Genomic DNA, 70,967 nt, shown 5'->3' with positions numbered 1-70,967 from the left:
TGCACGTGTGTGTGTGGAGGTTTAAGTGCAGCAACTGGAGTGAGACTGTGGGTCACAGTGGCAAATAGAGAGAGCAGTGCGTGCATATTGTGTGTGAGTGTGTATGTCAGTGTGTGGTCACCAGCGAGGATCAAGCCCGACTAGCCAGTAAGTAGGGTGGAGGCTTGGGAGCTAGTTATCAAAGCAGCCATAAACCTGGCCCGCTTACTGGAGAGATCAGAGAGGCTGAGAGCTGGTTACCGGGAGGACAAGTGGGTCCCATGGTCATGTGGCTGGCCTGTGTGTGTGCGTGTGTGTAAATGTGTACGTGGTTGTGTGTTGGGAATATGTGCTCAGCCTCGCTACGGGCTGGACCTGGGAACATTGAGCTGCAGCAGCTCTGCCAGGCTAATGGATTTGGCAACCCCTAACAAAAAGTATACATATAGGGGTTCAAAGTCAGTAAAACAAAGCTGAATAATATTTCCTGTTGATATATTGTTCTGAATCTTCATTTTTCCCTATTATATGCTTCATCATATGCTTCACATTTTTCATTTGCTGCAGTTATTGCAATATTTATAAAGTCAGATTTTTGCAAGCAAGTTTTAAGAATTCATAAAATTAGTTTGAGACCCTCAAATACATGTCCTTTCATTACTCCCACTGTTTTTTTCCCTAAAATGTGTTTGCACATTAAATAAAACATTAAGGCACCTTTTCTAACTAACGGATACTGAGGTCTTCTAGTTCAAATTGGTGTGAAAGCCTGTTTTTTGGCCTGCTTTTTTCATGCATTTCATAGCATTTTCATAGCTTTATCTCTCATTGCCCTTTTGTTGCCAATGTCTGTGTCATTGTTTTCCTAATTAGTCTTCTTCCACTTTTTATTTCGTGTCTGCTCCTCTTTTCTCATGTTTAATGAAGCAGGAATCTAGCAATACATTTACTAGAGTCAAATTTTTGCACCCTCAAGAGTGGGGTGAATTCAAGGCAAAGCTATTCCGAGCGGTTCTCATTTCAATAATCAATTACTTTCATAGGGAGAGAAAGAAAGTGCCAGTGATTTAGTTATCTGGCTCCCAAGCTGCAAGATATGAGTAAAACCTTGAATTTTCTTACCTTTACTTGGACCTTTCTTGTCGTTGTTACTCGGTTTATTATTGCAGGCTGGTTCAAATTAGCAAGACACCATTCGTGTTTGGGGAGTGATCCAGCTCTGGAAATAATGGCTATGGTTCCCTGCAACGTTTCTCTGACGTTGCAAATGAAAACAGGTGAAAGTCTGTCTCTGGGTATCATGTTTAAATTCTCCATTGCACAGCTCTCCTCCCTTTCCATCAGCACTGACATTTCAATCTTGAATCAGTTCTCCTTTTCCTTTCTGGTCCTTTTAATCATTTCAACAAGTAAGAAGCAGAGGGAAAAGAGAAGGGACTGGAATCAAGTTTCCATATAAATTTAGCTCAGTGGAATGGGCAAGGAAATAGCAAAGGAGTTGCGAATTAACTCAGTTAATAACCAAATATCTCCTGCCTACATGCGACAATGTGGTTACTAGGATCTTTATCATTTTGGAACTTGTGCTGTTACGCCTGTTTTTCAAGTAAAATGTTATAAGCAGCACTCTTCCAGACATCCACAGAACAGCACTTTTTTAAAGAAAATTTGTACAGATATGTAGTAAGATCAAAAGATGGATTGGATCAGCAAAAATTCAGTTTCGATGCTTTTAAAAGTAAAGCCTACTTTAACTTCCATCCTTCTGGCTGATCTGGAGACCAAGGCAGATTCAGTGGCAAAAAATGTTTCAGTACTATCTTCTGTCCAAACTGAAGTATGATTTCAGATCACATGTCTATACTTACACTATATGACTTTTTGCTGCCTAAGGACAAAAAACTGGCTCCCACGTTTCTTATATAATGCTCAGTTAATTGCAACCACAGTATAATATTTTGTAAATTGGAGGTAGACCAATTAGAAGGTACATGGAAGGTACATGCATTTTATTCCTATTTTTGCTTTTTCCCCTCAGGAAATGAAAACAATTTGTGGAGAAGGAAGAGATTTTCATTGCTGTTACACATTCTTGAGCTGCGATTTTCAGTCCTCACTGTCTTCAGTGATAAACAACAAATACAGCGAGCATGACGAAGAAGTGATATTGGTAAAAAAAAGAGCATAACAGTTGAAAGCAGAGAGTATCAGCGGAAGTTAGCCATGTCTGTGTTAATGCCATACCTGTGCAGCCTTAAATTCTCCTGCGTCCTTGAAAGAAGAGGATCTTCTTCCCTATAGACTTCACATGCTGCCTGCTACAGAAAAGACCTGAACATGTGTGTGTGTGTGCTTCAAATGGAAAGAAAATGTACTTTGGGTCTTTTCTTTTTGTCCTCAGACTTGATTACTGGAAGAGGTATTGTGAGGATTTCGGAAAGATGTATGTCATTTCTCAGTACAGTATCCTATACACAGAGTAAAAGAATAGATAAAAAGGGCAATTGAGATATTTGTCTTATTTGTGAAGTCTGACCTGAGACATCTTGAACCACAAATAAACTGAATTTGTCTGTAAAAAGGAATGTTAATAATACACTAGCTGTTTTAATATCAGGATATGTATTCTCAATAGCAGCAGTGTACACTATTGTTCTAAGAAAACAAATGATGGATGATAATGTCCAAGAGATCTCAGTAGACTAACTTGAGTTTTACCAGTGTGCATGAGTTTAGACTTGGATGCCATACTTTAAGTAGCAGATTTTTTTTTTTAGAAAATAGTCTTTTTGTTAACGGACTCATAACAATGCTTTAGTAGAAGCATAAAAAAAGTTACATTACCATGAACTGAGAATATTGATACAGCATTGCAAATAGACCAGGTATTATTCAGTTTCTTTTCTTTATACATGTACATTTTAAAGTCAGCTCAGCTGTCTGTACCATATTTATGAGGATGATATTTTGACTCCATTGAAGTCTGTGACAACTCCCCTTGATTAGAGTGGTACTTTGATGATTTCATTTTCATGTACGCATTGAATGAAATACAGTAGTCATTGATTTATTTGCCTGTTTAGCATTTTTATTTTGGTTTGTGTAGAGGAAAGAAATTCTTACCAGTTAATGATATGACAATAAAAACTAAATAATAAAAAGAATAAAGTGATGAGTGATAAACTTAACACATGGAAAGGTCAAAAAAACTGTTTTGATGGTGTGAACATATCTGCAATATGGCAAATGAGGAAAATTTGTCAAAGTGTGTATGAGGGCCACGAGCATGAAAACTGCATAAATGAATGCTCTATCAATTGCACATCCTGACTAAAGACTTTGAGTGGCAAAGCTCCTTAGATATTGCAATCATCATAAGTAATAGTCTGCACCACAGTACCTCAAAGGTCCTCACAAAAAACATCACAGGCATGCACTGTCCTGTTTCAAGAAAATGTCAAAATGCTGAGAATTTAGCAGCTTCTGGGGCTTTTCATAGCCAGCTGGGTAACTCCTACCTAGAATGTAAAATCTCCCTACACCCTTGTAAAATTCTCTTCCCCAGAGCCTCCTCCTTTTCCAGGCAAGGGAAAGTACTTCACTTTTTTGTTCTCTCAGCTAAATTCTGCCCCCTGAGTGTCAGTATTTGTCCCCTCATAACTTAATGAAATGGCTGAAGCATTAAGCTACCTAGGTATGAGAAAGAAGAAACGCCAATAAAAATAGAAAGGTAGCCCACAGAAGAGTCTGTGGTCATATATAAAAGCTTGCATTATGGCAGAAGAGACTGCTTGACTACCTTGTCCAAAGAAAGGACATGTGGTCACAGGCCCTTGACCACAAGGATCTTGATGACAAATCAGTTATCTCATGTAGCCTCTCAGCAGCAAAAAAAGAGTAAATAAAAAGGCCCAGAGGTTCTCTGTTTTTCCCATCCTGTTAATGGTGAGCACGTTGAAGTGGAAGGAGAACTTGCTTAGCATATTCTTGAGAACATATGGAAGTGAAGCAAGCTCTCTTTCAATGGGACTATGTACACTGTAGGTGGATTTATCTGATCAAATGCAGAGATCTACACTGTAGATGTCTCCTGCCAAGTTCATCACACTAAATTTCTTTTGTAGTCAATGAGAGAAATGAGAATTCCCAGGATGTGGCTCATCCCAAAGTAGACATATATGTTTAGTCAGACAAACAGTTTCCAAATACCTATCCCTCAATTGATTGGAAAGGGAATCTGAAGGGTGACTAATTAGTCACAGACTAGTTAGAAATCAGTATTTACCTAATATCTTAACTTTGTCTTAAGTTAGGTAAGTTGAATTCCACTCTGCATTTCTTTTCTAGTAGGAGCAGGACACCAAAAAATTTTCCTATATATTCCCCAGGAATGGTGTTGCCTTTCACCTGGCTGTATGCTGGGGCTCAGGGAAGAGGTACTGAGTTTCAGAAAATCCCTCTATTAATCTGCCTTTTGGAGAGTCCCTGCATCCTCCTCTTCATTTTGCATTGTTTATCCCCTGTAGTAATCCCAGGCTTCACTATTTGAACTTGGTGACCACAATAAAAAAAAAATCTTATTTTGATTGTCCTTTCCAAAGCTCAAGTCCAAAGGGCGTACTTTATTTTTCTGTTAATTTAATTTCCCTGATATCCAGTAATGCCATAAATGCTTGAATATTTAAAATATTTGAGGACATTTTTTATATTCTCAGTGCAGAAGAGATAAAACATTAAAATGGCAAAATTAGCTTGTAGGATAAGATATTTGCATTATTTGAAAACAAAAAGCTGGGCTTCTGGAAACCTGTTCGATAAGATTCAAACCTTCTTCAAAGATTCAAACTTTGAAGTTTGAACTTCAAACTGGAACAGGAAAATGAGACATGGGGAAGTGGCCTAAGATACAGTGACATATGTTTTGAAGCTTGTGGTCCCATCCTTGTTCCAAGTGCCAGAGGGCACAGCTTCCTGGACATATGGGATTACAGAGAGTTGAGGTCCAAGATACTAGAAATTTTCAGAGAAAAACAGGTTATCTGTTCTACCCCTCTCTTCTACAATAGTGCAACTTTTTCTACATCAGTCCTATGAGGGGTTTGTCTAACCTGTCCTTAAGACATTTTTTCAGCTGATCTATTCCAGGGCTTTCTTGTTATGCCATGGCAGATTGTTCTTCATGTCTGTTCTGAGTCTTTCAAACTTAAATTTAAGCTTATCCATCAGAGCCTCTTACACACCTGAAGGTTTCTATTGTGTCTACCCACTGCCACAGAACTGCAAGTTTTCTCTTGATGACAAGAAACCTGTGTCTTGGAGGCTTTTTTCATAGATAATATTTCAAGATAATTGACCATTCTTAGTGTCCTCTCTCAAAATGTCTTTGGAAATGCTGTGCCAAAACTGGATGATTTTGGTACTAAGCCCTCTTCGGCTTGTGAACAACTGGAATGCTCAGTCTCTTTTTCGCAGACTTGCTATACATATAGCTATTTTCCATTCCATTTTGCATAACTATTTTGTCTGGATAAAAATAAGGTCTTCCACTTCCCTTTTTTCCTGCTCCTCCAGTTTGTCAAGATAATGTGGAATGCTACTTCTGTCCTCGAGTGTACCTGAACACAGTCAAGCTTTGGGTCAATGTTAACTATTCAATCATACAGCTGAGCCATGGATGATGGCACTCTAAGTGCTAGAGAGTCTGGTTGGTAAATAAATTTGACTTCTGAGGTCAAATGCTAGGACTATTGTGCATTTTGCAGTGTTTTCAATCCTTCTTTCTTGACAACTGCCATTGCATAACAACTATACATTGTCAAGCCAAAGGACAACTGAACCTTACGTACTGCTTTTTCTCCCTCTGCTCAGCTGTTTTTCCCTATCTGTGATGAGTCTGGTGTTCAGGTGGCACCTACCTCCCTAGATTAAAGCATCTCTTCTCTGTCTGTGGAGCTGGGAACTTCCACAAGTGAAAGACAGTTTTAATAAGCTGCTGGGTCTTCAGGCGGAGCCTGCCTCTAGGGAGACTGGCTTTGCCGGGTGCTTTCAAATAGTTTTCAGTGCAAACAAACTTCTGTTAGGAGATCCTATTAGAGAAATTTAAGTTAGAAAGAACTCACTCTAAACTCCGTGAAATTTCAGTCTTGTAAATGATAACTCATCCAACTCCTTCACAATTTACATCAGTCCTTGCTTTCATGTTTTTACCAGAGCTATAAGAGTTCAGAACAGCCTTTCCTGGTTGGAATAGTATGTAGGAGTTAAGCTTTCAACATACAAAATTTTACAATGGGCTTTGATAATTTTTTATGGTACAACTTTCCAATTGCAGGGAACTAGATTGACAGTCCTTTTCAGTCCTGTATTCCTTATCTTGTAGGTAACCCTTTTATAGCACAGACAATTGGAGCTGAACATGCAGAGTCCAGGATTCTGCTCAGACACATTGTCCATGATTTTCAGCAATATTATCTACATCTTTAGCTAAACAAAATGAGGCATAACAATTTCAGAATAACAGCATGTTTAGTAAGATGAGAGCACCTTCGCCTTTCCCAGCACCCAGTACAAACATTTGAATATTATTTTGTAACATCTTAGATTCCAGGTCATGTTTGGAGATTAAAAAATGGAGATTGGAACCGAGGAAATTATTAACTTCATTTACCACATTTGTTTGCTGATGCGTAACTCCAGTGGGAATCAATAAAACTTTATGCAGTCACACACACGGCTTCCAGCCCCAGCCGGCTGGGCCAACATGGGGATTAGCAAAGCTGGCTTTGTCTTGCATTTCTATGCTCCCGTAAGATTTCTTTGCCTTACATTTGAATTAGTAAAGTTGAAGCGAAATGTTTTCAAAATGAAGTTTGTGAAGTCAGGTTGTGATTTTCAGATTTGCTGACCCACTGCCACAGTCACTGCAAGAACATCAGACCCATGGTAGCTGAGGATTACAAGGACCTTTATTAAGGTGTCCAACTATTGTCTGAAAATGGTGATATGTATATTTAAAGCACAAGCATTAGTAACTTTGTTCCACATTGAAGACCTGTATCATATCAACAGAATCTGTAGCTCTCATCTTGTCTTTGAGAAATATCTTTTGTAGGAGCTGGCACAGGCATGAAAATGAGTACCACGCTCCTAACAAGCTGCTGCAAGATTCTGTATGATTTAGGGATGGACTTAAGATACAGAAATCAAGTACCACACTTGAGTGGTACTTGAGTATCAGTCTTGAGAAATTAAGCTGCAATCAAGCTGGTGTGAAAATGGCTGGCTGGGACAGTGCTAGAGAAACTGCTATATTTGGATACCCTGTTATCCAGGGTCACTTCCCTGGTTATCCCTTTATAATTACTTTTGGGGAAAGGATACAGTCTAGACAAGGATGTCTTTTTGATGTTCTTAGAATTAGATGTTCTTAGACTTTTAGAAGTCTAAAAAAAAGCCCTATTTCATTTCAGCTAAAACGTCTATTAAACTCCATTGAAATGTGTATCTGGTCCTGTATCTGCTTATTGCCTCTGTTACTATGAAACATTTCAAAATTTAGCACTCCTAATTTTAATCCTCCTTTTCTGAAATCCAAACGTTTAAAAAGTAGGATAAGCAAAGGCACAGAACATTCACTTTTTTTTATGACTACATGTTGATGAGGCTTTCTTATTGCATACAAAAATAGGAGCAAAATAGGCTTTTAGCAGATTAAAATATAATTTTCAGTTGCCTAGATGTTGCAGAATATGTTTTTCAAGAAAATATAGGTGGATTTACAAAATGCTAAGCAATATAGTAAACTTTTAAAATTATTTATGTTGCTTTTTAGCTTATCTGTAAAAGCTTTGGGCATTTGGGGTAAACATCCCAGTGAACACAGTACACAATCAGCTTTCATGTAACATCAAAAGCGTTAATGTGTTTTCATTTAGACATTAGATAAGCCTATTTTTACTGTAGCTGCATTTTTAAGATACAGCAACAAGCACGTCAATACAGTTTGTACAATTATGAGTAATTCAGAAATACCATATGACAAATATATAGAAAAATTATAAAATACGACAGGAATGTGCTGTGTCTACATTGGGTTATTAAGAAAGAGTTATTTTATCTGATCATCCTTATTACTTACAGGTAATGAGGTATTGTGGCTCTTAAATATTTGGGATTAAGCTAAATTCATTTCTAAGAAAAGTGTCTGCAAAGCAAATAGATCAGTTTATTTTTATGGATGTCCTGATCAATTTTCCTGTGCTGTTCCTGGGCTTATAATAGAATGGGCTTCAAACCACGATGATGCATATTGCTTATGTTTTAAAATCAGTTTTTAAATTTTTATTTTGAAGTCCTTGTCAGACAGTTTAAGTCACATTTTCCTTTTCTTGCTGCTGCTTAGGGATTCAGTTAAGTCTCACTCCCACTTGATTATGCATCCCACCCAAATTCTCTTCTGTTCAGCTTGAACCACATTTCTTTATGAGCAAAAATGAATGAGTAGCTGAACTGGAACCATTTTGAAGAACACAAGGAATTTGAAATTAGAGATGGAGAGAGTCACAGATGGCTCACAGATTCATTGCTTTATAATTCTGTAGGGGGGTGTTAGAGAAGTGAAGTATTCTGTCTCACTGTCTATGTACTCCCGAGGTCCTCCTTGCTATCACATTTGATTAATTCATAACTTTGCATATATTTATCCTCATGACTCCTCTGTGAACAAGGCATTTACAAGAAAAGGAGCTAACATGCAAGGAAACTACAAGTGAGATCTAAAATGGAATAGTGCGAAGTCTCAGTCCATTGATTGGAAAATCCCTCTGCCATGCACTAAGCTAATACTTGTCTTCAGAAGCAATACTCTGTACTGCTGAAGGCTCTGTCTTTGCCCTGCCTTCTCCTGTGTTCCTCACTACCTATTTCAGCAACACTACCCTGTACCACCCCCAGGAGAATGAGTTTTATTCAGTTTGCCACCATTAATACAAATGAAAGAAAAAACATTTTAACACAAATGATACATGGGAAGCTGGAGATAAAGTCACACGCTGTCAGAAACTGTAGCAGGAGAACAGCTTGAACGAAATGGCCTATTGCTCTTCATATGCTGTCCCCTCTCAGTTTCAACAGGGCCCTCCTGTTGAAAACAGGACACCTTTACTGAGTTTCCTTGTATAAGTACTCTGTTAATACCTCTAATTTTCTTTTATTGATGGTAATGGAATAACATACACATTTGTGTAGGACTGAGATTTGAAATTTGCTAAATATGTTACAACAAGTGCAGAACGTCAGTTAGGTAAGACGTCTGTAAAGTGATATTGATTCATCAGCAGTGCATTTTGTTTCAGTTTATCTTCTAGAGTGCAAGAAAAGAAAGGGGGAGGATTACAGAGGAATGAAAGACATAACTCAGAAGGGGGTGCTATGCCAGAAGTGGGCGGGTAGCACACTCCACACACCAAAGTTTGGTCTTCTCATATTTGTCTAAATATTATGAATGATTCTTTCTGAACTATCCATTAATAGTGTGCTTTAAAGCAATTCTATACCGTAGATTATCAAAGACAGTTACTTATTGCTGAGGTTAATTTATAATTAATAGTTTTCTCCACATATCTCTCACTCTGACTTTTATCTCTTACCACAAAAATAAGCAAGACAGATATGCTTTTAAGACTCTGTGTAATTTTTCCCATTTTTATTAAAATGGTATCATATGCTTCCAGTTTTTGTGGTCCTTGTTGAAGCAAAACACTCACTTGGAAAAAATAACACTCACTTGGAAAAAAATAGCACACAGAAAATTTCATCCTTAACTTAAATGGGGCCAGGATTTTGTTGTTTAGGTAAGAGGTAGTATGTGAAAAATGAAACTGAAATAGTATCGTTATACTGATGAGCCTTTTCACTGCTAATATGTTGTTGTTACTATATGAGAAACATGCAAGAAGGTCTATCTGCTCTTCAGGTAGATTCACAAAAGTATGACATTCATGTTACCGGAAACCCTCTGTTGTTTAGTCAGTTGTTTCGTCAGTGTCCTCTCTCTGTACCTTCCAAAGAAAATGTCACAGTTCTTTATGTGAACCTTGTAGGTTAGAAACAATAGAGATTACAATAAAAGTCAAATAGATCAGCTGCATGAAAATATAGACGAGTACTGTTGCCCTTTGAGATTGTTGAATTTCCTGTAAACTGTGGACATGAGGCTGGTGGTTCTTCGGTGCATTCCAGGGGCAATAGAGAGACTTTTTATGACAGCTTATCTTATGGAAAAATATTCAGGCAGAGACATCAGATCCACAAGAGAAGTATCCGTTTTCTTGGCTTTCAGGTTGAATGGACTGTGCCACAAACATTTGGAAAAAATAAAAAATCCACTTCTGTAATGGTATTTTTCTTTCTATTACAGCTTTAAACCTGAAATTTTTGCTCATGTGGGGTTTGAAGAAAACTACTGCAGGAATCATGATGGGAATGAAAATAGACCATGGTGTTTCACAACTGATCCTGCTACCAGATTAGATTACTGTGGCATCCCAGAGGGTAAAGGCCAGAGTGTGTAGGTTTCTTCCTTCCATTCTCCCCACTATGTTCTCTACCATGATTTTTATTTTCTTTTGTAAGATATATTTAAGTATGAGAGAACATTCAGATTCTTCTATGTTTGTTTTATTTTGAATCAGGGATTTGCTTTACATGTGAATTTAGAGCATTTTTATTGATAAGGCTGAATTTGTTCATAAGGACTTGTGGCATAACGCAGCCAGTAAAATGTTGTAGTTTGATAAAGTCCAGTTACTGTGCAAAGAATAATGGACTTTAGTTTGGCTTCTACTTAGGATAGGGTTCTTTTACTTCTCTGTACCCTGCACTGCTTCTCCTCGTACCTTATTCTTTTTCCTGCTCTTTCCAACTTTGCTCTTCCAGCTGACTTTTCACATTTTTCTTTCCAGTACGGCTGCTCATTCACCTACCAATGCTACACTCTTGAGCCTGGTGGAATGGGATCATGTTCAGCTTGGTCATGTTTCTGCCTGATTGCTGTTAAAAGGAAGTGCAGAACACATTTCAGAAGTCTTACTATGTTTGAAAATGTATTATCAAGGTAAAATCCTCCCTGCAAAAGTCAGAGTATGTCTCCCCATAACTGGTCCAGTGCAAAAGCCACCTGAGACTGGTCAGCATTTTGAATATGAGCCAGTCTTAGTGGACTAGTCAGCTGCCAGTATACATACCTTACAGTAGGCATATTTTACTGCAAGCATAAAGAAGGCAACTTGAAGTATGAAAAACTAATCATATAACGGCCAGCAAAAGAACATTTATTACAGGATTTGTTGATCACTTCCAAAACAGTAGTTTGTTGAAATAATGTGTCTCTAGAGTGAATGAACAGCAACACGGGATGATGTTTTATCTGTGATGATGACACTTCAGTAAATAAAACTAATATTAAACAGGTCAGGAAAACACTTTATACCTTCATAAAACAGCTGGTCTCAGATTTCCAGAATGCTGTTATTTTCACTCTATATTTCTATTAGGAAATAGGAGTTAAATAGGAGTTTAGATATAAATTATTGTAGGAACCCAGTCGGTAAGAAGAGGCCCTGGTGCTATGCCACTATCAACACGACGTGATGGTGGTATTATGGCATTCCTCAGTGTCCAAAGCCAGCACCAAAAACCCCTGGGAAGATGGGGCAGGGGGATACAGCCATGCTGCAAAAGCACAAAATACAATGGAAGGTGGTCATTTGTATTGTAAAAATCTCTACTAAAACGCTGCACGGTGCCATTGATTTTTTATTGATCTTGTGTGCGTCCTGCAAAGCTTTCGCAGTCATGGGTAGAAAGTAGTGCCTTTTGATCACAGGGGAACGGACACTGAAGGCTTTAAGTCTGCTGATTGACAAATTAGAGAGTTCTAGTTTTCCTTTTCTATGTAAGTAAATACAAGAACATATCAGAAATTAACACAACTAAAGATATATGGTAAGAATCAAAATACTGGGCACCACATCTCTTATTGCATGTATTGGCACAGTGGGGAGAAAGTGAAAATGAGGGTGAAAGAAAAAAATAAATAAAAGGATAAGAATCAATTTTTTAAAATCCTGAACATTAATCTCTTAAATCTAACTCATGAAAAATTACATTTGAATCAATTTTAGAGCTGTATGTGAAGGTTTTGCTTCTCTAATACAAACACAGCGTGCAGAAGTGAAATTGAAATGCAAGTGCTCCTACCAAGTGCCATCTGTTGCATGAAGTCATTCCAGACACCCTTACAAATGCCTTCTGGTCTTTATTCTCAATCATTCCTGTGACTGCTTACTAGTCTGTCTGATTTTTCTAACTCACTTTTATCTATTTCCTGAAGGTTGTGGGGTTTTTTTATTTTTTAAATTTAAACACATAAATGAAATTAAGGGACTGATTTTTGCTGTTCATTACAGATGCTGATATGTCAACACACTTCAAGTCCAGAGGAGTGCGATCGAGAGAGAGATACCACGGAACAGTTTCTTTTACTGTCATGGGAAAGAAATGCCAAGCCTGGAGCTTGGTGACGCCACATCGTCACAACAGAACAGCAAGGGATTTCCCAAATGTGTATGTTTGGTTTGTATTTTTTGTGTTATGTTAGCCAGTTGTTCTTGCTGTCCACACAGTTGCCTTACAGTACTAAAAAGTAAAAGGGAATATGCTTGATAAAAAAATCATGTGTCCAAACATTAAAAATGACCCTTTAATAATTTTTTCACAAAACTAAATATAAATGAAGAGGGTCCCTTTAAATTGCCGTTAAAAAATTTAAGAGTTGTCATTACTCTTCAAGAACATATTGAAGAACAGCCATTCAGACATATGGCAAAATAGCTGTCTGCTTTCCAAAAGTGTCTCTTTATAAATATTTGAGAGAGCTGCAATAGCTTTTAAAGTGCATTAGAGAGTAATAGATGGAAGAATTGAAGAGCTTGACATTTATCAGTGGCCTGGACTGTGTTTTATATGGCAAAACAATCACAATGGTTAGCAAGCCTACTCTTAGTAGGCTCTTAGTAGGCTCTTTACTCTTAGTAAACTGGAATGGAAACAATAAAAATAATATAATTAATTTAACTGACTCCTGTCCTTTTCAGCTTTCTCATCTGTCATTTTTCCCCAAATCCTTCCAGTGTATTGTTACTTCTTCCCACATAAATCTCTGTTCAAACCTGCCAACAGCTCATCTCTTATTTTCTGTTCCGTCCCAAATCACAATTTTCTGATCAACAATTTTTTTGTGTGTGTGAAAGGTTTCCGTTTGTGAAACTGTTGGAGATTTTGTGCTTCTGATTCAAGACAGAGAAATTAATTGAACTCTTTAAAATTCTTGGGGAGAGGAAGACCGTTCCCCTCACTGTCCCATTCAGCCTTCACTGTACAAACACTTATGTGAGGAAATGCTCACTGAATTCAGTAGAACCATTGCTAGATAGGAATCCCTACTCAAATTCACATGCATATGCGTTCATGGGTCCTTGAACCTAAAAATTATAAGGGACTCATCTGTTGTTTTCTCAATTTCTGACAACGAAAAAAAATCTTTTTAATTTTATGTGAGCTCCTACTTATTAAAGATATGGTTCAGTTCGAATGTGAACTAAAACAAATTGGATGTTTTCTGCAGTTGCATATATGTTCTAACAAATGTCAGCAAAGAGGAATACTACGACCTTGGGCATCACTCAGCGAGTCAGAACATTTGTACATCCTGCAGTTAAGACTCTACAAACATTGTTAGGTTTTATTAAGAATGAAATGGATAGTTACACTGCTTGCTGGGAAAGTCCCTAGACTCTGTCAGCCCCCAGACTGTGTCTTGGCATTGTGTGAGACCATGCTAGCCAGCATGGGCCAGAGCCATGCCAGGGAATGTGCTAAGAATTAAACAGCTTGCACCGTCACGGGATAGTGTGCAAGCCCAAGCTCTGGCCATGTTTAGTTTCCTAGCATAGACATAGTCTTTGTCCCCTCTTCAACAGACAAAGGACATCTTGATACTGAAATCATTACCAGACAGACTGAAAGGACTAGGATTACTGCAAGAACATTCCAGCATTGGGATGAGTGGAGGACAAGGAAAAGACTATATGTATTTATCCAGGGAGTTAGTAGTACATCCAGCTCTGAGCATAGACATAGATCACCCTCTGAGATGGGTTGTAGATGTAGTTGCTGAGGTGAAGACAGTCTTTTGTGTGTAATTCTGAGTCAGCAAGAGAAAGTATGATCCTGGCACCATGGCAGGTCGCACTGAAGACCTGGAAAGAGTAGCAGATGATCTAGGATTGGGGAGTGCGCCAGGGCAAGGGAGATGTCACAAGGCACAACCACAGCTTAATAAAATGGAAGCAAATTCAGAGACAAACAGAAACCCTTGCCCTTCCTCAAGTTCACAGGAACAAAACTCTTAATGAAGGGGAAGGGCAAGAGAAAGGTAAAATTCTCTGAAAAAGGACAATACGGCTAACAAAACATTCCCTTTGAATACTGCAATAGAAAAAAGTTCTCAAACTTAGTCTTTGTTATGCATATGTATTTATGTGCATAATTATTTATGATTGTCCACCTGGACAATACATTGCACTACTGAAAAGTAGAGGGAACATAGACTGTGCTATGGTCATTGTTGCCCTTTGGAGGATGCATCCCCCTGCCTATCAAACACACTCATCACCAGCACTTGTCTCAGACTCTGAAGGAACTTGTAGAAAGTGGATTTGACTGTAATGTGGGTAGATGATGAGATAGGAAATGCACTAAAAATAATTTAGGAAAGATCTAGGTCCAAATTCTAGCTAATATAGTGAACTAGGACTAAATTCAAAGTTTCATACACGTTCCTAACCTAATACTACCTTCCTACTATAAACAGCCGGTACGCTTCCCTCACAATGAACTCCTCTGTCCTTCAACTCTGTAGTAGGAAGTTCTTCATCCTAACCCACTGACTGTGCTTATCTTTCTCTATCCTTATTGCAAGCCTGTCAAAAGTACATTGCTCTTAGAAGTTTATTTTTCTAGTTCTTTGGTCCTGTCAATATATTCACTGGTTTCCTGTATTATTGTTTATGACTGTATCTCAAGTTTCTGCTTGATGCTCTAAGCAAATCAAAATTCTCTGTTAGTCTTTGTAGTTCAGTTCTTAGATTATTACTCATGTGATACATGCTCTATCCTCCATCTAAAGTGTAAGAGCTTAAAGGTACACACCGTGCCTTGTCCTTCCTTTTCTAGCGCTCAAAGTGCAGGACTGCACACCACGTTATGCCATTCTTTTTTTTTCTGTTAACCGATCAGGAAGACAGGCTGCAGAAAAGGACCAACCCATTACAGCTCTTGAGTCCTAAATGATGTAAAAGATCTGTCCAAAAACTAATTAGCCATTGCTAATTAAAAATAACCCCATAGACATGATGAGGACTCAGGAGCCGGCATCCGTTTTGCCCCACCAGTGATCCTGGGCAGACTGCTTAGATGCATAGACGTCCAGCGCCAAGAGGTGCTTGTTGTGCATGTGGGTGTAGGAGTGTGAGCCAGTAAAGGTTATGAAAGAATGAGTTTGAATGGGTATAATCAACCCCTTTAGACATTTTCTAAAAGAAATCACCTCCTTCTTCCATGAGTTGTGTTACATTGATCTCCTTCAGTGCAGGTTACAATGCAGTGCAACAATAGCTGCAGATAAGCTCGTGTCAGCACCTGAGCTGCTGCTGCTGCAGGGGACTCTCTAACTCCTGTCAAGCACCGCACTAGTGCTGCTACACCACCTCAGGAGAGGAGCCTGTATCTTCTTTGCGTTCTGGTAACCATGAAATATAATACATTAACATACTACCTCAGACAAGTTGAGGAGAGTCTGTGCCAGGTGCTGTTAAGGCTAATTACTTTAGCTGCTATATCTCGTTGATGTGGCTGCCCTGCTTTTGACTCCAGAGCAGAGTTCAAAACTCTCTCGGGTGAATCACATACCTGGCAGAGTGGGTAGAGGAAGGACAGGGAGGATTGTAAATGAAGAAAAGCAGTCTGACTCATTACATGCCGTTTGCAGAAATAATCCCTCACATTGTTCTGTAAAAATATGAAATAAAAATATGAAAAGTAATGAAATGAAATGAATTGAAGAATGAAATGATATGAAATAAAAGGCCAGTTTTAGCTCCTGGCTGCCTCTAGAGCTTTTACGCCTTTCTAGCATACAGATTTACAATATTTGTGTAATAGATAGGGAGAAGACTTCCCTAGGCAAAGTTCAGGTTATGCTATTTATTTGCTCTTGTACAGTTCTGGTGATATATTCACTCCACTTTTGTGCCTCCTTTTTGCACATTACTGATTACTGATATACTGTCACTAGCATATTTACATTCTTTCTTCTTCAGGGAGACGGTGGAAGACCTTTAGTTTGTCTTGTCCAAGACAGTTTTGTCCAACATGCACTCACCTCTTGGGGTCTTGGTTGTGCCCTGCCTAAGAAACTTTCTGTCTTTGTCAGAGTTTCTAGTTACACTTCTTGGATTAAGAACGCGATGGGAGCCAACTATCCTGGGAATGGACTGCCCTCTCCTGGAAAGCAGTATGCATATTCAAAATATGAGATTCCAAGTGCTACATTAAAATTATATTAAATTTTAAGAGTAAAAAATAAAATATAAATTACTGTAAACTAACACGCTGATAAGTAGCCAAACTGATGACTTGTTGCCCTCTTTCAGTTTGCTCTGTATTTCAGTGCATTCTACAATAAAAACAGATGAAGCACCCATTCAAAACATCCCATTCTCCACATAGCTGAATCTCACACCTATTTCTAGCTCTCATAGAGTTTGTGTTGTTCTAGGTCTTTCGTGCTTTCAACATTTTCACTGACCTCCTGCATTACTAATGGCTATACTTCCAGTTTTCTCTCAGGGCCTCCCACAGGTCATGAAGACATCATCCTCCTGAAGATGCTATGCAGGCAGAAGAAAAGAGTCAGCAAAGAACCCTTCTGTTTTAGAGGTTTCTCATACTTGACAATTGGCATTAGGCAGGATTTTCGCAGGGTCTGGTTTGGTGGAAATGGAAGAGACTTTTTCTTCGGTTTTGTGTATGGCAAATTCAGAACGGTTACTGAATCTCAGCACTGGAGTACACATGGTGCAGTAGCATGTCAAACAGCCAGCTCAGAAACTTCTCCATTGGACAGGTTGATACAAGTCTTCAGAGCTCTTCAGCACTGTTGTTGACAACCGATTACAGTGCAAAGTAAAAATGACATCAGATCCTTACTACCCACCTTGTCTCAGTGTGTAAACATCAGGGGTAAGATTTAACTGCCCAGAAATAGGTGGCTAGGGTCATTTAGAAATCTTCAGGTTCTTAAGACATGTGGATGAGGCTGGCAGAAATGTTACAGGACATGAAGGAGATCCAGTCCTTTCTGAAGTGGCAGCTGTAGTCCTCAGAGGATTCCCTAGGGAGTCTAAAATGGTATTAGATGCTTTGCTTAAACAAGTCCCAGCCTCGCTGTAATTCTTCTGCCCTATTTGGAAAGAATTTATATCACAGTGAGGGTAATGAAGGTTTTTCCCATTAGCTATTAAGATACATAAATACGTTTTACTGCTCTGTGATAATTTAAGATATGCAACAGAGGAAAAGAAAACAAAGAAGCTGTAATGCATTTGAGTCTTTGCCATGCCTCATAATACTAAACTAAAGAACCATAAGATCTCAGTATAGCTATTTTAATGTTTCGTTTTGCACTGGCACATTCAGTCTTCAGTAGCCCATTCCATCATGGTCGCCCCTGCATACAAACAATACCATTTCTCCCAGAATGTGTCATAAATGGCATTGCTTTCTGACAATATAATGAAGTGCCGTCTTTAAGAAAAAGACTGACAAGCTGTCTAGAATTGTCAATATACCCAAAAAATCATCTGCATTCATAGCCCCAGGAATAATTTTCACCCTGTGTTTAAATAACAAGCACCCTGGACTAGATTCAAATATCAATTGCACAAGACTTTCATCATCTTGCTCTTCTCCTTGGAGAGCAGAGAATAGATAGAAATCATTTTTAAGGACTTCAGACTGTTTGAGCTGTCAATTTTGCTGCCTGTGGTTTGGTCACATTAATTTACTTCTTTTAAAAATGCATGCTTTATTAATTTCCCTGCAGAGTCAACACAGATATCAAAGGCCAGCCTGACTCTTATTTTTCCTCTTCAGCATCTGTTTTGTAAATTCCAGTGACAAAATCTTTATTGCTTACAATGACATGTATGGCAGGAAGAGCACTGTTTCATCCCAGTCCTAAAGCTAGTTTGGCTGTATAATATTACCAGTTAAAATGTTGCTGTCTTTTATCCCATGTGCTCACTTGCTACTTTTGCTGGTTCAGTAGAGCTGAGAAAGCTTTTGAACAATACCCCAGTTATTTCCCACATTGAATATTCTGTACAGATGAAAAAGAGCAATTGAATAGTTATTCCCTAAAAATATGTGTAGAAGTTATTAGATTTATTATAATAAATGCACACTTCTACACTAGAAAGAGAAAAATGGCATAGGACAGGTATTAATATCAAGTAAGTTTTCTAACAAAATAAAACCTTAACAACTGTTACCATGCCCATTACCTTGGCAAGAGCTAAGCAGATTATATGTATCAGAGAGAACATTACTGCAACAGTTCATTTTCTAACTGAACAACCAAACTTGCAGTTTTTATCGTTAAAGTATCCACTTTATACGTATATTTATATGCAATATGCATTAGTAGATATACCCAGTAGAGTCTGGTTATCTTATTTGATTGGATAATACTGTACTTTCATAACTCATATTATCAGAAGAGTAACAGTAGTCCAACATGAATTTTGCAACTGTCTTGACTTCATTGTCTCAGAAAGACACAAGCCTAAAACATCTCCATCATCAAGATCATCAAGACTTACAAAGCTTTCAACCCAATGCATTAAGACATTACAAAATTAATTGTCCATATCACTCCCCTAAAAATATCACCTCTCTTTCATCTTAATCACTGTGCACTTACTGTCTATCATTTCACTTAATAATCTTATATGTATGTAATAGAAACTGATAATACTTTTAACTAGGTCTTTCAAAAACCTGATTTGTTTCTATGTTGTTTCTATCTGCTGTTTTTGCTGGAAGACTTACTCTAAATAACGAAGACTAGCAGTGTGTAGATATTGTTCCTTTTTTCTTCTCGTATGAAAATCCTATAAAATGGAGAGAGGGGGGGAAAGAGAGCGAGAGAGAGGGACAAAAAACCCAACTCAAACAAAAATTACTTTGAAAACCAGAAGAATTTGACAAAGGATGATTTATTTACCCAGGCAGTTTTTAGCATCAGTTTACACAATTCAGTAGAGAACTAGACTGATTTAAGATTACTAATCTGATTTGGTTCTATGTGAATTTTTTAATTCTATTTTGGCTTTAGGGACAGTACACTGTATTATAAAAGCCTACATATTTCTCTGTTATATACTGGTTTAGAAGGCATAGGCTGCATAACTCTCTAGTTTTTTATCTTCTGTAGGAGGCAGAAATATTTGACATGTCAGGTGTTATATTAAGGATTTTATACCTGCCTCATAACCCCTTTCTCCATGGTAGGGATAAGGATACTGTAGCATCAATAACTAGTTTTATTAATTATTTCATTGAGTTGCTGTATTGTCAGTCTCACCCTTGCCTGTGAACTAAATTTTCTGGTTTATCATGGTCCTAAATGTGAAATATGCAAATATTTTGATAAAGATTTTTAAAAGTTGCTGGTGACTTTTAATATAGTTAAACTTAAAAAAAAAATTACTGTACTGATTTCTTTATAGCAGCTATTGTACGTAAGTCACAAAATGTTCAAAATACTGTTTTGCTCTTAAACAGAAATTTTCTGGCATTAGCCTTTTTCAACCAGATGTTCTTGTTTAGAAAAGTTTGGATTAAATCCAGTCAGCAGTTTGGTGTTCTGTGTGTGAGATCACTTCCATTAGGGAGAAAGTAATAATCTCTTACAAATTCTGTTTTTCTTAGAAAATGAATGAGAAAAAAGAATTTAAACCAACATTGAAATACTTCTAGATGATGTGTAATACCAGGATCATATCAACAGTGTTGGTCTCTGTATATTTATTATAAAATGGAATTGATTAGCTAGATCAAAGCTTAGTGTTCTGAGTAAGCCTATAGAAAAAAGACTTGCTTCAAAGTAAATAATATGCTCTTACCGTGTGTGTGAACCAACCTGCTCTATCTCACACTCTTGATTCTCCTGCTACCACCTTTATTGGCTCAGTCTACCACCTTTATCAGCCCAGCTGGCATGGCTGGAAAAATTAGATGAGGTTTTAGGCACAAAGAAGGGCTTGTGTGCACAAAAACTTGTCTGATTTTTCCAACTATATTAGTTGATCTAACAGAAAATATTAACTCCACCTATAAATCTTGTCCTTAGACCACCATCACAGCAAGAACAAGCAAACAAAATCCCTTTTCTACCTTTATTTGCATGGAGTGGAACTCTGTTCCAAAGGAACCTCAGCCCACAAAATGATTTCCACCTCTTTAGAACATAACTGAACTGATAGACTTTTCCACCTTAATTGTTCTGATGTAGTTAAACTGACAAAAATACCCAAAGTAGTTGTAGTTATGGGAGAGTTCATACTAATGCAGATTCTGGCTGTGCCCTGCCCAGCATAAGCTGCACTTCATCTACATTTTTCACTCCTATATCTGCATCTTTACGAGAGTTTTTACTGATGTAGCTTTGCTAGCTAAGCTTTCTAAAGGAGATCTAGCCGTAGCTTACCTGTGACTTTTTGCTTAAGATGCACATAGATAAATCGCTATTCTGACCACTAAGAGAGGGTCCCGTAAAAGTGAATGAAAAAGCCCAGTCTTTTCTCAGTGGGAGGAACAGTTTGTTGAACAAGCCACACAGCTGAGTTGTTGAATTTTAAATAGTTTTCTAACCCAGCTGCATGCTCTATTTGCTAAGCATATTATCATAGCAATACCAAATATCCTTGACTATGAGCAAAAGCCTGGGTGCTGCTTTAGTAGTAACCCTTTTCCTCCCTTCTTTTTAGCAATAGGTAAGGTTGTTGAAAGAAAAGACATTCTTCAAACATAAATAATAGTTTATCTCCCTGTGTAAAAGGTGATTAAAGCTAATATGCTTTCTGGAAGGATTCCCAAGATGGACAGCTAAATCTGTTTCTAGTTCACTAGATCAAGTGGGCTTGTTTTGTTTTGTTAATGTGAAGTTCACTTGCAGAATAGGAATTGCATTTGTACAATGTCTCTGAACATCAAGGCCTCTTTCCCAGGGTACCTAAGTAGGCATTTAATTTGCAAATGTAGGGTTAAACCTTAAAAAGGCATTTGCAAGCCCCCAAATCTGCAAGTTTTGCAGATGATTAAGGGGCCACACTGTAGAACTCCTACTTTCTTTATTGTTGCCTGAGTGCTCTGTCCCTGGGTTTGTTCCCACACATGGAGGCATGATTGCAGGTGAAGAGGATAGGGACATTTTCTGTGGCTGTCCTACCTTTAGGCAGACAGGTCTCTCCTCCTTCTCACCCCAGGCAGCCAATTTAGATCCTTTTTTATACAAATACTTCCTCCTAGTGTCTCTAGCCAAGAAGCAGCAGAGCTAAAGATTGTATTGTTTCAGTCTCCTCCAGGAAAAAAGCACAAAGTCTCAAGAAGGAAATCTGCATAACCTGACAGTCTGAAACTCCAGAAGCAGGGGAGAGGCCAGAGAAGAACCTGGGCCACAGCTGCACAGAGAATAGAGGATTGTGGTGCTGAGAAGCTGTTTGCTAATTCACCAGGGAAGAACGTGGCATGACCTCACATCAGAAAAGGGAGGAGAATAAAAATAGTTCATTACAACATGGGTTGGCCAGCATGTCCTAATACAAAGTCCAGTAGCTTTATAGGAATTTAATGTCAAGTTGTTTCCAAGGAAAATAAAACTGTTATTAAAAGGGACTTTATCCAAAAGCACGTATTATAAAGTGGTTTTAGAGGTGGAACAGTTTCAGCTCTTGTGATTTCCTAAAAACATGTCCTTTACAGGAAAGAGAGTAATAAGCTTTTTTTTTTGCTAGAAAGCCCAGTTGCCAACAACACGAGCTAAGTTTCAGATTTGCTGGAGAGCAGGAGCTGGGGATGTCTGAGATCATTTTAGGCTTAATGTAACAACTGGACAAACGACATATTGTTTTCATTTTACTGAATATGGTTAGCTCCTACCTGTGTTCTGAGCTGACTGCTGACAGTTCATTTAAATTAAATGTATGCAGTTGTCACAATTGTTCAGCATTTATTTTATGCTAGTGAATTTAGGTCACCAGCAAGTGACCTGTGACAGGATATGCAGCTGATCACTGCCACGTCTATCAGGGGGAAAGGAGAGCTTTGGGTGGGAAACATTCCCGTCAGATGAGAAGCAACAAGATTCCCCTCAAAGAGAGGCCCAGTTTAGGACAGAAAAATAAATTTCAACCTGAGAAATATGGAGGAAACAAGACAAATGTAGGGCTAAATAATCCATACGTTGTGCATCTAAGATATTGTCCAGCATTATAGCTTGCTGTGTTTTTATGTACAGTTTTGACATTTACTTTAAACCCAACAAAACATGTACTAATAGATGTCATAGCAGATTATTATCTCTTTGCTCAGTGAAATGCCTCTGCAAAATGAGTAACGTCTTCCCGAGGGCTGTAAGAGGCGATTGCACCAGTGTGCCCTGTGCCAGTCCAGCTCCCAGCCCTGCACCGTGCAGGAAAAGCCACAGCGGACATAAGCATGGAAAAAAATCAGGAAAAAAGGTCCTTATTGGTGCTACGTTTGTGCATCTGTGGGCGCAAAGACAAGAGGCAGTCAAGTGTCCCGAACTTTCAGTTTCTCCACTGAAAGAAACTGCTTTTGCAGATTTTTCTTTACAGACATGCCTCTGACCTTGGACTCTTCTCCACGTCACTGGATGCCAGCTTGGTCTGGGGAGAGCAGGAAGGGATTTAAAAGACATGAAACTAAACGAGCTTCTTCTGGACAGACTGGCATTTGTAACAAAAGAAACCTCGTGCAGAGGAGAGGGACTTCTTAGTTATGGCGTGGGTGCAAGACAGGGAAATAAGCTCCTGTTACCTCATTTCCCTGGCCTGTAGCTGTCAGGGCCCTGATGGCACCACCAGCCCAGACTGTCCCTGCCCGGCCCCCCCAGGCTCCCCTACAGCTCCCCCACAACCCTGGGGCCATCAGCCCCTGCCCCAGCAACACCACAGCAGGGCTGGTCTCCAGCTCCCCACAGTCCTGCCCAGCCATGGGCCCCGCTGAGCCAGGCCCACCAGTGGGCCATGTCCCGGCCCAGCCTTGGCCCATTCCCATCCCCAGGGAGGTGCCTGATGCCTGGGGCTGGGGCTGCCCTGGAGACCCCCGGCTGCCTGGTCCTGGCTGGGGGTGGGATGGGTCCTGGCTGCCAGGCCCTGTCCCGATGGACCCATGGGGAGTTCCTTAGGGAGCTGAACGGTTTTCTCCATGGTCCTTGCCATCAGGAAGGGTTTGTGCCTTCCCGTTTGATCCCCTGCTCACACGTCGGCTGTCTCCAGGTAGTGATTCCCCCGGCGGGGAGGGTGGCGAGTCAGAGCCCGTACAGGAGCCGATGTACAAGAAATGTCTGTCTCGTTCAGGTGGGGCAGGCGGGTGACCAGCTCAGCTCTCCACAAAGCATCCTCCCAGCCGGCCGAGCAGAGCCACTTCACAGACTTCAGGAGCTGTCACACTCTACATGCAACCCAGTAGTACTTACGCTGTCTCCAGCCCTGTCTGAGCACGTTTCACAGCAGGAGGAAGACAGGCCCCCTCATGCGAAGCCATCCTGAGACAGGCTTTTTCCTGAACTAAATTTCTGGAAGAGAGCACGTAGCCCAAGGTTTACCATCTGCCAAGAGGGTATTTATCACCTAACATGTCAGAGTACCAGCAGGTCTCACTTCGTCTGCAGCTACAACGAAGGTGATCTGGGACCACTTGTAGGAGAAGGATAAACGTGAACAACGCGGGAAACGGGAGGAATGTAGTCCTTCTTGCGTTGCCTGCGTGCAAGCTTTGCTGGGATAAGGAGCGGCCTGGCTGGTACAATTGGAGCACAACTGGAGGAGTAGTCTGGGGCCACACGGCACAAGGGTGGCCATAAGACTGGCTCAGCAGGGTGCTATGAGACACAGCAGTCGTCTCAATAATGTCAGCTCAGATATTTGTTCTCAAACAGCTTTTTGAGCCACTACTGTCATAGACCTACTTGCTTTAGCAATGCTGAAATTTATCATTAATATATAATGAATATGTATTAATTATATGAATATAAATTAATATGTATTAGTTATATGTGTTTTACTTGAGGTGTTCTGCATGTAGTTCAAACTTAATATTGCATCCAGTTGTCTGAATGCATTTCAAAAAAGCCTGCCATTATATTTGTTACATAAACTTAATCCATCCACGCAGAGGAACCACTAGGAACTATTAGGCGTGTACTATCCTGGTTATTTTTTACAACTCTGCTATTCTACTTGATGCCTTGCTAATTTTTCACATACTGTAAGATGTGAAAAAAACATACTACAGCAAAAAGCTTTAGGTTAGACATCAGGAAAGCCTTAACTGTAAGGATAATTCTTAGCTGCTTTCCTGAGAAGGGTGTGCAGTTGCTATCCTGGGAGATTTTTAATCTGTGGTTGTTCAAGCAGCAGTCAGGAAGGATGTGGTAGAGTTGATTCTGTTTGAGGGAAGGGAGATGGACTAGGTGGCTTCTGGGGACCCATTTCCAGACCTTCAATTGCTATACTAAAGGGCACAAATTCACACTTTGGGTGTATGCAGTACATTTCAAATTAAAGATTCAGTTGTTTGTATCCACATGCAGGACCAGAAAATATGGGACCAAAGAACTGCAGGAGGAAATGACCTCTAGGCCTGTGCCTCAAACCTTCCTCAAAGGCAGCAAGCTATAGAGACCTTCAATTTTGGAAGGAGTTAGCCCTAGACAACCAGCTGTTTCTGACTATTACCAAGGACATCATTCCTCTGAGTATGCTCCATCAGAGTGCTTCGTCCTTCAGGTGGGTCTCAATCATATACCAATATGTGCAGGTCATACAGACTAAAATGAGTATCAGTCTCTTACTTAGCAAGGTCATTTAGGTCAAGATGTTTTTCTGAAGCATTTTATTATCTGATAATTCATTATCTTGCTATTCCAAATAGACCTTTCAGCGGTGCTGGGAGCGTGCTGGTAACGCCCATGGTGCTGAGCTGAGAGAGGCTGGGTGGATGAGAGCCTGAGGCAGAAGAACAGCTGCTGAGTGGGAGCCAGAGCCCCAGTTTGGTGGGTGCCAGGAGGACACAAACTCTCCCTCACCAGCTGCGGGAGAACTGGCAGAGGCCAGGAGATAGGCCTAAACAAGTTGGACTTGCATGTATTTCTCGTCATAGCTGGGGGGCACTCCAGCTAAAAACAACTGAACTGTCAAGGTGAGGCAACTCCAGAAGTTGCAATTATGTTGTGAAAAGCAGGGGCAAACCAGCTGTGCTCGGTGTGCCCCCGGGCAGGGGGAGCTGTCGCTTGAATGAAATGCGGTTGCTTGTAGGCTCATACTGGAGGCATTTTGAGAAGGGATATTTCTGAGTGTTCCCAGGACGGTTTGGAGAAGAGGAGATTTTTCTTATTTTTCTGAGGAGAGTTATTCTGCTCAATCAGTCTTCCTGGGGCAAGGATTTAGTGTGCTGTACTCTTCCCAAAGGAAACCAAAATGATCCAAGAGATGACCTACAGCACTGAACTGCAGCCTGCCAACTGAACAGAGCATGTAGATATAACCAAGGTGGTTAATGGGGACAGTGGCTGAGGGAAGTTGAGTACGTAAAGCTGTGGAGTCCTGGAAATGCAACATGTCCTCTTTTCACGTCTACAAGCTGTGAGAGGAGATGAGTGGAGAAGGAAGGCAGAAGGTGCAAAGTCATCCTGCAGAGAAAAGAGGAGGATTACGGCCAATCGCTTGTGGAGAATTGCAGTACAGCTGTTCTGAGGAATTGTTTAGGTGTCACAAATCTAATTCACAGAATTAGAAGAAAAAGACAACAAAAAGGATTATCTAGTTCAATCATTGTGACATAGGAACACATATAAACCCAAAATGTCTATCAGACATTTATCAAATCTGTTCCTGAAACTTCCAGTCATGAAGATCCCACAACCTCCCCAGGGAAAATTCCAGTGCTTCACTCTCCGTGTGAAAGAATTTTTTTTTCTAATCTTGATTTTAAATCTCTTTTGTGTATTCAAATCCATACTGCTTGCCTTATCCTCCACATTCATGGTGAACAGTCTATCTACTCTTCTTTGCAGTTATCATTATATATATATGCACACACATACATACATACATATATTATAATAGACATATTTATATGTCTATATTTGAAGATTCTTCTTGTGTATTCCTCTAGTAATATAACCTCTAGCCAAAACAACCTACTCTTTTTCATTCTGTCTCCTTTCCTCTGACCACCCCACACAGCTTCCCAGCAAGTTCTGTCTGATTTGCAGTTTTTTAACTTGGGAGGAGTAAGATGTTTCTCTGTCGGAGAGCCTCATTGGATTTTTCGGGTGTATGGATGAGGCCTCAGGTCATAGAATCATAGAATCATAGAATCATTAAGGTTGGAAAAGACCTCTAAGATCATCGAGTCCAACCGTCAACCCAACACCACCATGCCCACTAAACCATGTCCCTAAGCGCCACATCTACACGTCTTTTAAATACTTCCAGGGATGGTGACTCAACCACTTCCCTGGGCAGCCTGTTCCAAGGCCTGACCACTCTTTCAGTAAAGAAATTTCTCCTAATGCCCAGTCTAAATCTCCCTTGGCGCAACTTGAGGCCATTTCCTCTCGTCCTATCGCTACTTACTTGGCAGAAGAGACCAACACCCACCTCGCTACAACCTCCTTTCAGGTAGTTGTAGAGCGTGACGAGGTCTCCCCTCAGCCTCCTCTTCTCCAGGCTAAACAACCCCAGTTCCCTCAGCCGCTCCTCATAAGACTTGTGCTCCAGGCCCTTCACCAGCTTCGTTGCCCTTCTCTGGACACGCTCCAGCACCTAAATGTCCTTCTTGTAGTGAGGGGCCCAAAACTGAACACAGTATTCGAGGTGCGGCCTCACCAGTGCCGAGTACAGGGGCACGATCACCTCCCTGCTCCTGCTGGCCACACTATTTCTGATACAGGCCAGGATGCTGTTGGCCTTCTTGGCCACCTGGGCACACTGCTGGCTCATGTTCAGCCAGCTGTCAATCAGCTCCCCCAGGTCCTTTTCCTCCGGGCAGCTTTCCAGCCACTCTTCCCCAAGCCTGTAGCGTTGCCTGGGGTTGTTGTGGCCGAAGTGCAGGACCGGCACTTGGCCTTATTGAACCTCATACAATTGGCCTCAGCCCATGGATCCAGCCTGTCCAGGTCCCTCTGCAGAGCCTTCCTACCCTCGAGCAGATCAACACTCCCGCCCAGCTTGGTGTCATCTGCAAACTTACTGAGGGAGCACTCGATCCCCTCGTCCAGATCGTTGATAAAGATATTGAACAGGACCGGACCCAGTACTGAGCCCTGGGGAACACCGCTCGTGACCGGCCGCCAACTGGATTTAACTCCGTTCACCACAACTCTCTGGGCTCGGCCGTCCAGCCAGTTTTTTACCCAGCGAAGAGTGCACCTGTCTAGGCCGTGAGCCGCCAGCTTCTCCAGGAGAAGTATTATTTATAAGATTTCAATACTCACCTATAGATTTTGAATCATACCTGCCTCACAGCCTGGTAAAAGGATTATGCTTAGCACTTATGCCATCTTTTCCTTTCGAATCCAAAGTAAGCCTGAATTTACTAATCTCACAGCAGACAGGCAGTGAAGTATTTGCTGCCCCTGTTTTATAAACAGGAAACTTGTTGCAGTGTTTTGTCCAGGCGATGCTATTGATGGGACAGGCATTAACGTGCAGGTGCCTCAGAAACAGTCCTGAGCTCCCGGTACATGTTAAGCAGACCTATTGTTCCAGACCCCCTCTACGGGGGAAGGCACTAGCTTCTTGCCGCCTTCTCATCTCCTTTCTCACAGGCACGCCCTCTGCTAGTTAGAAACGCAAGCAACAGGCTGTTGGGTGTGAAGCCAAGAGCTCATGCGCACGAATCTCTGAAGTGGTCAGACTTGTGGATTTCTGACCATGCCACTGCCTTGGCTGTGCCATTTTATTTCTTCACCCCTTGCCTGCTACCAGAGTAATCTCTTCAGGGTTGAGAAAGTCTCATATCTATCTCGAGCAACCAGTGCTTGGGCTCTGATTTCAGGTGGAGACTCTGATACTAATAGTAATCATCATCATCAGTGGCATCCTCTGGAAAAAATGTAAGTATCCATGAGAACAAGCAAATGATCGGTAATGGAGCCCCCCAAAAATGAGTTACCGCAATTTATAAAAATTACTTTCATATGTTGCTGATCAATGGAGCTAGGTCCTGCTCTGTGCTCAGTGTATCATCTGAACAGTGCCCTAATAGTCTACCTGATTTAGGTTTGTGTCAATGAACAAAATCTACCATAAAACAGGAAACCATTAGAGAGTTAAAGGACACTGTGCTCATTCCCCTTGGAAACCAGCTTGGGGTTGAGAATTCTGTGACTAAACATGGAGAAGTATGAAACTGAAAAATAAACAAATTGGCCAACCAGTACAAAAGCTGTGCCTACCACTCAGTATCCACTCTGTTACTTCTGGTGGCTGATCTCTCACTTGCTACTGCTATCAATGTGTCTTTACCAGGAAAGGAAAATTAGGGATTAGAGAAAGTATGAAGTACTTTAGAAACTGGTTCTTTGCAACATGTTTGCATCTGATGAGGAAACGATAACTAATTTATATTTCATGCAGCTTGTGACTCACATTATTCGGTTCGGGAAAGTATAGAGAGATGGGTTTCAGAGGAATTTTTCTGTTATTATTTACTCACAGAAGGAACTGTCCTTGATGAGGGATATTTGATTTCTCACTCACTTGTTTGGAGAAGCATTAATTTTCTTTTCTATTCCTAGATTTGTTTTCTTCCCAAGAGTCTCTAACTTCATTTTAAGAATTAAAAATTATACAAGGCCTGTCTAAAAGCCCTCTGAAGTCAGCAGAAATATTTATATTCCACTGATTCAGAATTTACTGGATCAGTGGCTGGAAGTATCTCCTTGATTAACTGACAAGACTCCTGTTCATCACTTAAAGAAAATACACACTCCAAGCCAGTGCAACAAAGCTGCATGATGTTCCCTAGCGAAGGTGTAGAATAAGCAAGCATGTACAAATCTCTTTCTCCAAGATGAAAGCCTAATGAAAGTATTTTATAATTTGACACTTGACATTCAAATTCTTTTTTGCTTTCATTACTGTGCAGCTCTATATCTATGTTTTTCCATATTAATTTAAGAACATTAGTTTGAGCTCACAACTCATTTATTCATTTTATCCATATTTATTTTCCTTTTCAAGGGAGTTGTTTCTTCTCCTTTTGATTTTTCTAATTTAGATGAAATTTGCTCTATGCTCTCACAAAGTTTGGGGTTTTTTTTGTTCCAGATAGGTGCCTCTATTTTTCACTGCGTCATAACCTTTACTATGTTTTTCAGTATCTTACAGTGATAATGTTACACTTGGTTTTTTCCCTTGCTCTTTCTGATTCTATTTTTCCTCTGTATTTCACGCTTGCATGCCGTCTTTCGTATGTGGAATATCTCTATGAGAAAATAAAGCTTTTGAACCTATTAACATTACATAAGTTCAAACCAATCAACATTAAGCCTTTTGTATTGTGGTGGGAAGGAAAAGGGGGAACTGAGAAAGAAAAAAAAAGAAAAGCATATTTGCATAAGACAAATTTCCGTATAAGCTAGTGCTGTGATATGAGCAACGAAATAATAAATCCCTCAGGATTTTTTCAAGCTTATGGACAAACATCTCCTGCCAATGTATCATGAGCGCTTACTGACACCTTTGCTTATGCTGGGGGTTTAATGTCACCTACTTTGTCAAAAAAGTATCATGTGCTGCACCCTTCTGGACATTACCAGGACAACACATTCTCCAGAAAATCCCAAACAAAATCAGGTAGGATTACAGCATAGTTTTCATGAGCAAAGATGTGGCTTCCATTGTTCCTAACAGAAAATGGACATAAAAATCTCTCTGCTTTTGATTGGTCTAAGATTTAAATAAGATCCAAGAAAAAAGACTTTTCCATGCTATTTACTAGCAGATCTAGAGTGGCTTCAGACTTCTGCATCTATAGTCTATGGCATTTGCTATCTGAGGGCAGAGCAAGTAATGCTGTCAGTGGCAGAAGAAAGGCTTGGCTCCGCATAGTTCGTATCACTGCTTGCCATATCCTCCTGCATCTCTTGGTGACCCCACCTCTCTCCTATATCGAACTGCGAAATCTTCAGGTCCTCCATGCCCTCCTCACTCCCAAATGGTCCCCTAATCCTGCTTCTTCCTATTCATGTCCCCATAATCTCTCTGTGAGGTGCTCCTAGCTTCCATTAGGACAGCTTCTCTCTTTCACATCCATGTGTACGAGGTGGATCTTCCCAGGACTCACCTATGCATGCGCTGACATGCTCGTTGGAGGGTACAGACCTGCTGACCGGCCAAACAGAAATGAATAGTGTTTGCTTCCACCATGAGTGTCCTTATGGAAAACAAATTTTGGTTTCTTTTCTCTGACCGACCACTGATTTTCTGAAGCCTTGTAGGAACATCAGAGTTCCATCCCTCTGCCAGGTGTGGTGGAGGTTGAATGATATGCTCAAAAAGTGACTGTGGAGGTAGGGATGCGGATGAGCTGTGGATGTGATGGTACGTGGACACAACTGACCACAAAACAGCTACCAAGACTAACCATCTGTTTTCCTACTGGCGCCACTTCTTCTGCCCATCCTGACTGCAGGCTACACGCTGGCTCCCTACTGAGAACCCTCTGCAGTGTCTCAGAGCTGAAGCAGGAAGGCCACTTCCCCACTGCCTCCCCACCAGCCCAGGAAGGCCACCTCCCCACTGCATTTCCCACCTGTGCCCTGGAGGCATGTACCTTTTGACCACTGCTTTTACCCCAGGTGACTCATCTAGTCATCAATGCTCACAGGGATGTGGCTGCTGCATGTGGCCTTTCCAGAACCATCATTCTCCCAGCACAGAGGGGAATATGTAGGATTCCCACCTCGCTCCTAACTGTTGTTCTCCTCTGCCCCACCAGCCCCAGCTGAAGGCTATACCGACTTGCCAGTTAAGACTCCTGAAGGCACTCTGGCTGGGAATACCTGGCTTGCCTTAGCTGAGCCCCGTGGGGGTGATGAAGGTGGTGTTGCTGAAATACGTGGGGCACCCTGCATGCACCCTCAGGTCTAGGCAGACCTGAGATATAAGGAGCTTTGCCTGGAGGGCAAAGACAGATTATACACTGAACCAAAGTGAACGCTGCCTCCCAAGTCATGAACAATAAAAACCAACCCAGAAATGGGAAACAGGTGAGGGGAGGAAGCTTCTTTCCCCCAGGAAGGGCACTGGCGATTGTTGAAAGAAATTCTGATACAGAGTTAGCATTATCAGCGTCTGGTTTTGGGGACTGGCTTACACAAAAGCATAAATCAGAAGCAGTTCCAACCTAAGCAGTGCAAGTCTGCCACTGAAAATACTGTTGGGACCTAAAGCTGAATATACAGGACTGTGTAGAATTAGATTGTGCCTGGGATCCCATACTTTCCACCACCATGATCCCCATCTTTACCTTAGCAAAGCGAGGGCAAGCAATCTGAGAACAAAAACATGCCCTGCAAAACAAGAGAATGCCTTCACATTTCTGAGCATCCAGTACAAATGATTGAGCCTGATTTGGTAATATATCCAATCCAAGGTTGTTTGAATGGCCACACCACGGCAAAGGGGGTCACAGCATGGGAGAATGATTAACTTAACCCACCTGCCTTGTTTGTTTGATGCTGCCTCACTCCAGTGCGAGTCAATAAAACTTTGTGCACTGACACACACAACTTCCAGCACCCGCCAGCTGGGCCAAAATGGGAATTAGCAAAGCCGCCTTTCTCTTTCTTTTCTTGCTCAGCTCAGGTAAGAGTCCTTTGCCTTCTGCTTGCCTAGGTGAGATGGGGGCCAAACGCTTGCAAGCTCCATTTGGTGAAGGTAGGTCCCCAAATCCCTGTGTCGCCACTTACCTGGACGACAATGGATTTGGGGCTTGCTGGCCAGAGAGAATTGCTGTTGAACAAAGTGGAGCTGTGCTCCAGTGTCATGTTCATGAGAGAGACCAGAAGAGCAGCAGCCTTGATGTCTGCGTGGGGAACAAGTGGCTCCCTGCAAACATGCCCCATGGCCAGAAATGGGGCACCCTTGGAAAGCAGCCCCAAAGCCTGCTACAAAACCCACAGCAGTCAGTGAGACAGCTATCTCTGGTCTCAGCTTTAGATCAAATGCTAACGCAGTTTCTACTGCCAAGCATTGCTAAGCACAGTGATCCTGATTTTCATCCTTTATGATAAGAGTTTTAAAGTTTTTAAATGAAATATTTAAAACAAAACTAAAAATGAAAAAGCTCCTTTATAATCCAGCAATTTCACATTTTCTGTTGTCAAACACTTACAAGAAAATGTTCTCCCTTGTTTTCCTGGGGACAGTAGGTAGAAATTTAATCTTCAGTAACCTAGAACAACTTTTCCAGGAATATGTCTAGAATTCTCTTTTACAACTCCAAAAGAAGATAGGTGTTCCACTAAAGGTAATATATGAATTTCAAACTCATCTACAAATTCTGTAAATAAATATTCCACATGTAGTATACATTTCAATCAGATTTCAATCAGATATCATATTCTCTAGTACTTTAAAATTGCATGTTATTGTATGGCCCTTAAATGACTTTTTAAAAGTACTGTTAAAAATATAGCAGTACAGTTTGTGTGATTTTCTAATAGCTCAGACATTTAATATGACAGAATAACAGGGATGTATCATTATATGATTGTGCTGGGTTATAAAAGACAGATGATAAAGTTATTTTTATTTGCTCATTGTTATCAGCTCTAACTCACTTTCTCTGAAGTGATGATCCACAAAACTAACTACCTTAAAACTATTTTTTATGTCTTCTGGATTAGTATTGGTCAAGTCTGGAAAGATACATATGTAAAAGAAGAAATTTGTTTGCTCACATATATTCTGTTCAATTATCATGTGTCATGTCTGGGTTTATAAAGACTTGGACTTTAGCCAGAATAATACATTCCCTGCTGCATTTTTAAATCCTTTCTATTCTTTTTTAAGTTTACACTTTGCAGTGTTTTTCAGGCAACTAACATCACATTTTCTTTTCTGTTATCTAAGCTTCTGCCAAGCTGTGCCTTTTAGCTTATGCATGTCATCCAAAATCTTGTGTGTTCATTCTTAAACCAACTGAAATAAATCTTTTTTTATGGTCACTGAAAAGGAATTGTATCCAAAGTAGAGTTCTTTGGACAAACATATAGTTTTGGGATGAGCCAATAAGGTTTGGAAAATAATATTTTCTTATTCTGGTCCCCTGCAATTCTGGAACAGTGGCCTCAGTTAGCTTAGGAAAAAGGTCAAGAGAGGAAACACTTGTTTGCTGAGTCCATCAGGAGAAATTGGTAGGCTGTTGGTGCTCCACGTAGTCCTACTATAACAGTAAGATTAGATATGGGCGGCCTCAGTGTCAGGGATTTCTTAAGACATGCGGATTTTATAGCATTGAGCCAACTCTGCAAACAGTTACAGAAGATTGCCCTCAAGCAATTAATAATCTTACTTTCAGTAGTGGCCCAAATGCCTTTTATTTTATATGAATATGTGTCATGTGGAGGTAGGTGATGGATGACCTATATGTCTTCGGAGTTAATTACACTGGAGCAATGTTGCAGTGAATTGAGCCTAATATGGGTGTTTGCATAAAAGAAAGGTTCACAACGTTACCTGTGAGAATGCTGTACAAGATTATGAATTTCCTGTGCCTGTCAATAATAATCTAGCTTGAAAAGTGAAATAATTAAACCATATCCCTTCTGTAACTTTGTAACCTGATGCTGGATACAGAAATAAACTTTTGTAGAAATTATGAACAGAAACATAGAATCTTTATAGATATAAAAGGAAAAATCAATTAGATGGCAAACTCTGTTGTGAGCAGCAACATTTTGGAGCTAAGTGTTAAATGTATTAGCGGGTACATCATATACATCTTTTGCACATGTAGCTTTCAGATATAATAATAGTAATTGATTTACTAATTTATAATCTTGGGTTAATTTGTTGCAACAGAGATGCAGCCTGACAGATTCATTAGCAAGTCTGCTCAACCCATTACAACAAAAATAATGGTGGCCATTGTAAAAGACTATGTAGTCATCTTACGATTGAGGTTTCTTGCTCCAGGGCAAGACATCTTAGGACAAACAACTATTTAGTGACCAGTAAAACTATAGTGATTGATTGCACCATCCGCACGGGAGGTCATAATCTCACATCCTCCCAATTCACGCTTCTCCAGAACTTTAATATAGATATCACTTCCCTTCATCTTTCTCTGACTGTTGTTTGTTTGACATCATTTAGTCCCTCTCTCTGGTCTCTCTCTCCCTCTCAGCCCCTCTGACTCTGGTCATAGAATCATAGAATCATAGAATCATACAGGTTGGAAAAGACCTCTAAGATCATCGTGTCCAACCGTCAACCCAACACCACCATGCCCACTACACCATGTCCCTAAGGGCCTCATCTACACGTCTTTTAAATACCTCCAGGGATGGTGACTCCACCACTTCCCTGGGCAGCCTGTTCCAAGGCCTGACCACTCTTTCAGTAAAGAAATTTTTCCTAATGTTCAATCTAAACCTTCCTTGGCGCAACTTGAGGCCATTTCCTCTTGTCCTATCGCTAGTTACTTGGGAGAAGAGACCAACACCCACCTCGCTACACCCTCCTTTCAGGTAGTTGTAGAGCGCGATGAGGTCTCCCCTCAGCCTCCTCTTCTCCAGGCTAAACAACCCCAGTTCCCTCAGCCGCTCCTCATAAGACTTGTGCTCCAGGCCCTTCACCAGCTTCGTTGCCCTCCTCTGGACGCGCTCCAGCACCTCCATGTCCTTCTTGTAGTGAGGGGCCCAAAACTGAACACAGTATTCGAGGTGCAGCCTCACCAGTGCCGAGTACAGGGGCACGATCACCTCCCTATTCCTGCTGGCCACACTATTTCTGATACAGGCCAGGATGCCGTTGGCCTTCTTGGCCACCTGAGCACACTGCCGGCTCATGTTCAGCCGGCTGTCAACCAGCACCCCCAGGTCCTTTTCCTCTGGGCAGCTTTCCAGCCACTCTTCCCCAAGCCTGTAGCGTTGCCTGGGGTTGTTGTGGCCGAAGTGCAGGACCCGGCACTTGGCCTTGTTGAATCTCATACAGTTGGCCTCGGCCCATCGATCCAGCCTGTCCAGGTCCCTCTGCAGAGCCTTCCTACCCTCCAGCAGATCAACACTCCCGCCCAACTTGGTGTCGTCTGCAAACTTACTGAGGGAGCACTCGATCCCCTCGTCCAGATCATTGATGAAGATATTGAACAGGACCGGCCCCAAAACTGAGCCCTGGGGAACACCGCTCGTGACCGGCCGCCAACTGGATTTAACTCCGTTCACCACAACTCTCTGGGCTCGGCCGTCCAGCCAGTTTTTTACCCAGCGAAGAGTGCACCTGTCTAGGCCGTGAGCCGCCAGCTTCTCTAGGAGAATGCTGTGGGAGTGGTCAAGTCACTCTTTTTTCATATTTCTTGTTCTCAGCTTCAAACCCATACAAACTCCATTCAGAGCTGCTTCTCTACATCTCTCTTCTGCTGTTTTTTCCTATGATGTGTTCCAGTCATACGGCTGTGATTGTGTCAGGAGACAGAAATTTCCTCAGAGTTTATCATGTTTTACCCAGAATTACGCAAAATAAATGGTGCTTTCACCTGTCAATGCTACATGAAAAATGGGACTCAAAGTCACAGATCTTAACTGCAGCATTGTCATTTTTAATGTCTGATTCCTTTCCTTCCCTTGTAGTGAAAGGAGATATACTGGATGACTATTTAAGAACAGATGGTGTTTGGATACTTACTCGAAATAAACAGTTTTACAAGACAAGTAATGAAAAAGAATGTGCAGAGAAATGTGAAGCAGAAAGAAATTTTAATTGCAGGTAATTTCTGTTGAATCTTAAAGCTATGTCATTGCGGGTGTCTGCATATCAATGATATTTTCCTACTGTTGCTCAGAACCAACATCCCCATGCTGCTGCAGCTCTGCCTACAGCAGTGCTGCCCATGCCTGTGCCTTTCGCTTGTGGCTTATCTCCACCCATAAATTACCACAAGGTCAAGTAAAGAGTGGATTTACAATGTATTACTCATTCTATAGTAAATGCTCAAGTTCCTGCTCTTATCCAATGTTACCTGGAGAGCTGCTTACATCTCTTTAGCTGGATGCTGCCTTGTTTCAGAAAAGGAGGGTGAGATGTTTCTAATTCATTGTAGGGAAAGGCGCTGACCTGAGCAGCTAGCATGCTGTTGGTAACGTTTTGCCAAGGCAGTAACTAGCTTCCCACACAGTAACCTATTCACGTAGTCATACATCCTGAAAAAGTCAGCCACTTCAGAGCAGTAGAAAACGTCAGTCTCTTACTCAGGGTCTCAAATACTGAGTGCAGTATCTGAAAGATATAAATGAATACAAGACAGTGCTAGTAAATTAATAATTAATAGAAAAATAATTACAAGTTGAATAATTTCAATTGAATTAAAAATATTGCTTCCTATGTCAATATTGCTTCCTTCTCAATTTTAACAGGGCCTTCCTATTCACCAGGAAAAAGCTACAGTGTTTAACACTGGCTGAAAATGCTAAAATGACAGTGATGTTCAACAGCACGGATGCAGTCCTTTATGAGAAGAAAAGTACGTATATAGTAAGATGGTACACATTTACACATTAAGCCTATTTTTACTGCATCCTTGCATTCTCTGCTGCAGTGCTGGAGCAAATCATTGCAGGTGGTGACAGTTTCAGTGGGGTGGGCCTGCACCCATTATGAACTGGGCTGAAACTGCCAGATAATTTCACATGTAGCATCAAGGCTCCTTATATTTCACTCCTTTAGTCATGTATTATTGGGACATAAACATACTTCAAAGCAAAAATCATGCATTTCTCTGCCCTTTAAGTATTTGCAGTCCTCTGCTTCATGAAGCTAGTGGAGTCCTTGGTCATACAAATTTTCAAGACTACAGGATTATCTACTTCTATGCACACACTCCCCTAATTTTCTGTGTAATAATTCAGTCAAGAATTATTTGACTGAAATATTTTATTGACTTATAATTGGTTTTAAAATTATAATCAAATATTCACATTTTGTCAGCTGTTTTGTTTATGCTTAATTCTTGTATGCCAGGCTCAGATAAATGGTTTGGGTTTAAGATTATTTTTGGAATGAATTAATTAATGCTTTTCTAAGTTTTGAGTAGATGCTATATAGCTGGAAAAATAAATATTTTTAAACTAGACTATCTTCATAGGTTTTGTGGGAACATACATAATGCAGTCACAAACACTAACTTCACTGAGTCTGCTAGGAAAAAGAAAGCTCCTATTACTAATTGATATGTAAGATGAATAGTGAACATTTCTTGTAAGAATGTTTCGGTTTGTTTGAAAAGACGATTACTTTCAGTGTCTTTACAGTTCTGAAGTATTTGAAAGATATACAGAAAACTGAAACTACATGAATAACCATGGTGCAGGTCCCCCTTGCCATATCAAAGTTTTAAAGAGAAAGCAGTTCATGTCCAAATTCGCAGCTAGTATAAACTGATACAATTCTGATGAATTCATTAACTTCTGCTGAAGATCTGGCCCAAACATAACAAAAAGCTAGAATATTGACACTTAAACAGCTGTATCCTAATTCTTCTGCCACGAGACTGGATAATGGGTTGCCAGGTTCATGGTACTGGGTGCAACTCGGTTTCTATCATCTGTCTTTAGCAAGTACTAGCTTAACCTCTAGCTGATTATCAGCCAGTGACATTTTGTTCTTATGGTGCAATATGTGTTCCTTGGTGTATTCTTTCTATGCTAATGACAAGTGGATTTTCTCACCAGTTTTCCTGAACTTGCAGTTTATGTTTAGCTCGGACGGATTACTAAAGCCTTAAAAGCTAGAATTTGAAGCGTACTGCTTGATTCTTGAGTGTTATTATGGTCAGATTCCTTCCTGTTTTAAAAGACAAAACCACTGTTACAGTTGTTTTGATCAAAAGACTTTAGCTCTACAGTCATGTCCGTCCCCCCCCGCCCCAGTAACAGACCTCACAAGACTAGAGCCTATGGAGAGCCCTTCTCCACTTTTATTTTTCACATGTTCCTCATAGACCACTGATGTGTGAGTTACCAGTACAGAGGAATATTGGAGCAGGTTCAACCAAATAATTTCTGGCACAAGTGAAATATCTGTAGAAATAATGGGTGTAGCCAATGCCTCAACATTTTAAATGTGATTTATTTTTTACTGAAGTCAAAATTGATTGGAGTTTTCCTTTGAGGTTAGAACAGGATAAAGGAGGAGCATGTGCTCTGTAAATTCCTCTGCATGTGTTGAAAGTGAATAGACACATGTACAATTCAATAATTATTAAATTGAAATTAGCCCTTCTAAGTGAATAAATAATTCTCATTGACCCTAATTATATGCTGTCACAGAGGGCCAGACAATAACTCAGGCTTAAATTGGTACAAATCAAGACAATATCCCTAACTTCATCAGGGCCCTTTTACATTGTTTGTCCAAACTCTTCCAAACTTCTGAAACATCTGAAGAGACAAATATAATCCTCATTTCAGCAGCAAAAGACTTGATTTTATACCCAGGAGCCTTGGCCTCTCAGGAAAAGGAGAGAGCACTGCTTGGCTTCTCTTCTTTCTTGTCCGCCTCCTTCAAAGCTATTCCCTCGAAGACAGGCCTGGTGCCTCCAGCCTCAATGTTCATCCCAGTGACCTTCCTGGACACATGTAATCTAGAAATTTAGTCAGAGCCTTCAGCTCTGCTGCTCATGCCCCCATTGGAGCCACCTTTTCATGCAGAAAAAAAGGCTAGGTTGGCACCCTCTCATGCTTCAGACTGGATTTGTCTTGTTTACTTTTTATCCTTAACTGAAACTGTAGGGTTAGATATGGGTCTGCTCCCCTCTCTCCTCAGCCTCTTGGAAGGGGAGCTTTTCCTTCCTGGCCATGACCAGGACTGAAGGAAATGTTACCACATGAGTCCATTGCAGGAGAAGACACTGTGTCTGGTTCTTCACACCGAGGGACCAGCTCATCAGCCTGTAGGTGCCTGTCATGGAAGGGGGTCCCCGTGAGTGGAGGCACCTGTCCAGGTGTCAGGCCCAGGACAGAGATATGGTTTCCTGCTGTCCTTCCACAGGGTGAAACTAAGTGTCCCACCTAGGCACAGTGGGCAGTCACTCTCTTGCCTTCACTGCCATCACTGTGTGGGCTGTCAGAGCAGACACATTCATCTGCAGCCCTTCTGCAGAGTTACCAGTCCTTTGATGTGACTGGGAGACCTTTTCTGATCATTTTAAAGTATAGGCTGGCTCTTCTCAGCTCCCACTGCAGACTGAGCAGAAATCAAGTGTCCTTCATATTTAACATCTATCAATGTCACTGAAAGCTGCAATCAGGCACTGCCACAGCTTAGACAGTAAGTAAACGATACCAAATCCCTTCCCTTCCGTATTTTCTCTTTCCCTATTTTATCCTTGTGCTAATGGTGGTGCTTCTTTAAAATGACCCAACCCATATACCCAAGCTTAAGGCAGCTAGATACGAGCAGGAAAAAAGGCATCTGCCTCACAGACTCTTCATTTTCATCTAATGAGTTATGAGGCATCACTTGCTCATCATCCAGCATTCTTATGATCTGCAGCAATTTGGGGCCTGCCTGTCTCATCTTCATCTCCTGCCGCCTTCTGCACTCTAGGAGACCGCCTTTGACTCCTGGGACACACGCTGCGTCTCTTGGCTATACCATTCAGCTGCCGCTATGGAATGCACTACCTCTGCCTTCTTAGGGATATCTCTTCATGAGAGTCTGCTTCAGCAGGAATTGCTTTTAGCTCTAGCAGCCAGAGAATTGGTTCCTTTGTTTCTTCAGGGGACAGCTTTACAGTGCCTGTTTCAAACAGAGGATGTGGAGTCATTTCTGTTTTTTGCTAGCAGGAATACAAGACTATCTCATTCCTTCTGAAACTCACAGCTACCACTGCCAACATCTTTGTGAAGTCTCTTGATAATGCAAATGGCAGCATTTGGTATCTGTAATGGCCCCAATCCACCTCAAACCAGAGATATTTCTCATAAGGCTGTTAAAGTGCATTGCAAAAGTGAGATTCACCTTCCTAGAAGCAACCTAATTATCACAACCAGCATCACCCAACCTGAATTTGAATTTGCAAATAAAGACATTTAGTGTCCTTAAGCCTCAGAAAGGTTTTCTGTCCCTACCATGACTCCTCAGTACCAGGAAATAGCTGCTGAGATATGATGGAATCTGTTCTGCCTGGAGGAAGCAATCTCCAGGACATTTTGTGACTCTGCCACTCCCTTCCCTCGTGATGACTGTACAATCTCTCCTGTGTGTGACTCAGACCTTGGAGTTCATAACAGCTCTTCTGGCATCAGTCTTTGCAAGAGCTTATTTTCCTTGGGATTGGATGCAAAATATCTGTACAGAACAGCCAAAAGGTTCATCCGTCTGTGAGTATAAGAGTTTGTCTGGCTGTGCTGGGCCACAAAATGTTACGTGCTCACATTTTACCCCACCACAGACACTTTGGAATCTGTATGCAGACCACACTCTGGATTGTCCATAGTTACAAATTCTCCATGAACATATGTCTGGCAGTTACAGTTTTACTTTCTCTATGTTAATGGCAAAACCCTGTATGAGGAATCCTCTTCTCATTACAATCTCCTTGTTAATAGTAGGAATAATTCACAAGCCATAAATGCATAGCTTTTGTAGGCTATGCATTATATTGAGTCATATTTCTTCCCACCCATACCTCCAAGAGTGCATTTTCTTTTGATCCTAATTGGCGTCACAGAGTTTAAGAACCATGGCCTTTTTACTAGCTCCGTGGCCATCTGGGATGCTTACGTACTTGTATGGGTAATAATCAAAGTTTTTGCACTTGGTCACTGAAAAAATCCTTAAGAACTTGGTTAGAGACTTCTCTCTTTTTACAGAGTAGTTTCCTCAGTCAAACCTTCATTTTGTCTTGACATATAGCTTGGCTCTTGATCCCATCACTCTTTTGAGGAACACAAACTTTCAGGGGTTATAGGCCAGCGTAGCAAAATTGTGTAGAGGACAGAAAAGTAAGAGAGACTTTGGGGGTCAAGCAGAAAGGAGCCGTGTTACTAAAAATTCTGTTTAAGAGGGATCAAATACCAAGGTCTAAATCCACGGTGGTCTCCATGTGCCATTTGAACAGGGAAGTTACTTGCTTGTCTTCATTCCTGACCCAACTATACAGACCTTCCACTCCCTCTCCCCAGGTGTCAGATGAGTCTGGCTTAGCATTTAGACATGCTAAAAGCATTTAGGACGTATCTGGCAACATCAGAAAGTCCATGGGCAAGGCTATGGACCAGAGATGGTCGTGCTGGGATCTGCTACTGGAGTACCAGTGTTGAAGCAGCAGTGATGAGACTTTTGGGCACTCCAGGAGTACCCTGACAACCAGGCAGCAGCTCCAAAAGCCCCTCTTGGTAAGACATGCAGCACAGACATTTGTGGTCCCAGCCGCACACTGTGATGACAGTAACTATTGCAAGGTGTCCAAACAAGGCTCAGCTTTTCCTATCAGATTGGTCCCCTGTTCTCTAACATCTCCATTTTATATTTGAGGGCTCAGGGGGATTCTTCGTGTGCAAAGAAATTGCTGGAAGGGGACATGAAGATCACTCCCCCCAATAACTGAAGATTTTTCAGTGCCTGCTAATAAAAGCATCATCAACATGCTTTGCATTCTCTCTACCTTGGAATCCCACTAGAAAGTACCTGGGAGTCTGAGGCTAAGAGGAATCAAAGGTGTGGGGGCCATTTATGTGACAAACATATTCTGATAAGTAAAAATTCTGGTTTGAAGGGATAGTTGCATGATACCCATACTGCGAATGTGCTTATGAACAATAAATTTCAAAGAAACTCCAGCTGTTGGTGAAAAGCCTTCCTTTTTATCCCAGTAGTATAGGAATATAAGCATGCATTTTACACATGTCAAAAACAATTGTAACTTGTTATATCTGTTTTCTTAACTTGATTTTATTAACTTTATAAAAATGCTTCAGGAATTTTCCTCTGTAGTTGCCTAGTAGTAGTTAGCTAATTTGTTTTAAAATACCTTATGGAATCACATCTCTCTGTTTGCAGGCACAAGATGTTCAAAACATGGGTAAAACATGGTTCATCGTAAACTGATGAACTTCAGAGTTATATCTGCTTCTCAGCAGATTCTGCTCTCAGAAAAGATTCTCATTTTCAAGAGATGCAGTGTTGTAAGACCATTGAATTAACAAAGCCAATTCCATTTCAGTTTACCTTGTACAATGTAAAAAAGGGATTGGGAAGGACTACAGAGGAATGGAAGCCAAAACTCGGAGAGGTATTCCATGCCAGAAGTGGGCAGAAAAAACACCTCACAACCCAAAGTACGGCCTTATTTATATTTGTCTTCATGTTGTTCTGAATCTTTTCCAAGCTTCCTCAACTTCATGTGTATAAACAACTTTATAGTGCATGTTATCAAAGCCAGTTGTCAGGTGACTTTTAAAGACAAGTTTATCTTCATCTCTCTTGTTACTTTTGACTCTACTGGCAGAGAACTGCAATGGTCTGGGTAAGGAGAGGGTGCATTGTCAGCTAGAGAAGTTGTGTCTAAATGCTGGGCCTCTTAAGAGGATTAAATGCTCCCTCTATCAACCCATGATGAAAATTTTGCTATTGGTGACAGTGAGGCCATAATTTCTCTCTTCTGTATGAGGTGTGAATAAAAAAGAAGTGGTAACGGTCCAGCTCTGTGACCTCCTGTCTGCCATCCAGAGACAGTCAAGAAGAAACCTCCAGCAAAGCATCTAAGTGCCCAAGGGACCTGCCCAAGCAGAGTTTTCTCAGGGCTGGCTGCCACTGGGCTCACTGAAGCAAGTGTGGAAGCAGAGGGCCTATTTTCTCTGATCTATATTGGAGTTTTATCTGTTTAAAAAGTTATTTTTTGTTGTTATTCTAATGAAACTTGGATGCTTTTGTTTTGATTTTTTGTTTAAAAGCCATTTAGTCTTCTCTGGGAGGATTGCTGTAGAAAGAAGCCTAGGGTCACTTGCTTCAAAATCTCTGCAAATTAGGATCCAGTTGTGTTTGGTGAATAGTCTCTAAAAATACTTCACTTTCAAAGTAGCTGCATTAAGAAAAATATATGACAGATCCACAGGCCATAGTGAGCTGACTAGGTTAGCTGGATGCAAGTGTTAAAGACAATAATTGTCCTTTGAGACTGTCATAGTCGTTACAGGCTGTAAGCTCACTCATCATTGGCAGCTGGGACCTAGGGAGAAGCTACTAATAATGGTAGTTACAGAACGTTTTTCAGATTTCATTTATGGGTTACAATGGGGAATCTGTCTCATTTTTACTGTGAATGAATAGAGCCCACAGCTAGCTGAGCAATTTGGACATTTCCCTTCTGCTCCACTAAATTACTGGAATTAAAATAGAATTTTAATACTATTACAGTTATACACCTGAAAAACACCCCAATGCAGGGTTGGATGAAAACTACTGCAGAAATCCTGATGGGGATGAAAGTGGACCCTGGTGTTACACAACAGATCCTGCTACCAGATACGATTACTGTAACATCCCAGAGTGTGAGGGCCAGGTCACGCACACTGGAGAAGGTATATTTATTTTTCAGAGAAGAAGTGTTCGAGTAGGTAATATTATTCTTGCTATTTGTTCTTGCTTTATTATTGCAGATTGGTTTCAAATGTGGATTTAGATCAAGCTGGAACTTAAGAAGTTCTTACCACAAAGATTGTTTTCCTGATTGGCTCCAGTTATCAAAGGGATTTTGTAAATATGGAGGAACTGAAATTTTTTAATCATTTGCTGATATTGTCCTGCTCTTACCCCTAGCAATTCATTTAATTTTAATAAGAGTAAAGATTGACCTAAGTGCTGTATTACATACAGAACTCCATTGCTATCAGTACATACAGATATGTGACAAAGTCCTTCCTCCAAATGACGCGTATCCCTGAAACTTTATTCATTTGGCTAGGCTGTAATGCATGGTCTTCTGGATTCCTTTCATCATTAGCTGGAGCAAAACCCTCTTTTCCTTTCAGTGTAGTCTTCCATGAATAGATGAGGATCAGAATTCATGGGCTGGTGCGAACCTTGCTTTGTTTTCATTCTGCCTAGGCTCTACAGTGGAGTGCATGCAGTGTAATGGTGAAGACTACCATGGAGAAGTTTCCAGAACAGAGTCTGGGCTTGAGTGCCAGCGCTGGGATGCCCAAGAGCCTCATATGCATGGATTTACCCTGAAACAGTGAGTCACGCGCAGTGCTGAATTCATTCCCGCAGCACCTGGGAGACCCTGCCTGCAGACATCCTAATTGCTACAGCCGGCCATAGCTGACTCACAAGCTTCTCTTTCATTTTCAATGTGCAGCTTTCCAGAGAAGGATCTGAAGATGAATTATTGTCGTAATCCTGACGGCGAACTTCGGCCCTGGTGTTTCACTACCAGCCCTACTAAACGCTGGGAATATTGCAACATTCCTCATTGCAGTGAGTCTGATTTCCTGAGATCACTCCATAGGATAGCCCTTCTCATTGAAATGATGCAGGGAGGGAGAAGACAAGAAATCACAGTTCTGAATAACCTGAGGAAATCCCTGTGAACCAGGGAAAGTGCACATTAATAAGCAGAATCACTTATTAAATTTCTGTTACATAAAATCATGTAAGGTCAGTGAGGATGCAGGTGTCACAAAGTGCAATAATGCCAGAGATGTTATAGAAACCCTAATTTGTCTTCAACCACCTTACTTTTCAATTTACCTGAGAGGCATGGCATTCAGGTTAAATCAGGTGGCAGTTTTCAGCTGACCTGCTAACTCATGGAAAACCCCTAAACAACCATGAGGCCATACTGTGATATTTTACCTGGGTCTGGTCAGCACAGCCAGCACTGCCTTTTTCTTAGCAAGGGATGAATCCTGAGAAACAAGTTCAGGCTTCGGGAGAAAAACTTGACTTATCAGTGAGCTAACTTATCCCATTAAGCTAAGCACACTAAATCTGGACATTTCCAAAGCACTGAATAATGAGATTAGCATTGCCATTTGTAGAACTGGACTGCACTTTGAGAAAAATTTTTGTGTTTTTATCTCTAGAACTTGCTTTCTTATGCGTCTGCACTTGCCAGTGCTCTAAGCAGCAGCATGTGTTTGCTAGATGTAGTTCAGCATGCTCAATTGCAGGTGGAAGAATGACTATTTATAGACTTCTGTATGATAAAGTATATTATGAAGTTTACCATAGCATCTCCATTTAGTGCTTAAAATTTAAAGAAAGTTTAAGGAACAGACCAACCTTTTAGAGTCATACTTGTCTCCTCGGGAAATTCCATATACAAAGTATATATAATAGGTATGCACTGTAGATTCATTTTCTCTCTGCCCTCTGCAGGTTCCGTGCCTTTGATCGTTACTCTTACTTTCTTTGCTGTTCCCCACATGCCAGACCAATTCACTTTCTTTCACTCCTCCTTCTGCCCCACTTTCCCAATTCACTGACTCCAGAGGTTCAGCTCTGAAGGCTGTTTTGCTTTCTCTCACAATTTCTTCTTGGCCCTTATACTTGTCCTTTCTGCCCTTCCACCCTACCTGTGTGTGTTATGTTAATGTGCTCCCTTCATCCCACTTGTTTTTAGCAGACTGTACAGGACTACTTACTGCCTTTCCAGCTCTGCTCTCAGGGGACTGCAGGCACAAAGTCTGGCTTGACCCAGCAAAAAGTTATTTACTGACTGCTGTAAAAGGGCAGACACAGGACATCTGTCTGGCAGCCAGACTGCTTGTGAAAATGTACACTTTGGTTTTGCCATGGTTTTCAACCAATGTCACCTTTGCTGAAAGAAAAAAATGCATGTTCGACATTACAGAAAATAGAAGGGCTCTTAATATATTTGAAAGCACTGTCTAGCTGTGTTTTTTCTTTTATTTTCTTTTCCTTTTTCTTTTTTTTTTTAAATCCTGTTACAGCTACTCACCCATCAGTCTCTGGCCTGGGCTCCCAGTGTCTTTCAGGGAAAGGAGAAGACTATCGGGGCAGGATAGCCACCACCGAATTGGGAAATGCCTGCCAACACTGGAACACACAGTTTCCTCACAGACATGGCTGGATTCCTGACAGATATCCCTGCAAGTATGCTGAGCCTCATCATTTTAACACATACGATAGAACATAGTTATTCCTTGTAGACCCAGATGCAGAGGCAAGAGTAGCACAGGTTTTCTGCAGCTATGTTCATAAGCTGTTTTCTCGCCTTTTTGTCGGGTCTCATTACTTCTCTTCACGTCTTGCTCTTAATTTTTTTCAGCATTCCTTTTTTTACCAGCTACTTTATTCTCATGTACTTATCTCACTTGTCTCTTCCACATCCCACTGCAGAGTTATAAGTATTTATTACTTTTACGTTAAAAATCCCCTGGCTGTGTTTTGGCACACTTTCAACACGTTACTCTTCTGAAGAGCAATGCTCCAAGGTCCAAGAGGCTCCAATACACCCTCATGCCCCAAGGTCAGAGGAGCTGGGTTTGCGGAGCATTATCAAGGGTAGCTGGGACTGACCAGGCTTTTAGCTCTGTATTTTGATTCTGTGGGTTGTGAAGTTTTCCTGGGCGTGTGAAACCCAGTCCATTATCACAGGGCAGAGAGCAGCATGCACCGGTGCTCATATGCACATGCTTCCAGGATCAGTCTGTGACATCCAGCCTCGCCTGGTTCTTATCGTAACGGTTAGGTACACCAATGCTTTGTGTTTTGAAGTCAGCTTTTACTGCTCTATCTTGACCTCAAAAACAAGAACCGAAAGTGTGAGCGTTGGAAAAGTTCTTCATATCATCAGAATTTAGACTGTAAGTTTGAAGGCTGTTGATTAGTCCCAAAATAGTGGTGCATGAGGTAGTCTCCAAAAAAAATAAATGTAATCACTGAGTTGAGTTCTGCATGCAGCAGTTGTTAATAGTCTTGCACACAACTCTTCTTGATTTCTATGAGTAGTTTAAAGCTGGTGGGTTTGTTTCAGGGGCTTAGAGGAAAACTACTGTAGAAACCCTGATGGAGAGAAGAGGCCTTGGTGCTACACCGTCAACAGCAGCGTTCGGTGGGAATATTGTGCAATTCCCCACTGTGATGGGACAGAACAAGGGATTGCTGGTATGAGTGGTGGAGTGTACTTAAGAGAAGGACTTTAAAGCAATGAGAGACTTTTTGTTTCTCATTGTACATGTGTCAAATCTTTTTTCAGTCACTTTGTCACTGTTGTTAATGCCGTTTTTCTGCTTGGCACGGTACAAAACCTGCCAAATATTGGACTTTCAATGTTTAAGGAAGTGCAGTGGAGGATGAAAATCACCAGCTGACCCAACAGAAGAATTGCAAGATGAAAGAGGTTTATTTTTTTATATTCCATTTTTTTTCCTAAATGTAGGGCATTTTTAGCAAGTTAATTGAAAAATGAAAAATAAGTTTAAAGGGATAAAAAAGTGCTAAATAAAAGGAAGTCACATTTTTTGAAAGTAGCCATGAAAGAGAGGACAGGATCTTCCAAAGTAATAAAAATCTCATCTGAAACATCCATTCATTTAAGCACAAAAAATAACAAGAAAGTCTTAGTGCAATCAAAAGGATAATAGAGAGGTTAAAATGTAACATAATGTCCATTTTAGAAATATATCAGGGGCAAAATCACTAGTATCTAATTTTTGAGGATTTCTCATGGGAACTTTCTGATCTTTAATTTAAACATGTTCACATATACCAAAATGAAACTGAGGGATGAACCTTCCACTGAACGGCATCTGACGTATGAGGGTAATCAGTGAAAGTTTTCTAAGTGGAAATGCCCTTCTGCTTTTCATGGTGGCCATGATACTCGCACTGGATGCTGTCTGTATAAACGCGTCATTCGGTTTTGTTGTCCTGTGTGTTTGATGCTTTCTTGTGCCTACTCAGTAAGAACATAAAATTGTGATGCAAAAGACCAGTTTCTGTTGTTCGCCGCAGAAGTGCCTGTGCAGGTTCCCCTGTCAGAGGAGTGCTACCGAGGCAAAGGCCAGAGTTATCGTGGAACAGCTTCCATCACTGTGTCGGGAAAGAAATGCCAGGCCTGGAACTCCATGTTCCCACACAGGCATGAAAAAACCCCAGACAGATTCCCAAACGCGTATGTTTATCTCAACTTTTCTTGCTTTATCTGACCATGACTGATTGTATTATCTTTGCACATCTATGCTTTAAAACACTGCCAGGGAATGTATCTATAAAAGAGAATTTTTCCAAGACATGGAAACATTTTCTGTTAGTCTCATTTTTAAAAACTGTGTTTTCTTGTTATTTAAAACCTGAGTAAAACACAGCTGTGTCCCTTTACTCTTAAATCTGAACTTCTGTAGCCAACACCAGGAGACTTGTATCCAGAGTCTGGGCATCTGCTGACGTATGCATTTTGTTTATAAATTTGAGACCTTTGTGGTGGCCTTTCTACTTATGTCGTCTGGGGAGAACACAGCATTTATGCTGCAAAACACACAGTCAGATATATTATAATTAGAACTACCATTTAAATGTTCTTTGTAGTTGGAATTGGGCACCCAGAATCGCATACACTGAATTTCCCCCTCCGATTTATCTTCTTCAGAGTAGCAAAACTGAACCAGTGATGACTTAGAGAGCTAATCATAATTACTAATGTGCCAGTTGTTAATAAGTGTAGAAAAGCAACAAGATGACAATTGCGAGGAAATCCATCATTGCTTGGTAGTTTACAAGTATAAGCAGGAAGGTTGATACTTTATTTTTTTGCCTTTTTTATGATGTCACCCTAAATAATTTTTTTTTTTTAATTTTCAGTCATATTTTGGTATCAAAAATACTGATGTATTGAAACTGGAACATCCTCAGAGGGCATGCTGTTTTTCACAAACATTTAAAAAAATTGAAATCAAGCTGTGAAAATGTGGAATTAATGTATTCTGGCATATTTGAAAAAAAGCATTTCAGGTTTTTTATTCTGTGACTGTGCTGTGATTCAGGATGGGAAAATATTGCAACTCTGCGAAATATTAAAGAAAGGAATCCTACTGCCCCCTGCCCCAGCAAGCACAGGCATGGGAGTGCTCCCACTGAATTCAGTAGAGGTGGTTTTTTTGGGGGTGGGGCGGATCACTTCAACAAGTATTTATTTGCCATTCTTCTGAATACGAGAAAGAACCCTTTGACATTTAAAAATAAAAATGTTGGTAAAGCATAATTGCCTACCAACAGTATGGATCTTCCTGCATATTTATTACTAATTCACACATTCACACAATTGTGTATGCTTATACATATGTATTTAGAAATTAAATTATTGGCATATCGGGCATTTATTTGGCTACGCAGCACATTGACATATTACAGCCAGAATTTAAGCCAGTAGTTGAATTATGTTTCCTTATTTATAAATATATTTATGACTCTGATGTACATGTGAAATATAACTCTCCGCTCGTATCACAGCCATAAATGTGTTTGCTGGTAATAGGATATCTAGTAAGAAGTAAAAAATTAATAAATGTATTTATCTCTACGTAGTACAGATCAACATCTTTCTTGCAAGATATTCTATGATTACTTTCAGTCTTATGCAGTGTGACTTTTGTACTTATTTTTGCAGGGATTTGAGGGACAACTATTGTAGAAACCCAGATGGTGATAACAGTCCATGGTGTTTCACCACTGACCCCAGCATGACATGGGAGTACTGCAACCTCAAGAGGTGTGATGATCACACACAAGAGCCTGCACCAAATGACCCGCCTGCAACAACAGCACAAAACGTTGGCCTGACTACACCCACCACATCAGGTAACAGCTGGCTATAAGTGTCACCTCCTGTAGAGTCTGTGGGTAAAGGAAATAGTAATCTATCAAAATTATTCTTGAGTAGTGCGACAACATAACAGACACATACCTCCTACAGCTTTCAAGTCTGTACTGTTGAATTTTGCAGCAAGTACTCTTTAGTCAGCTCATATCCTCTAGCCTATGTAATTTTACAGTGCATTCTGTAGGATATCTTTTTCATATAGGGAAATGAGGAAAACAGACAAAATTCCCAGTGTTTCTGTAGCTGTGTGCTATTGAAATACGATCACAGTGAATGTTGCTGTTATAGGAATTTTGCTGCTGCTGTGCTTTATGCTTTCAGGAGATTGACCCTGTATTGTTCATAGGCAACCATATTTTGCAAAATGTATGCTCCAAGAGAAACAGGTTTTTGCTCTATGCTGCTTCATTGCTTCCTTAATTAATAGTCCATGTTGGTCGAAGTGGTGTGACTTTTCTGAATGTATAGTAGAGCTTTCCACGGATTATTGACTTTGCAAAGGAAGGTGGCAGGGTTGGACAAAGGATACATTCCTAAATGGAGCTGTGTACTCTTACTCAGGGACAGCAGAAGAAAGTACCTGAAGCATTGTCCTCGGAAGCAACAATTGCTCTCTCAGTGTAATGGGCTGCTATCTCTGAAATACGCTTCTCTCATGGAAGGTGCTTACTGACACCAACTTGGCAAAAATCTTGGAGTCTTTTCAGATATTTGCAATATATTACAGAAAATGTTTAGCCTGAAGTTCCTTGAAATTTTTTCCAATTCAGTTACTCTGTACATCCAGGAAGACATCCATCTTGACAAACTAAGAGACCACATCACAGGGTACATTTTTGTCTTTCTGTCTCCTGTAGCCACTAGAGAGTGTGCAAGTCCTAAAGGTACTTAATCTGCCTTGTTTCTGCTTACCACCACCACATACAGATTCAGCAGCTAACAATAATTTCCTTTTCCTCTTTTTTCACAGACTGCATTAACGGTAATGGTAAAGACTATCGCGGCATGGTAGCAAAAACTGGAAGGGGCAGGACTTGTCAAGAGTGGAGTTCTCAGAAACCTCATAGCCACAAATATTTCACTCCCGTGACTCATCCAAGAGCAGGCCTGGATAAAAACGTAAACAGCTGCTAATGCCGTTGGCGTCATTGAACATTGTCTCTGTTTGCCATGACCCCTCAGTAAACACTTCATGTTCAGTCTTTATAGGCCAGGTTAAGCGTATCTGAAAGTCGTCACGTTGATAGCCCAGACCTATAATAGCATTTTACATTACCTAGGATATTGGTACTTCAAGCACAGAGGTACACCATGGGGTTGACGCTGACAGGCAAGCAGCGCAGAAGAAATCATACAGCGCTTCCCTGATTTCTGCAAACCCCAAAGCGATGCCTTTTGCTGTTTGTCACAAACTAAGCAGGCTTCTGGTAAATTCTTGGAGCTGAACTAACTTGCTCTCACTGACTTTAGAGGAAGAAGGATTAGGTGAACAATAAATGTTTTAGTGCAAAGCACTTAGTCATCCTATGTCAAACTTTACTTCTCATGAGGCCTTAAAAAGCACTAGAGCTAGGGTGACTCTAATTGGATGAAGAAAATTATAGCAATTTTATCATTTTTTCATAATCATAATTTCACCTAATAGTTTTGAGATACAGGAAAAAAAGAATTCTATGATAAGAGGAAATAGAAAGCATTTAACATCCAATGGAAAAGTAGTTGGGGGAAATAATTCAAAGTTTTCGTTTAACACTTTTTTAAAAACATGTAGTTCTTCATTCTGTGGCTAACATTTGGAGTCTTCATTCTCTGTTTTTGTAATTATTACAGTATTGCAGGAATCCTGATGGAGATGTAAATGGTGTTTGGTGCTTCACAACAGACCCAGAAAAAAAATGGGAGTACTGTGAAATCCCACGCTGCTGTAATTATTCTTAAAGACTTTTCTGTCCTCCCTTTATACAACTTGTTATGGTAGCTACAAAATGTTTTCAATCCAACCATAAAAAATTGCAGTAGGCAGTAGCTTTAGATTTGAATTTAGATCTGTATGGAAGTTTGACACAATCAGGCACCTGTAACAGTCAGCCAAAGTTTAGATAACCATAGATAATAATCTGTGTGCTCTTTATCATCAGTGAAGCTAAGAACTCAGAGTTGCTAGCTGAATTTGAAATATCCAGTGAAGCTGTGAAGAGAGGTATTCCTTCCCTGGGCTCCTCAAACACAAGAGAGGATTTCCTTGATGTTCATGCTAGTCTTTCCATGCACTTTGTGACAGGACTAATGCCTCAAAAACCTGCTCATACACTTTTCCTGTTAGTTGGAAGCACCAGAAATGACATCTTTTGAAACCCTTTTCATCCTCTGCTGGCTTAATTTTTATTCTGATCTGGATGTTAAAACAATCTGTCCCTAGATATTTTGCCTTTCTTTTGGGGTAGGGAGTGAATTTGGACCAGGATATTTTATGCAGATTCCCTTAATTCTTTTTTTTCTATTTTGGGAGAGTAATCAGTACACTGAGCAGGTGTAGTGTTTGCTGAAAAATTCAGCAGCAAAAGAGATTTCATCTTCTGTGGTGCCCTGGCAGTGGGCATCAGTAACAGCTGTAATGTACTGGGAGCACTGCTTGGCACACCTGGCAGTCATCTCATTTGCTTTGCTCTTCCCTTCCTTGCCTGCATTTTGACAGAATTTTTTTTTCTAATGTATCTGGCAGGGATATGGAAAGTCTATTTCTTCTTCATCTCATGTAATATTTTTACTACAGAAACGTCTAGAGGCCAGATCCCTGCTCTGTTGGACAATGTTGCAATAGAAAATAGTGAAGAGTGGTCACTCCCTCAGGAGTATGTGATATTCTTCATGCTGGCCATCTAATCTGTTCCTCTAAGCAGCAATGCATTATCATTGTACACATTAATTTTGTCAACCTGAGCTAAGAGCTGTGCAGGCAAAAAGAATAAGGAATGGTATACAAATAACACATACCACAGTTGTAAAAACTTGCTCCCTGAAACTGCTGTGGTAGAGCTTCACTTTGAGATCTGATCTCTTTTCAAAACAGCCTTTCAATACTAGATTTTTAAATTAAGGTGTAGGGGAACCTTACAGTCTCTTGCCTTTGATCACTTCATTAATTGTCTCATACCGGAACCAACAAATTTAACATCCGTAGCACCATATGCAGCTCTGGAAAGAGTTACCTAGGTCCTTACTGAGCACCCAAGCTCAATCTATTTTAAAAAGTTCAGAGAGATTTGGATTAACAAGAAAGTAGAGTGAGCAGTGTGAGGGCAAAATTGGAAAATTTTATGACAGTGGGTACAGTGACTCAATTTTATTTATAATCTAGGGATTGGTTTGGACTCAACCAAGGTGTAGACTGTAATGTTTTAAAGAATTTAGAAATTGTTATTATTGCCTAAACTCTTCCACTTTCTTCAGCTCTCTTTTCCCTTCAGCTTTTTCCACTTTCTTTAGCTTTCTTTTCCCTTCAACTTCCCTACAGATTTCCTTTTGGGGGTGGGGCTCATTGTAGTTTTACTTCTGTTATCTGATTATATCCAAATACTTGGTTAACAATTAGTTAACAATTTTTTCCAGGTAAATTAACAATTTTTTCCAGGTAAATTAATATTTTGTCATGTCAAATGTGATATATTAGCCCCAGGTTTAAATGCTCAAGGTAATGATAATATAATGGAGTCTAAAGTTTCTGGTTGTTCCTTTACCCTTAATTTCTATTAACCAACATAAAGAGTGAAAGCCTAAGGAAGATGAAAAAAATGTCTTATGCCTTTCTGTTTTCATCTGATTGCACTGTGGATGGCATTACAGAACTGCTTTAAAATTCTCCATTGTAGCTTTTCTTATTCTGTAGCTTCTTCTGAGCATGACTGTGGAAAAGTCCCAATGAGGAGTGAGCGAGCCTGTGAGCAATATAGCATGTGTGACGCATCTCCAGGGTCTTGGCCGTGGCACGTCAGTCTCAGGACAAGGTACTGGTATTCCAGACTGGAGACTGGCCTTGGTTTCTATATAAAATGCCTTAGCAAGTAAAATAAAATTTTTTTTTAATTATTCATAATGTCCACAGATAGCTACTTATTGGATCATTAATCCCAAACTCCTCACTTTCTCCTGAATCTCTAGAGGGCAAACTTGAACTGCAGACATTAAGTACATCTTTGTTTACTGAAATGGGGAAGGAATAATTCCCACTGAGGATAATGACAGTTAATTGTGTTCTGCAGTGGGGGATTTAAGCCCAGGAATATAGCAACAACCTGCAATGAATTTTGGATTTTAATCATCCCAGCATGCAAGCTGGTTCAAATGTAAATTGATGCTGTGACCACCCTAGTTGTGTTAGAAGCCATAGGAAGACCATCATCTCTCACTATAAAAAAACAATTATGCATAGCATTTCCACAGTCACAATGAGAGTAGCTGAACAGGAGATGAAGAAGTGCTTACAAAAAGGCTAATGAAAATTTCTATAGAGTTGTTGACAATCACCATAATAAATATTATCCCACAAAAAGTTAAAAGTCCCTAGTAAGGTTTATTTAAAGAACTAGTCCAAAGCCACCCCACAAATCAGAAGTATGTATTCTTTTATTAATTGCTAATCAGGACAAACCCATTACATCACAAGTGACATTGTTAGGAAATGTAATTATTTTTATTAAATTCCTGAAAGCAAGAGTGCCCTGTTGCAAAAATTTCACCTGGGTGTCAAATTTCTTTTCATGTCTCTGATGTTCTGGAGCAAATAAAGTTTGTCCTTTGAAAATCTGCATTTGATTTCTCTTGCCATTGGCAAAAGACAAACTATGACTAGTAAAAGGTTTGAATAAGGGGTATATTGCTAGTTTGCTAATATTTCCCATTGTGCACGGCATGGATGGTGGAGAACTGACTATGCAGTCTTAAATGAATGTGATTGTCTTTATTCTAGTACCAACGTGCACCATTGTGCTGGCACTCTGATACATCCACAGTGGGTCCTTACTGCGGCTCAGTGCTTGCAAGAGTGAGTATCCGCTAGAACAAGTGACAGGCATTTCTTAATCTGTATGAGAAAATCAACAAAGGAGCAAGATGTACCCAATAAGGCACTTTCTTTACTTCTTATTTCCTCTCTTTCTTGCCAGCAAGCTGGTTTTTATCTTCTGCTCCTGTCTCAATCAAACAGCAGCAGAGCACAACAGAGGTTACTTCTGTCGTCTGCCCTCTCCCCTACCCAAAGCATGCCGAAAAGGGTGCTAATGATGTGCTGGTGGTAATTGCACTTGGAAAAACTGTGGCTAGCAGCTGACCCTTAGGGCTTTAGGAGTTGTGAACACTGCAAGAAGGTGCCACATTATTTATTTTTTCATGATCATAGAAATCAAACTGTTTAAAAAACCCCACATTTCCCTCCTCCCCAAGAATAAATGCAGGCATCTATGGTCAGAAGCAGCAGCCTGACCATCTTGTTAATTGCAGTTCTCCAGGGAAATCACTGAATTTTGTAAGAGTGACATTCCTGATTACAAGTATGGATGTATAACCTTGCCGCTGTCATTTCTTCCAGGTCAACAGAGCCTTCTTCCTACAGGGTGTTTCTTGGGATACAGAATCTCAACGCAGCAGAGCCACCCCTGCAAATTCAAAGTGTTCAGAGAGTATTAAAGGAACCAAGTGGAGCAGACATTGCTCTGCTGAAGTTGAACAGGTACCATTTCATTCCAAGTTTTCCACCCCTAACACCTTTACTCTGAAGTCACGAGTTAGCTTGGCCTGGAGTTAGCTCTCGCGGGTGGTTGTGGGATGGTATGAGAGAGTGTGAGAGTCCCTTCAAGTGTTAGCATAGGCATCTGTTCAAGGGTAAACCCTGAGCATCTCTCCTGCTGAATGCCCCCACTGGCAGAAGGCATGTGAGCTTCTTACACAGTTTAGGAAGGGTAAGGACCAGTTAGGATGGGAGGGATTGCCACCCACTAAGTGGCAGCTCCACTGAAGCAGGGAGGGTGGAGGCAAACCAAAGTGGAGTTGTGTCTGGGGGATCTGCTTGGAGGTTTTTCCTGCTCAGCCCTGAGGGTTGTGAGGTCCAACTGAAGTTTTGGCCAGGAGGCACCACAGCTTCTGCAGGGAACAAGTAGAAGGGTCCAGTTTCCCTGGCAGTGCTCCAGGCCAGACCACATCCATGTTTCATGAGCTGCAGACTTGGCCAACAACTCAGTAAAACCAGATCCTGCTTGTGATACAGTGAAAAATCCTGTGCATAACTGTAATTGCCTGAAGCCCTCTTTTGTGCCTTGCTTAGATGTCTGAGCAGTCTGCTCTGAAATGTGTGCAGTTATTTCAATGTTTTTTGTTCCCTTTTGGAATGTTTCTGAAACTTTTCTACTTACTCATTGGTTTCCCTCTTGTTCTTACACTCACCACACGTGGATTAAAGATCATGAAAAGCTCATGTTTGATCTGAGAGGACATTTCTTTTTAAAAATTCACCATACAGCTCTAATGAACGTAGAACAATTTCACTTAAATTTCAACTCACGTTCTCTGGTGCTTGATTAATCAAAATCCCACTGACTTCAGGTGAGTAGAAGGAACTCATGCTCCACCAGTTTTACTCTTGCTAGTGCTTGTAACTATGTCATTCAATTCCTCTTTCATTGGGTGCTCTATGTACATTTGCACTGTAGATACATGCTTGCTATAGCACTGTAGTCAGTTTTGCATCAGCAGCACTCACCATCTGAGCACATTCTGCATGTGAGATGCCATAAATAGCAGATATGGACACCATATCCCTCAGTTTCTGGCTTAGATCTGGCTTAGATCAATTTTGCTTGTTTTCAACTTCATTAAATTCCTTCTTTACATTTGTCTTCAGCTTTCTTCATGGACCTTATTATTTCCAAATCTTCACTGTCTGTTCATAAAACAGATCACCCATGATGTGAGAACACTGGTTGCTACTCCTATACCTGCATTTTGTGGCAACAGACAAGACTTGTCAGAGAACTGATGCAGGTCTGTGAAGATCTTGACCAAAATCATCCCAAAGGAGGGCTGATCTATTGAGGAGGACCACTGGTTTCAGTAGAAGTCTAGTCCCAGGTGAATTATGTGCCATGCTCCTGAGCAGATGTGTGCTGTCTGGGACTTTATACTTCCATTTCAATGTCATGTCGTCCATATTCTGATATATCTTCTGAGTTCTTGTTCCTGCTCTCCTGTTCATTTACCTACCCGGACATCAGAGGCCTCTGAGAAGGTGCCAGTGTTCACCCTGTGTTTGTTTCAATCCCATTCGAAGGCCAGTTCCTTGTGTGCTAACAGGTTTTTTAGGTGCTGTCTCATCTTAGGATGAATGTAGAATTTCATTGGTGCAGAACAGGAGCATAGGTAGAAACAAAGTTAACTTCTTGGTGTTGGGGAAGCAGAAGATGCAATGCTCTATTGCTGTAGTTCAAAAATGTTTGCCTGGCTACTGTCACACCAGCAGGCCAGACAGGAGCCAGAGTTGCTGTGAGGGCCATACTACCAGTGGAATTAGACCTGAGGTGCTAAATACAACCTTGAAGATAAAGGTCCTAGAGGAACAGCACTAGAAACCTAGAGAAACCTACAAAAGAAAACCTAGAAACCTAGAGAAACCAAGAAAAAACCCCACCAATCTGAGCTTTCTCACTTTAATCTCCTCTTGTCTATCAATTTTCAGGAATTCTTTCAATAAAAATGGACTTGAGAAGTGAATGAACTAGTTTTGGAAGCTGCAGAACTGACTTCCATTCTTATAGGGAAAAGAACTGACGCAGGATTAATTTCATGGAACCATGTGAGAGTGGAGGTTTGAGATCACCATTTTGGACTTCAGAGGGCTGAAGGATAGAGTTCAAAATTATGGTAATGGCATTGGCACAACTGTAGCTTCAGCAGAGGAGCTGGTTAGCACCTCCTACCCTCCTGGACTGCTGCGTTCATGTTTCATTCAGATTTTTGTGTTGGAGAGATCTTTATTTTAAGATAGGTCAGAGTCAGTTCGGGGTCTTTCATCCTCTTGAATTTTCTTGGGGCTCATGGCCCTGGCATGTCCTGATTAGAAACAGGGGGATTTGTTAGTTCCCTTTAATGAGACATTGAAGACCTCACTAGCTATTACATCACATACTTTGAAAATCATTCCGGGCCTGAAAAGAGATTATAAAGGTTCATTTTACCCTGACCGAATATCTGGAGTTATTCAGGTCCTTTTACTCTCTTTCATAATCAGAACTAACCTTCACAGAGTAGGTTCCTGACAGTGGTAGATCTCATTTAACAGCTTGTTCAGACATACTTTCACTGTACCAAAACTGTTTGCATTTGTCTGACTCCTAGGGTGATATGCCTTCCAGAAGCCACCTCATCTTTTCACACCTGTATCTGAAAGTCAATAAGGGCTCAGACAGTCCAAAGCAAAGACCACCCTATGCAATGTTTTCATCTTCTGCAGAACTGCTTCCCAGGGCCCTGTCCACTCCACATCAAGCTTAATTCCAGTGCTGAAGCCTCCAGGCACAATGTTGTGATGAGGAAGAGTTTTATTTTGGTATTTACTTTATTGAAGTACGAGACTTAGTAATGTGTGAGATATAGCATGATGTCACCCACAGTTATATCACCCACGTAACCAGAGGAGAAAGGAATTTTCTGCAACTTCAGCTGTGTCTGCTTATTTATTCATTCATCCACCCTTCCCTCCTCCTGTGAAATCCCTGAAAATGTCCACGACCTCTGAGGCAGGGAGGATCTGAGAGAAGTCAGGCTCACACCACCTGCAAGGCTTGCTAGGGGCTGGGCTTGGGCTTGTGCATGTTCCTATACACACCGCAGGGGTAACCAGAGATCAGAGCTCTAGCACTATGCTGCAAACACACTCACACTGTGACTGTGCCCACAAACACATCCCAGAGACTTTCAGTTCCTGTAAGTAACCTCTTTTTTCACTGAGTGACTAGGCACCATCTTACAACCATCTATACAGTTTTAAGGCACTGTCAGCTTCTCCACCCTTCCCCACGCCATTTCCATGCAGAGCCTTCTATGAAGACTGAACAATCTGATGATAATTTTTCTAAGGATCTTTTAATTATTTTTTGTTTGTTTTCCAGTCCTGTAACAATTACTGACCATGTAAAACCAGTTTGTCTGCCTGAAACCAGTCTGATGGTAGAAAGAAACACAGTATGTTTTCTAACTGCCTGGGGAAAAACAAGAGGTAAAGCATATTCGGTGCGGTTGAAAACTTAGGCAGGTTTTCAAATCCTGTCCCAAAATATGTGCACTCATGGGACCCGAAAAACACATTTTACTTAAAATTTAACTAAGTCAGAGGTCATCAGGCAACATTATTCTTTTCATTTCTTTCTATCTGAGCTTGACTTTTCCCCCCTCATTTTTCCCCCCTGAGGTAAGATGGCACCCCGGGAACCGTGAAGCCTTTGAGTCAGAGCTTGCTCAGATCCAGACACCTTTGGGGCACGGGCAAAATGAGTTCAAGCTGAAGGTTTTTAATGGCAGTAAAACCCTTACCTGAATTTTTTTCACAGTCTAGCATTAAAAACTGACCTACGTGGTCTCCTGCTCCCTACCTCTCACTCCACCTGTGCCGAGGGTTGAGAGTACCCAGCCCTCTTTGACCCACTTTTGCCACAGCAGGAGGTGATTCCTTGTCCCTGCGGCTTCCAGCAGTGATGCTGGCATCTGCCCTCATTCAGAACCGGCTCCCACATACACGCTTTTGGCCTTGCTGAGCTACACGTAAGGGATGTCCTTCCCACCCCATTTGCCAGACAGCACCTTATTAATATTCAACCTGTAAAACGAAGCCAATGGATTCTTCTATGTGTGTGCATCCACAGAATTGAAAAAAAAAATAAAATTGAACAGAACATGTCCCTGCCTCTGAGTTTCACCATAAAAACCTTCCACATAGCTTGCAGTACCTTTTTCCCCTTCTTGTGTCATTTAGCTACAAAACTGATGCTATGAAAATAATGCTTAAGAATAATCACACTACTATTAGTGTAACTCATCAGCATTATCAAGAAACACTTTTCTCCAGCATAGTCTGGCTTCCCTCTCACCTTTTTTCCCTTTCTTACCTTGCATTTTTTTCTTTTTTTGTTCAGCTTGCCACATGGTGGCAGCTGTTTCCTATGTTCTAGTGATCACAGCCACAAAAAACTGGTACAGGCGAGATTTCTTCTGGAAGTGCATTAGGATGGAAAAATCAACAGACCGTTGTTGCATTTAGGCAGTGGGAAAGAGGGTCCTGCCATGTCATGCAAGTAGTTCATGAAATCAGTAGGGGAGGGGGAGCAGAGCCAGAGCCCCACATCTAAATAAACTGTGTTTTGGGAACATTCAACCTTGGCTTCAGGAAAATTCTCCTTATCTAGAAAACACTATCTGTAGGCTCGAAAGAGTTCAAATAATGTAAAGTGAATCCAGGCTAACATTTCTCCCCCTGAAACAAGCCATATGGTGCTACTGCACCATAATAAAAGCCTACAAACCGGCACAATGGCTCAGAATACCAAGCATCTGTTTTTATTTATTTTGTAACACTTTGCAAAGAAGAATAACTTCTGCTTATTGAGGGTAGGTATGTTCCAAGCACAAAAAAGTGAAAGATTTAATAAGGTCCTTCAAGGAGCTTAGAGATATAGGAGAGCTGGAGATGGATCCCGGTCCTTTCATTACTGAGGCTTCACTGGAGCACAATGCCCAGGCTACCATTTATAACTGTTATATTTTCTTGGTTGTTCATAAAGGTACCGATACAGACAACAGATTAAAAGATGTTGAATTCCCCGTGCTTGAAAATAGAATATGTAATCGCCCTGAATTTCTGAATGGAAGTGTCAAAAATCATGAATTTTGTGGTGGATTTACTTTTGGAAGCATAGATAACTGCGAGGTAAGAATAATCTAGCTTTGAGTGCAAGCAGGTCAAATGACAATTCGTACTTTCAAGGTTCAGAAATAGCTTCAGCAATTCAAGGCTTCTGCATGAAGCATAAGAACTGAGGTATACGTAGGATTTTTTCTTCACTCACACAATCAACCAGAATAGCAGGGAAATTGCGTAGGGTAATTTCGCCTTCCTTTCAGAACTGCATGCTGACATATCCTACTCATAGTAGCCTAGTGTTGTGAATACGCCATCCCACCTGAAATAAAGCCTGTGATATAGCACCTAGACTTTCCTTTGTTCCTAGAGACAGAGGGGAAACCAGTGACTGTTTCTGGTGCAGCCTGGAGTTGTACCATGTCTTTATTTAATCCCTTGATTAAACAAAGCTTGAAGTGCTTCCAGTTTTCTAATTTTCACAAGTATATGAAAAGACTTTTAAAATGTGGTTTTCTTAATGGAGGGTATCGTGTTGGGAGCTTTTCAATAAAAAGCTGATAGCTACCTGATGACAGAGTCAGAAAGCAAATGCTGGTCTGTCTAAGCAGGGTTTCAAGACTGCCAGTGCAAATGATGTCTTTGAGAGTGCGGACAGTGCATTCATTGACAGGCACACAAATCACTGGACATAGGCATTCACCTTCTGCCATGCCTGGATTTTAATAAACAGCATTATAACAATTATATTAATCTTGTCCAGGATCAAGTAGGTCAGAGGATGTAGAAAATTGAGAAACTTCCTTTTTTTGTGTAATTGGCTTCACAGTGATCTGGAAACATTCCCACATCCATGATTGGTGGTTGGGTCTCTCTTCTTCAGATCAAAGAAATGGCCTGGATGCTTGGAAACAACTTTTTCCCCCCAATTTTTTTACTCTAGCAGGTCTAATAAAACACTCTCCCTCTCTCTACAGCCCTTGCCTCAATCATATTTTGAGGCCTTCAGAGTTACCACAATATTATTCCTGACAGTATTTTGCTGTTTGCATGTCTAGTGTCTCCATCGCTAAAGGTGTCACCTTATTCTCTCTTCTCCTCCCTAGGCTGAAGTTGGAGGACCTCTGGTCTGCCAAGATAAGGACAGATTTGTCCAATATGGAGTCACCTCTTGGGGACTGGACTGTACCCAGCCAGTAAAGCCTGTTTTTGTCCGAATTCCTAGTTTTGTTTCTTGGATCAAGAATGCAATGGTTGCCCACTGAATCTGGATGCAGATTTCTGGCTTTTCTGGAAAGCCGTCCCTGTGTCAGAAACAGCATTCCAAATAAGGTTTTAAAATTGTAATAATTCATAAGAATCTTAAATAAATATCATTACTGGCTGAGCATAAGTAGTTATTGCAAAGAAATAGCCAAGTTGACCAATCATTACTGTTGGTCGGTCGGTCTGTGTTGTGCCTGGGTAAGTCAACCATGTTGCATGTGGCAGCAGCTATAAGGTTCCTACTTCACCCCTCTCTTTTGAGACATGTTCCAATTCATGAAAGTGGCTTCCTCTTTGTTCAGACACCTGCTTTTCTCCTCTGTACACGCAAGCAGCTAGCCTGTCTCTGTGTACGAGGTCTTCCCCGTGCAAGAAACTTTATCCCAAATCAGGCCTGTCCTTATACCCATCACTGGCATCTGCTCCCCTTTCTGTTGCTGTTCCAGGAATAAGAAAGTAGCAACCAAACCCAGCCGCTGCCTCGGGTAAGAAAAGGCCAAGCTAGATTGTGCCTGAGCTGGATGAAGGCCTGGTGGGGTTCCTTCTTCTTGGGGCTAATTCCCCCCCACTCTCACCACCCAAGCAGAGCTTTGTGCTGCGCTGTGCATGGAAAAACCCACTATCCACCCCAGCAGGCAAAGCGGTGTGTTGGATGGCCTATGGTACAGTTAACATGTTTGTGAGGCACTTGCGCAGAAATCCTGCTCTCACTTGTGACACCAACAGTTCAGCCCTGACATAGAGGTCAGGAATTAAAATAAACTGCTCTTTCAGTTTAGTTCCAGAAGAGGCAAGGATGTCTCAGAGGGCTGGAGAAGTGAAGCTGGGTGCCAGGGCAGTGGTAGGCCTGGCAGCTCGTGCTCCTGTGCGCTCTGCGGCAGGGAGGTGGAGAAGGAAAGGGCACCCCCAGGTTAGTCAAGCCTCCCAGAGCCCCCCAGGTTAGTCAAGCCTCCCAGAGCCACGGAACCTGGCCAGAGCAGGTTGCCAGCCAGAGCAATGGAAAAGGACTGCTGTTGAAGCTGTCAGGAAAGGGTGGGTTAGAAGAAAGGCTCTTCAAGCAGTACTGCAGTGACCAAAGGAAATTGCTGAGTGGGACGTGTTCCAGCAGCATCAGAAATCAACAGAAACCCACCTGTCCCATTGACTTCAAGTCAGTTACCAAAGCTAGTTCCAGCATTTTCAGCTGTTGTTCCAATTTTCTGTGTATCGCTTAAAAACATACCACTTCCAAACAGTATATGTGTTGACTTAATAGCAGAAGAAATGTAAACCTCCTACAGACCTGTAATCTGAACAAGGATTTCTGTATTTTTTTAGTCTTCCAATTGTTTGCCTGATTTAAAATATATTATAAATCTATATCTAGTATTTAGGTACTTTATTATTGCTACAACAAACTCTACAGAGATCAGGCTCTATAAACCCATCTTGGGATTTTTAAAAAAGCTAGAGTTAAAAAAATATAAAATATTTGCAGACTTTCTACTCACTCCTTGATCTTCTCTATCAATTCTTTATGGTTTCCATTATGACCCACTTATCAATCTTCTTTGCTCATCATGATACTGTTTGAATAGCTGTTCTTTAACCCAGTCTTTCCTGACAGCATCTTTTGCTTGGATTCCTTCCAGATCCTGAATATTGTCCCCCTCTCTGAGCTCCTGCTCTCCTTCCATCCAGTCTGCCCTTGGTTGTGTACCCCCAGAGCAGCCATAGGAACAGGCCACCTTTTTAAAGGACATGGTCCTTAGCGTGAAGTTTCTCACACTATCACAGACCTCTGTGCTCTGACCCAGAGGAGCTGGAGGTGGTGGTGAGTCTCTTCCACTTTTTCCTGGGCGATCAGCTGAACATGTAACAGGCTGTTACAGGGGAGCATCTTTCAGGCTACAACCACTTCTGTGGCCTGTTGTTACCATTCACCTCACTTAATCAACCTGTGAGACAGAGTTGGTGAAAAACCTGAAGTGTGAACCCAGAAAGAGCTCCTTTTGCTCTGTCACCAATGTAATGCGCTCTCTAGATGCACAAGTTTTCTGCTCAAGTATAGTACTCAGCCCATCTCTCCCTAGTTCTCCCATGGTAATACAGCCCCAAAGGCTCTTCTTGAGTTTTATGCTGAGTAAACATGGATACTTTCAGAACCTGTTGAACACAATGTTTCCTGGAGCACATGAAAGGCTTGCTGCCATCTGGCACTTGCTTTCTATTCCCCATGTACTGTTGTTTTTGTAAGTTCTGCCAGTAGTGCTGTTCCTTCAAAAAACATTGGCACAAATTCTCTGTAATAACTGGCTAGACCCAGAAATTGTTCCTGTTTCACTTGGTGCTTGTAAGCCGTTCCTCAAGCCTGTAGGCTTTGCCTAATGGAAATTTCAGGTGTTTGATACCGTCTTTTGCTAGTAGATGCTGAACTGTGCCTCCTGGGGGTCTGCCAACCGAGGTGATACCGTTGCCTGCAGAGGTTTTGTACAGTCTGCCTGTAATTCACGGATTGCAGTAGCACAGACGTGTGCAGCTGCATACTCCTTATGGAACGCAACAACCCCGCACATTTATCACTGAAATGCTGCTGCTGTTTCATGTAAACCAAAGGCTGTTTTTCTTGATTTCAAGGTTTAAAAAAGGCCGTTCTCCTCGGACGCTCTTGTCAGAGTACCTCTCAATACTGTTTGGTTAGATTTGGGGTGACCATCAGTGTAGCTCTCCCTGGACACTAATAAATATGACAATTTTCATGTCACTATGCATCACATTTAGCGATCATGTTTCTTTCCCAGAAATCCATGTGATTCATTAACAGTCCATCCTCTTGCTACAGGATGTTTTCAGGGGCTGAAGACTCTCTTTGGCCTTCAGTTTACAATATTCTCTGAACCTTCTTTGACTTGGTTCCGCAGTTATTTGAGTCTTTTCTGGGTGTCATTTTGTGACTTGGGGTTTTTTTTTTAGCTTTGATGAGAATACAGTCTGGAAATCCTGCATTATTTTCTCCAGCTGAGAAAATGAGTGCAGTTTTAGCTCTTCTCTCATGGCATGGGAATTCTTGATTTTCTATCAGTCATCTGTCCTGGTTTTGGCACATAGTGATACACTACCTCTGGCAAGGCTTTTTGCATTTTCCAGTCTTTTGGTGTGTCTAAATAATAAATCTATTTTTATATTTACAGTGCAACTCATTACTACTAGGACTGTGTCAATACATTGTCACATAAGTTAGGAACTTGGACCCTGATTCTGATAATAACACCAGCACTTTGTCATCGGATGGCACCCTGCATCCTTGGCACACAAGTACCATCCTCTTCGTTTCGTCCGTGCTTCTTGGGTCTGCTTCGGTGCACTGTACGTTCTTACTCTGTCACACTTGCAAATGTACCACTGGATTTTTTTGTTTTCCTGTGCCTTAAGCCTGTAGACAACTGCAGCACTTCAAACTTCTGATTGCTGAGTGCTAGAAGTGCATTTTCTTCAAGAAGCTATCTTATACAAGATGTTACAAGACTAATGTGCAGTTTGTAACTAGGGCAGGTGTTGCAGACTTTGAAAACAAATTTGGAAAAAAACCTATGAAGATAATTCCAGTTGCTCACAGCATCATCTGTTTAAGTTTTCACCCCACTTTCATCCGCCTTCCACCTAGTTGTTTGTGATGAATCATGTATTTCTACACTTTCTTTGGCAAAAATAGAACATGATATGCTACAGTCTTTTGAACACATGGCATATGTAAATGGCATATCATTCAGAAATTTACTTTGAGTTAAAATATAATGGGAGCAAACGATAAAGCTGATCAGCAAATTTTCCATGATTTCTAGTGCAAAATTTCCTGATCTTAGCTCAGGAATTTACATGAAAGTCAGGGGAAAAAAAAAAAACCAAGCAACTTTTCCAATGCTGCCTCCAGCAAATGCAAGCTGTGGAATCTAATGGAAAGATCTTTTTGCGTAGGGACATAAAAATGATTAAAGAATAAAGGATTTTTAAACAACATCTATTAAACTGGAACCATCATAAACACTTTCATAAACTGCTTATAAACAAAGAAGATGTTATTGTATGTTATACTCACACACATAAACACACATACTCACACATGCACAGACACACACACACAATCTGCCAAAATATTAAACTAAATCAGAAGGTGATATTCTCACCTCACTGACATATTGTTGTGACTCAAGTGGCGCTTGAACTGATCCCATTCAACACAGACTTGAAAGGAATAGAACAACATCATTTGCTGCCTTGCCCTTTTAGCATTTCGTTTCAACAAGATTAAACTGGCTAGAACATCCTTCCTTTATGCAAGTTAATGAGTCAAGAACAAGCATGGAAATAAACCTACATGTAAGTGACAAGTAGAAACTGCACTGGCAATTTCAATATATACATTCTGTGGCAAATGGAGGTTGCTTGTCCCTCTTTTCTGAAACTGTCATAGAAGCAAGGAGCTATAAACATTCATCCTCTCTCAGTGACATTTCTAGACAGCCAATTTCATCACTAGCTGGAACCATCAGTAAACAATACACTGCTGCAGGGATCATTGTATATAATTCTGTAAGTGTGTAGAAAAATACCAGAACAGCACCTTACAAACAGCAGGCATTTGCTGGGGTCTTTGGAGGCACTTGGGCAATTGTTGGGTAAAATACAAAATCTCTCCACACATTCTCTCCTCTGCTTTTCTTACTAGAAGTAGAATAGTGGTTATGCTTCTTGTCTTCATTTTCTCTTCTACATTCTGCTGCCAAACAGCCCTCACCCTCATCCAAGGACTCCCCAGTAACTCAAACAATTTGAACAGAGTGGTGAAAGGGTTAAACTGCACCAATACATGTGAGAGGAAGGGCTGATAAGAGTTCAACAACACTCCCTCTGCATGGGCTCCAGAACAGCAGTCACAGCTGAGTCCTGTGATCTGGGGCAGCGGAGATCGGAACTACTTGCCTGCTAAACCCAAAAAAGTGTAGCCATGACCTGCCAGGCACCAGTCTTTGAGGAGCCTGAGTGCAAACAGCTACTCACTTTCTTATAGACTCTTCCAAGAAGAAAACAGAATTAAAAAGAAAAATAGACATACAGGTTGAATTTCAGGCCGTATTATATGCTGCTTCTCCGTTTCTGTTGTGCAGCCCCACATGTAAAGAGTGACTAGCACTCGCAGGCAGGGTGGCGATTGCGGTACACTAGGAGAATAACAAAATCCAAAAAGGGCAAGGTTGCATGCAGGACATGTGCTCCCACTAACAGAACCAGGGAGAAGGCTACAGTAGATCACCGCAGTGGTTTTGCTGAACCATTTCCCAAAGCGGTGCTACTGCTGGGCACTACGTGCTGGGACACTGGGGCAGGACTCAAAGCTGCCCACCGGGTCGCTCTGCTGTATGCCATCCTTTAGCTTAGCTATGGTTTCCCCAAAGCTCTCCATCTAGGACGTGGAGAATGCTTTTGCCCTCCTACCTAGAAGTGACACGATAAAGTTGTCCCTCATGTACAAACAATTCTGTGTGCTAAATGCCACTGCTGCTGAACTGGGCACTATTTCTAAGGATTTACGGCTGAATTCACTGTTCAGCTGCTTACTTTTAAGGCAGGGAAAAGGACTGCATTTTCTCTTAATCGTCTTCAGTAAAGGCTGCTGTCAGATTCTCTATGACATTAATGCTCTTCACAGCTCTGTTAAAGGCAATTGCAGGGTCCCTGTTTTTCCAGATATTTTTTTCAGCAACACAGAAACCCCAATAGTTAATTCTTTAGATTTTTCTACTATAAATGACACTCAGTTTGCTCACTTCCTAACCTCTCTGCTTCTTATATGTCTGTCTGACTTTTTTCTGCTGATTTCTGATATTTGGCAGCAGCCAGAACAAATGAACATCTCACAGACTAAAACTTTCACTACTGGAAAAGCGTTCTCTCTGTCTCTCCTTACTGTCACCGTCACTTTCCTTTCCTTGAATACATTAGCTTCTATGGCCAGAAATTGCGCGGATGAGCTTAGGCACCAGGTCTTCTGCCCTCTGTATTCCTTCATGTCTAGGGCAAGGACAGAATTTATTTTTAACGCGGCTACCTTTTTCCTTCCTGAACCCCTTCCCACCTTACCCTTCCCATCCTGCCACTAGGAGCCACCCACATCATCCCTCTGAGGTCACTGCCCAAAGTGCCCTCTGCTCTGTCAATCAGGGCTATGTAAGTCTCACTTTGTCACTTGTTCTGGTTGTCTTTGAAAAGAAAGTAAAAACACTTTCCTTATTTCCCAACTGCCCGTGGACCTATGCCACACCATTACCCTTTGGAGCTCTTACATGAGCTCCTTTAGCTCATGCTCACCCCAGTCTTGCAGCTCTGCTCTTCCTTGGAGCTACCTCTTGAGATTTTCCCCTCCAAACAACTGAATCTTGCCTTTGGTCCTTTCTCCTCATAGCAAATAGCTGATATCTAAGTGGCTGTTTTCTGACTTTTTCTGATTCTGAAGTTTAGGTGGATTAGGTTTATGTGAATTCATTCAATAAGGTGTGACCTGTGTTCTGACATTGTTTGCAATTTCCTTTGCAGGGTATTTTTCTGAGCTTACAGTAAACCCAATTTCAAGGGTCAGCTTCTATTTAAAAAGCCTCCTACTGTTGTTTATATTTTAACCACTGTGCTAACTAACGGACCCTGACTCTGAAATAAGATCTGATAAACTTCCACCTACGGTCGGCCTCACAGTGGTCAAATAAACGAGAACAAACACTGCGAGACCAGAACTGGGGAAAGATTTAGGCACTTGGATCTTATGAGGGAAAAGAGGAAAGGAGGAAAGGCACAAAAGGAGAGAGTTTACAACAGCTCGTTTTAAACACGATGCCTTGAGACCTCACATCCTTGTCACAAGACAGCAGTGAGGCGTGCCAGTCTGGCAGATGAAAGACACTTCTCCTGTTTTGACATTTTCATGTGGGAAACTTATAGAATGAGCATTTTTATACCAGGATCGATTGCTGGCAATATCCCCATGTCCAGTTCTCCAGGATCAGATCCATTAAGACAAAGATATGTAATATTTCTTCAAATCCACATTGTCATCCTTGAAAGAAATGGCAATGCAATTTGTTTTTTTTTTCTTTCCTCAGAAATAAATCAGGAGCAGCTGCACTAAGTTAGGTGCATATTAACCAGGTTCGAGGCAATGACCTTCAGAGAAGAAGCAGACTCAAGCCTAAAAGTGGAAACTGCTGTAGACCTGAAGGAGTATATGTGGACCTTTAACATGAGGAAAGCTTGTAAAAGAGTGCTTGCTTACATGATGCATGCAGATGTTCCCAAACTATCCTGGACACAGTGACATGTCAACAAACTTTTGGCTACCACAATTTGCTCTTTTGGTTTTGAAAACCTGGAGGAAAAGCTGATCTGATTAAAATCTCTAAAACATCGTGTTTATCACAGAGTTTTACAAACTCAATTAAAATTTTTCAAATCCTCTCCTGTGCAGGAGAAACAGCTGCATGTAATCCACATATACAGCTTTTTTCTTACACTTTAACTGCCAGATGTGTACCATAATGCAGTAACCCAGTGAATATCTTAGTGGAAATGAGGGATACAGAAGGATGGGGAAGGTGCCAGAGGTGCTGGGGAGGGCAAGGTTGTGCAGAAAACAAATTTTGCACTGGAGTAAGGAAAAAACCACTATCTGATAATATCTGATGGGAAGGAGGCACGGGGATTGGCAAGCAGATGCTGGCTGTGGGTGGGGACAAGACAGTGGCCAGGGTGTCGGGGGATGTGGAGCAGGAGAGAGGGAACTCAGGATCTGGAGTGAGACTTGAAGATGGGGTTAAGGTTGTTAAAATCATGTGGGACTAAACCAGACTTGAGTAGCTTTCAAAAGCCTGCTTGCTAGTGAAGGCTACTTTGTATTCTGCTCCTTCCTTTTATCTGTCTTTCCCCATGCCTAACTGTTCCTAAAACCCGATAAGCCTGATTCCACATATAATTGCCCTTCTCTCTGTCACCCTTCAAGTGTTTCCCTGAGCTGAGTCCAGCTCCCATCAGCTCCTCTCTTGGGCCCATCTGCTTTGTTTCCCTGGCCGAGCGTTAGTGGTCTCCCAAGCCTCTACTGATATCCCACGTGTTGCTGGTGTTCACAAGTTGCATTAAAACAGATTCAAGCACAGAAGACAGCCAGATAACATGGTATTACAGCACCCTGCAGGAGAAAAATAGTACAGGACTATAAGCAGGATCACCTCTAGTTTTTTCACATAACCTGTAAAATAGCAGCTAATCTGGTTCCCATACCAGAATGCCTCTCTTA

General features: G+C 41.1%; 1 protein-coding gene across 1 annotated transcript; it reads left to right on the top strand.

Moving 5' to 3' along the window:
• The first annotated feature begins 32,208 nt into the window (after nucleotides 1–32,208).
• LOC142080591 (plasminogen-like) lies at nucleotides 32,209–62,777 on the top strand. Its single transcript, XM_075146289.1, has 19 exons — nucleotides 32,209–32,288; nucleotides 36,278–36,407; nucleotides 37,055–37,161; nucleotides 42,865–42,979; nucleotides 44,058–44,221; nucleotides 44,748–44,877; nucleotides 45,001–45,119; nucleotides 46,598–46,760; nucleotides 47,644–47,774; nucleotides 48,624–48,783; nucleotides 50,275–50,465; nucleotides 51,458–51,606; nucleotides 52,318–52,411; nucleotides 54,374–54,491; nucleotides 55,454–55,528; nucleotides 56,072–56,212; nucleotides 59,643–59,749; nucleotides 61,308–61,453; nucleotides 62,491–62,777. The coding sequence occupies exons 1-19, from the start codon at nucleotides 32,234–32,236 to the stop codon at nucleotides 62,647–62,649; spliced, it is 2,454 nt and encodes an 817-aa protein (XP_075002390.1). The 5' UTR covers nucleotides 32,209–32,233; the 3' UTR covers nucleotides 62,650–62,777.
• The last annotated feature ends 8,190 nt before the right edge of the window (nucleotides 62,778–70,967 follow it).

This window comes from Calonectris borealis, chromosome 3, assembly GCF_964195595.1.
Source record: "Calonectris borealis chromosome 3, bCalBor7.hap1.2, whole genome shotgun sequence".
In the NCBI taxonomy this organism is placed as follows: Eukaryota; Metazoa; Chordata; class Aves; order Procellariiformes; family Procellariidae; genus Calonectris; species Calonectris borealis.
The sequence above is the reverse complement of the archived record's forward strand: the minus strand, read 5'-3'. Positions and strand labels throughout refer to the sequence as shown.

Excerpts from the sequence above, each read along its gene's own strand:
- LOC142080591 (XM_075146289.1), top strand. The coding sequence starts at position 32,234 with ATGGGAATTAGCAAAGCCGCCTTTCTCTTTCTTTTCTTGCTCAGCTCA. Across the intron at positions 52,412-54,373 it reads CTGTGAAATCCCACGCTGCT|CTTCTTCTGAGCATGACTGT; the intron begins GTAATTATTCTT and ends CTTATTCTGTAG. Across the intron at positions 61,454-62,490 it reads GAAGCATAGATAACTGCGAG|GCTGAAGTTGGAGGACCTCT; the intron begins GTAAGAATAATC and ends TCTCCTCCCTAG.